This window comes from Lactuca serriola, chromosome 4, assembly GCF_051521515.1.
Source record: "Lactuca serriola cultivar US96UC23 chromosome 4, Lser_US96UC23_V15, whole genome shotgun sequence".
NCBI classification, from domain to species: Eukaryota; Viridiplantae; Streptophyta; class Magnoliopsida; order Asterales; family Asteraceae; genus Lactuca; species Lactuca serriola.
This window is the reverse complement of record NC_136411.1, coordinates 107,028,837-107,100,925: the sequence shown is the minus strand read 5'-3', so window position 1 is coordinate 107,100,925 and position 72,089 is coordinate 107,028,837. Positions and strand designations below refer to the sequence as shown.

Genomic DNA, 72,089 nt, shown 5'->3' with positions numbered 1-72,089 from the left:
TAAGGATATTCTTAACCGCAATCCAATGGGCTTTGCCAAGATTCCATTGATATCTGCTAACCATGCTCAAAGCAAAGGCTACATCAGGGCGAGTACAAGTCATAGCATACATGATTGAGCCAACTGCGGAAGCGTATGGTACTTGGCTCATTTATGCTATTTCAGCTTCGGTACTCGGACTTTGAGTCTTACTCAACTTGGCATTACTTTGTATCGGTAATTCTCCCTTCTTCGAGTTTTCCATACTAAAACGTTTTAGTACCTTATCTAAGTAAGTGTTCTGACTAAGTCCTATTAGTCTCTTACTTCTTTCTCTCATTATCCTTATTCCCAAAATATAAGAAGCCTCTCCGAGGTCCTTCATAGCGAAGCACTTCCCGAGCCAGGACTTAACCTCCTGCAGAGTCGGGACATCGTTTCCTATGAGTAATATGTCATCGACATATAGAAAGAGGAAGCTTACTATACTCCCACTGGCTTTGACATATACACACGATTCATCTTCGCTTCGTACAAATCCAAACTCTTTGACTTTCTCATCGAAGCAAGGATTCCATCTGCGAGATGCTTGCTTAAGTCCATAAATGGACTTCTCAAGCTTACACACTCTATTCGGATGCTTCGGATCCACAAACCCCTCTGGTTGAGCCATGTAAACATCCTCAGCCAACTTACCATTAAGGAAAGCGGTCTTGACATTCATTTGCCAAATCTCATAATCATGAAATGCGGCAATAACTAGCATCACTCTAATAGACTTTATCTTCGCAACTGGTGAGAAGGTCTCATCATAGTCAACTCCTGGAGTTTGAGTAAAGCCCTTCGCCACCAATCGCGCCTTATACGTGTGTACTTTTCCATCCACGTCGGTCTTCTTCTTGAAGATCCATTTGCACCCAACGGTCTTACGTCCGGGCACATTATCAACCAAATTCCAAAGTTGGTTATCATACATGGATTGGATCTCGCTATCCATTGCCTCTTTCCATTTCGCAGACTCCGGGCCTGCCATGGCTTCCTTATAGCTATTAGTTTCATCAAGGTTTATTAGTGTACCATCACTAATATACGTGTCCCCTTCGGTAGTAATATGAAAACCATAAAAATGGGGTTGAAATATAACTCTTTCGGAACGTCTAAGAGGTAAGGATTCGTCAACCGGAGTTTCCTCCTCGGGTTGAGTGCCAGCGGTAGAGGTTCCTTCATATATCGATTCTTGAATCTCTTCAAGCTCGATTTGCCTCCCACTGTCTCCTTGGCTTATGAGTTCTCGCTCTCGGAAAACTCCTCTCCTTGCAACAAAAACAACATTTTCCTTCGGTCTATAGAAGAGATATCCAAAGGATTTCTGCGTGTAGCCGATGAAAATACATCGCTCACTACGAGGTTCGAGCTTGTCGTGAGTATCTCGTCTTACGAAATCCTCACAACCCCAAACCTTGATGTGTGCAAACGAGGGAGCTTTCCCTGTCCACATCTCGTGAGGTGTTTTGGCAACCTTTTTAGTAGGGACTCAGTTAAGGATATGGGCGACAGTCTCTAAGACATACCCCCAAAAAGAGATTGATAGTGAAGCACGACTCATCATAGAGCGAACCATGTCCAACAAGGTTCGATTACGCCTTTCTGCCACACCATTCAATTGTGGTGTCCTAGGTGGCGTCAATTGTGAAACTATTCCACACTCCTTGAGATAATCGTGGAATTCAAGACTTAGGTACTCTCCTCCTCGATCGGATCGAAGCATCTTGATTTTCCTGCCCAATTGATTCTCCACTTCATTCTTGAACTCTTTGAACTTTTCAAAAGTTTCTGACTTTTGCTTGATTAAGTAGATATACCCATATCTACTATAGTCATCGGTAAAAGTCACCTAGAAGCGGTTCCCATCCTTCGTGGTTGATCTAAACGGTCCACATACATTGGTATGTATTAGGTCCAATAGACCCTCACCCCTTTCACACGTACTTGTGAAGGGTGACTTAGTCATCTTTCCAAGTAAACAAGACTCGCATGTGTCATCTTCCCTAAGGTCGAATGACTCCAACACTCCATCCTTTTGGAGTTGGGCTATGCGCTTCTTGTTGACATGTCCAAGACGACAATGCCACAAGGATGCTCTATCCATACTATTGGAAGAATCCATGCATAAAACATCATTTCCTAAGTTATCTACAATCATAATGGTTTCATAAATTCCATTACATGGTATAGCTTCAAAATAAAAGACACCATTTAGATAAGCCTAAATAGAACTATTCTCATTATTAAAAGAAAATCTAAAACGTTGTCTAAACAAACCATGAAATGAAATGATGTTTCTAGCCATTTCTGGCGAATAGCAACAATTGTTCAAGTCTAAAGATAAACCATTCCTAAGCACTAAAGAATACACTCCAATCTGGGTCACAAGCGACGATCTTCTATTCCCCATGATTAGATTTATTCTTCCATGCTCCACGTCTCTATTTCTTCTTAGTCCCTGCATATTAGAACAAATGTGGTAACCACAACCGGTATCAAGAACCCAAGAAATAGCATGAGATGAATCGTTAGATTTAATTGTGTATATACCTGCGAAAGATGGCTTGATCTTTCCTTCCTTGATGGCTTGCAGGTACTCTGGGCAACTTCTCTTCCAATGTCCTATCTTGTGGCAGTGGTGGCACTCTGCCTCCTTTGGGTTAGGTCAGGGTTTAGCAGGATCAACTTTGGTCCCACTAGAAGAGGCACCATCTCGGGACTTAACCTTGCGATGGTTCTTAGATGAAGCCTTCCTATTCTTTCCCCTTCCTTGTCCAATAGCCAAAACAGGAGCAGCGGGTGGATTGGGAGTTAGTGCAACAGACTTTTCCTTGAAGTTGCTCTCAGCGACCCTCAAGAGACCTTGGAGCTTGCTTAGGGTGACCTCTTCTTTGTTCATGTGGTAGGTCATCCTAAATTGATTGTAACTTGGAGGCAAAGAGTGAAGCACCATGTCGATCGCCAAGTCTTCCCCAAAGTCAACATTCAACTTGCGAAGACGGTCGACATACCTTTGCATCTTTTGCAGGTGCACGGTAAGAGACTCTCCATGATCCATTTTAGCGGAAATCATGTTAGTGAAAATCTCATAACGCTCTTGTCTCGCATTTTGGTGGTATCTCTCCAACAAGTCTTGGTGCATCTCGTACGGGTACATGTCCTCTTACGACTTTTGGAATTCGGAGTTCATAGTGGCTATCATGATGCAATGTACCTTCGTTGCATCACGCTCGTAAGTTTCAAAAGCAGTCATTTCAGCCGGAGTAGCGATTTCAGGGTTGATTTTCTCGAGCTTCTCATTGAGGACATACTCCTTGTCCTCATAGCGAGCAATAGTGTGAATGTATCTTATCCATTCGCTAAAGTTCGTCCCATCGAAAGTGACCTTTTGACAAAGGCTCATCAATGTGAATGAACTCGCAGCAACGTTGTTTGCGTTCGACATCTACAAATAGAAAGGACAAAGATAGATTAGAATATGAATCCCTAATTATCACCCAATAAGAAAATTAGGGCTAGGATCCAACAACAATATTTACATATTAGAAAAGGGATGCCGTAATCTAACATGCAAACAATTTGAAGGTAAGTGAATGATGATTCACTAATTCTCCACCACAAAACATAACTTTAAGTTCTAAATGTATTGAGAATTCCTAGGTTTAGATGAGATTCATTGAAACTTTTCAATGGCATGTTTAAATCTCGATATGCCCCTCTTGTTTGTGACTGGGATACCGAGGATCACAAAGCGGGTGTGAATTACCATGCAAATTTACATGGTGCCTTCATTGTAACGATCACTTATTCGATGTGCCGGTAAACCACACACGCTCCATCGAACTATGATAAACAATGAATCACCATTTGCCACCTTTTCTTAGAACCAATTAGTGTGCCGGTAAACCACACACGCTCCACTAACTTCTCAGCAAGGGTGCAAAGTGTAATTTCATGGGATTGCATCAATTCACTTTTCCTAAAGTAACTAAGATTGAGAAATTTTTGAAAAAACATGTAGTTACTTTGTATTTCATATTATACTTTTAATGAGGATATGAGGTTGCCCTATCCTACCCGTTCGGCTAATGACCCTCCACCGATCAAGCAAGCGGTAGGTGTGAGTGTACACCCATTAAGCGTCATTTTATAGGCAGCAACCTTATACCCACCTTATAGACCGACTTCGTGAATGAGGCCTACTAACGGTAAGACTAGCATTTTAATTATATATATATATATATATATATATATATATATATATATATATATATATATTAATTTTGTAATATTATATTAGTATAGGGTTGGATTTTAAACTTGTAAAATTCTAGGGTTTGAAATTTAAATTGTCTAAATTAAACTTTTAATCACAAAACATAAATTTCAAAACTTGAGGGCAAGTTTTAAACATTTAAAACATGGAGGATCAAATAACAAATAATCTTAATTAATTAATTCCATAATTATCCATATTTGATTTATTTAATGATTTCTTGCAAAATAATTTACCAATTTATTCAAAATAATTAATTAATTATCACATAAGGAAATTAAATATTTTATTAATTGATAAATATCTTTAATTAGATCAAGATTATAGTCATATATATCAAAAAATCGGATTAGGGTTGATCTAATATGATAAAGGCAAGTTTCCATAAGATAAATATCAAAAAATCCCGATTTTGGCCCTTCCTGACGCTCGGACTCGCCGAGTGCCCAACTGGACTCGCTGAGTCAGGCCAACTCGCCGAGTCCACCATGGGACTCGTCAAGTTCATGACACAGAACCACAAAATTTGAATTTTTCAAGAAAGAAACAAACAATTATGCATCAATTTAATAGAAACCAATCTAGGCTCTGATACCACTGATGGGTTTTGGCCATATGAACATTCCTATGTGCACATACAAACCCTAATGCTTGGATCTAGGTTTCTCTAATTAAACATGCATTGGATCCAAGACTTATAATGACTAATGGAGTATAAGAACAATACAAAATCAGAATTAGAAGCATACCTTGAAACACTTGTTTGATCTTCTAGTTCTTGGAGCTTTAGAGTCACAAATGTCACTCCTCTAATGGATTACAAACACCAACTAGCAAGAGGATGATTTGAGAGAGAGGAGAGGGAATAGAAATTGGCCAGGGTTTCTTTGCTTTAGCAGAGGTGCCGATTTCCCTTGCCCCAAGGGTCTATTTATACTTGTAAGGCTCCTAGGGTTTCACCCTTAAACCCTAGTTGGATAATCTTTACTCAAAGCAATCCAAATCCTTTCCAAGATAAGCCGTTGGACTATTTGTGGCTTATCCCAAGCCCTAGAAATCGTCCAACCCTATCCATAAAGGATTTACAACCCAAAGTGTAACTATCAAACAATTGACAGTTTATACCCTCTTATTTAATTAATCTCTTTAAGTCACCAAATTAATTCTAATTAATTTATGACTTATATTAATCAAATAACAATATTATTATTCCTTATATTATTCTCATAATATATTAATAATATTTATTCTCTCATAATAAATCATCCTGTTAAGTTGCTATGGTGAAGGCAACCCAAAAGGACCATGCACAATCGGGTCAAATACTTGCCTAATATAGTTGCAGCCTTAGACACTATTCCAACAGTTATCTCACCGAAACACACACAAAAACCCTCAATAATTTGATTATTTTTCCGATTTAATCATAAAAGGTATGGATTTTTACCCTCTTTCTTCTTCCCTATTCTCAACCATCATAAGAACACCATTTTAATGGTGATTTTCAGAATTCTTGATGAACCCTAGAAATTTTGGGTTCAAATTTTTTTCCTTATTTCGTTGAATTCTTTGTAGTATAATGTTAGGAAACATTTTGGAAGTAATTTCAGGAACCAATTTCAAGTTACAAGCTCAAAAATCGAGAATTCTCATTATAACTTTTTACCTTTGCATTGCTAGTTAAAAAAGCTTGAATCTGTGTGCTTAAACTGTCAAATTAAGTGTTATTTGTGTGTTAATTCCTTGAATTGGTTGTGCATTGTGCTTAAGTGTCAAATTTCTCACAACTCTAATGGCTTCAAATTCTAATTTGGGTGGTAATAAGGGTAAATCCAAGCGCCTTAGAGTTGTTGGTTCAAGTGTTAGTCAACATAACCCAACATCTCAATGCCATATCTCCAATATCGACACTACCCTCTACCATATAATCCGTAATTTCTACAACAATATCCGCCCCCATTTCCACCTCACGATCCTCCTCAGTAGTCAGTCCCGCTCTCTTCCCAAACATCGAGGACGATTCATATTTTTAAGCTTGAGAAGGGGTGAATTCCATTGTCTTCCATTCATTGCATTAACATAAAAAACAATATATATATATATATATATATATATATATATATATATATATATATATATATATATATATATATATATATATATATATATATTTCATTACATTACATATAAATTTTGTTTAAATTAATTATTAAAAAAATCACAAAATAATTTTGAATTTCTCATTTGATTTTAACTTTTTCATGTAGGTTTTTAGGGTCATTTTCATGTATTGTTCTCCCCTCTTTCTTCTCGTCTCTAGGATGTCTTTAACTTTTTGTCACAATTACATGGTCAAGTTCAAAGTAGGGATGAGAAAGAACCCCATACCCGATGGGAAACCCAAAACTCGCACCCGTTTTGACTGGGGAATCCCCAAGTTATCTGAGGATGGGGATGGGGATGAGGAATCCCTGAATAAAAAGGTGGGGATGGGGATACGCTAATCCCGACCCTAGACCCGATCTCGGTATATATTAATATATAAAAATAATACAAACATATGTTTATAGTATAATTTACAATTTATAAAATTTGATCCAAGTAACCTAACACATTAGTAATTACTTGGTTGAAAATATATATATTTTTTTTATCTATCTTAACCTCTTATAATTTTTTTCTCTTTGGTTTATCGATCTTATCCCAAATATCACTATGATATTTTTTTCTACTTGATTTTTCATGTATGTATTTAAATTTGGTAGAAAACTTGTTTATAGTTTTATGCAATCTATGGATATTTTTATATTTTGTATAATCTTTAAACTTATGTTAGTAAAATTGAAACTTAGAGATTTTATTTATGTAAAGGTTTTCGTATTGAAAGAAAAAAAAGAAACCCTGATTCCTCACTGGGATCCCAGTCCCATTAGCGGTGGGGATGGGGGTTTCTTTATATTTTCCAATAGAGATGTGGATGGGGATTAGAATGGGGATTCGGGGATGGGGATTAGAGTCCCCTGTGTTTCCCACCCCCATTTCCATCTCTAGTTCAAAATTTTGTCTGCTTATACTGTAACAGCCCGGAATCTCAGGTATTGTTAAATTATGTTTTTGGGGTGATTTAAGAGGGGACTCGGCGAGTTGGAGCCTAGAATCGCCGAGTAGGATCGCAGACTTGGTCGCGGGTTCGCGACTGGACTCGACGAGTCCAGATATGGACTCGGCGAGTCTACGTTGTTTAGCAAAAACCCTAACCGTTCAGGTTTGGGACGTATAAAAGGGACTTATTGGCCGTCATTATTCATTTTAGCCTTCTGAGAAGAACCCTAAATCGATTGTGTGCATCTGGAGCAAGGATTATAGGCCATTGTTGATCATAGAAGAGTTGTTGTGCAAGGAAGAGAAGAGATTGGTTAGAGGAACAGCAAGGGAGTCACATTCTGAGGATTGGGGACACAGAGAATACATCATCCAGGTAAGAATTCGAGTATACTCTGCTATGTTGATGTGATTATGGAATTAGGGTTTATGGAACCCTTTTTGTGAATAGATTGAATGTTACCCTAGTCCCCTAATTGATTGTAACCCTGTATTGGGACCTTTGGAGGTCCAGAATGTCCCATGTCTGTGCATTTCGGGAATTGATGAAGGTTTTGGATTGGAATCCTTATGCCTTAGTTCAAAATGTGAATTATGAATCATAGGGTGTATCATGAGCACTGAAATGAGGACCTTACGTGGTGGATCAGCCTAGGAAGGCCAGACCTAGGAATGGTCGGAGCGGTTCTTACCTTAGGATGCAGTTTGAGCAGTTGCATGGCATGGACTCGCCGAGTTCGACGAACAGACTCGGCGAGTAGCTTGAAGATTTACTGGGACTCGTCGAGTTGTTCTTCAGACTCGGCGAGTTGAGTCGGGGTGGCCCCGCGATTCTTCCAGGAGTAACTCGTCGGGTCAAGGAGGATACTCGACGAGTAGAAAGGGAATCTCAGAGAATTGGAGGACGTCTAGACTCGCCGAGTCGCCATGGCACTCGCCGAGTCCGGTCGAGTTGACCGTTGACCGTTGACCGTTGACCGTTGACCAGAGTTGATCTAAGTCTGACTTCTTAGGGATAGTCACACTTAGAAGATATAAGTGTTAATGAGAAATATGTGATGTTATAGGGAGGTTGTAGCTCGACGGATTGTGCACGAGTGATTTCAGGATTTGCTAACTTTCAGCATTCACGAGGTGAGTCTTCTCACTATACTGTACCCGGAAGGGTTTGACTGTGTGACCGGAAGGTCAGATATGATATGTGATATGTAGGCTATATGTGGTAAGTTATTTGTTATATGTGCTATGTATGTTATGTGGGCCGGAAGGCAATACGTTATGGGCCGGAAGGCGATTATGTTATGGGCCGGAAGGCGTTGTGTTGAGGACCGGAAGGTCAGGGCCTGGAAAGGCGTATGTGCGTAAGTTGTATATTGGGGAACTCACTAAGCATTTATGCTTACAGTTGTTATGTATGTGTTTCAGGTACTAGCGAGGACCGTGGGAAGGCGCCGGCGTGATCGGTATACACTGAAGAATGTTTTTATGATCTTGGGATTTAGACAGTTTGTAAATGACATGACACTTAAATTATTTATGCCTTGTTTTGAATGAAAATACTCTATTTTTAAAATGAAAAATTTGTTTGAAAATTTGCGTTGTTACATATACCCTGTTAACATGTGGTGTCACTAATTTGTGAAATTTTAGAACTAATGAGAACATAGTTATTTTCTAATTCACTTGGTGGCAGTGCATTGAGGTGTTTTATGAGAATCAGCTCCTTTTAAATAATTCGAGCCACAACAGGTGATAATCAAATATAGGGTGTTTTAAAATACCCGTGAGTATGTCATTGTTGTTGGATTAGTGTCTAAGTCCATAACTATTTTGGTATGTACTTGACCTGATGGTGCATGGTCCTTTTGGGTTGCCTTCACCAAAGCAACTTGATAGGATGAATAATGGAGAGAAAGGATTAAATATGATTTATTAAGAAATTATGAGAATAATATATTAAAGGAGAAATCATATTGTTTAATTAATATTAGTCAAGAATTAATAAGAATTAAGTTTGTGACAAAAAGACATTAATTAAACTAAGGGACTAGGACTGTCAATTGTATGATAGTTGAATATTGAGCTAATGGACTCCATATTAAAGGGGTGGACGAATTCTATGGGAAACCCATTAGAAATCGTCCCAAGGCCTTTAAGGAAGGAGCCCATGGGTTGCTTAGGGCTTAAGCATCCAAATTAGGGTTTCCTTGTTAGATAACCCTAATAGCCTCACTATTTAAAGAGCCCTTCTGCCCCAAAAACGTGGACAAGCTTCCTTCTAGGGTTTCCATACGTTTTCGAAAGCCTCCTTCTCTTCTGCTCTTCATCCTCTTGCTCTTGGTGTTTGTGAACCATTAGAGGAGTGACATTTGTGACTCTAAGCTTTCTAAAGTCAATACAAGAAGGATTTGAGATTGTTATTGCTACATAACAATCAAGGTATGATCTAAACCCTAATTTATATGTTATATTGATTATCATATGGTAGATATAGGGTTTATAGTCTTGGATAACTTGCATGTATAATAGAGAAACCTAGATCCAAGCATTAGGGTTTGTATGAGCACATAGGATGTTCTTATGTCCAAAACCCATCAATTGCGTGTGTCGATTAGGGTAAGTATCCCATTCTCTCTCATGGCGTGGCACAGAAGTTTGTATGGTTACCTAGTCTCACTTTTAGCTTTATATAGATTAGTCGTTTGTATATATGTGTTTGTTTCATTTTGTATTCTATTGTTTAGATTAGTTGGCCTTTTGTTGTATTCTATATATGTACTTCGCTTGGTTTAAAAAAAATTAAAATTATAAAAAATTAGGATTTATGTAACTTTTCCAATATTTATCTTTGTGTATTTTGAATTGAAATCAATTTTCCAAAAGATAGTTGTTAAAGTTGATTGTTATTTTCATTAAAGTTTAATAGTTGTAAATATTTAGAAGTTTGTTGCTATTTTTAACCAAATTATTCCTTTAAGTAAAAACCGTGAAGTCATGAAAGACGAATTTCAAAATCAAATCTTTACAAGTTTGTGTTCCTTATATAAAAAACAAAGAGTTCTTCAAAAATCAATTTGTTGTGTTTTGTATATAAGTTTTTATAAAAATTTTTAGCTTATTATAAAAAATTTTGTCATGATGATATTTTCACAGGAAAATCGTTTGTGTTTGATTTTGTTGGCTCGTTTAGTATTACTAGTTTATTTGAAGCCAATAATTGTGTTATATGGTTTTGTTCTATTTGTTTTGTATGTTCAGTGTTCGTACATAATTCTGTATATTTCTTTTGCACCTTTTTTTTTTTTTTAATTTTATAGCTTTGTCTCTTATTATGGATTGTTGAGAGTTGACACATGATTTGGAAGATGACATGAAGATTGTGCAACTGCAAGCTATTGAAGAGCACGTAAAGAAGACTAGGGAGAAGGGGATATGCCTTACCGACACTTGAGTTCCCTCCACCTTAAATAACGAGTGTAGATTCTTTAATAGGAGCGAGTTAACACGTCTTGTGAAATGACTTCATACACGAGTGGATGAGTGTTTCAATGAGTACGTCCTATAAAATGAGATGCACCTGGCTTTTTAGTAAAAGTTACTTGGATATGCGTTATACTATGACTCTATAAATTTAAGCTAAGTGATTGGCAATCCTTGTGTTCCATATCTTCTACCGTCTTGATTTGGAATTCAGTACATTAGCGTGTATTTGGGGTATAGGTTGACAACTCTTTAATCATGATTATGTTGTCGAGATGAATAACTTGAGGAATTCTTTCTTTTTATTTCTTGTTTGCATTTGCATTTTATCTTTCCCGAGGTTTATCCATGTCTTGTTTTCTTGGGGACAAGAAAATGTTCAAGCTTGGGGAGATTTGTTAGGTAGATAAATTGCACATTTTTACATGTTTATTTCATGATTATTCATAGCATTGCATTGCATTTTAATCTAATTTTACATGAATTTTGCATTTTTGGGACAAATCAATGATCTATCTAATTTTCACTATTTTAGTAGATGTTTCAGGGTGATTCAATTATTGGAGCATGCTTAGGATGTTTGAGGGAAGCTCTCGGTAAAATTTCAGAATTTTCAGAGTCGGATTGAAGAAGTTGCAAAATTGGAAAAATCACATTTTTTCATGTCATTACGCGGGCCGTGTATCGATGCCTATGCATTACACGAGCATGTTTTGGAGCATTTCAACAAATATATTTGTTACACGGCCGTGTAACGATTCCTTGGCATTACACAGGCTGTGTAACATGGTCTAGCAGTTCAATTTGAATATATAACTTCTGATTAAAAGTGGGCTTTTGGGCATTTTTGAAAGGACTTCAACCAAGACTTTTCATCAATTTTATTATCAATGACCACGTTAGAAACATTTTTATTTCGAATTTGTAAGTTTGTTTGAAGATTAAACTTGTTGAATTTGTAATTTTATTTACCCATGTATAACTAACTTTTCTTTTCATTTTCGGTTCTACATCCTTAAATACTTGTTGTTAAATTCTGGTGTGAACTTAATTCATGTTTCTATCTAGTAGTATTGGATTTAATCTTCATCATATACTTGATTTGTACTCTTTTCACTTGATCAAAGAATTAGGGTTCATATCATGGTTGTTAGCCAAATTATGAAATTTATATATGTTTTATGATTTGTAATTGGTTACAAACACTTACTTGGTTTCCTTGGAATCAAAAGTTAGTGTAATCAAAGATTAAATGTTCACATTTCTAAGCCTATGAGAAATATTGGACATTGTTGGTAATAATTGCTTGAACTTAAGGTCTTTTAGTGGTTTAATCTAAGGGCTTGTTTGGATTTTATCAACTAAATGGAGTTTTACTCCAAGATCATGTTTTGAGTAAAATACTTTTGTCAATTGTGAGATGTCAGAGCTTACTAATATCTTAATTACCAACCTAGATAAACATAAATCAAAGTCACATTATATCTTTCAAAATAGTGCTTGAATAGGATTTGAAACCAGAAATATCTTTTAAATTCTGAATTTAGTCTTTAATTTTTCTGTTATAAAATTTAATTTGATGTTAACAACCCCCTTTACTTTATCAATTGTTAATGAATTTGTGTGAGAATATGATTCAACATTAAGTCTCGTATTACTATGGACCGACCCTGCTTACTCTATACTATCTTTAGTATTTAGTGGCAGTGACTTGTGTTAAATTGTTATTACTTTTATCCATTTATTTGTTGGTTTGACACCCAAACAAAGGATATATGTTTTCTGTAATTGATAGCAACATACTTTTAACTTCAAGAACCCTAAAGGAACTCTATGAGAATCTAAATTCATGAATTTAGAGTTTACACACCTTTATATTTATTATAGCAAATAAGTCGTTGATCCTTTCCTTTATGTATTTAGAAAGCAGGCATCAAAAGTATGATGTCTCTAATGGCTCACACTAAAAACTCTAGAAATCCAAGAATGAAGAGGAGAGAGAGGATATGAATATTAACTTCGTTCCTAAGCTTGTAGGTAAATGTATGAATGAAATTTGTTGGTCTTGGGGTCCTATTTATAGTTTAGGTAACTCACATGAAAAGTCAGTTTCGAATTAATTAAATAATAAATTTAATCCCAATTCAAATCTTTTCCTTATCTGCATCCAGGAAGCTTCCAGAAACCCTAGGAATCAAGTCAAATTTGTCCATACCATGGATGGTTCTAGAATTTCTTCTTTTATTCAACTATTAAACAATTATAATTCACCCCTTACACTTTTAATTAATTCAAATTAATCCCTAATTAATTTCAGATTAATTACGATTAACAATTTATTAAATCAATTATTTAACTATTGATCTCATGTTAATTTATTAAACACGTAACAAATTAATAAATCAATTATCTATTTCCTGTTAGTATATTAACAACATAATATATTAACAAATCTTTACTCTCTCTCTCTCTCTCTCTCTCTCTCTCTCCTAATATAATTTCTAGTTATTAAGGCAACCCCAAAAGGACGTTGCGTCTATTTTGAAGTTTATATCAATTTAGTTATGAGCTTAAACACCGTAGTCCAACAGTAAGTTAACTCAATATACAAGTGTGACAACCTGAAATTTATTCCGTCGCTGTAACCCATTTCTGTTAATAAAATTTATTTTTATTAAAATTTTTCGTTAACTTTTGGGTTAGGCAAATCAATAAAATTTTTTATTTTATTTTTATAAGTGTTTAAACGAAATAAAAACACGTGTAACACCCTCGAATTCATTTGGAAAAGTTTTTAGTTTACGACTAAGTCGGGTTACGAACATTTAATCGGGTAAAATCGTAAACTTCGTTTAATGTCGGGATTGGGTGGATCCCCACCTGGCCACAAACTCAAACCTTATATAAAGGTTGAGTGGCCTTCATTTGAGCCTTTTCACACCTCCTTATAACTTTCTCTCTCTAATCTCTCTCTACAACTCGAGTTTTGATCCAAAAACGCCCCTTTCGAGCTCCAAAATCGTAAGTGATCTATCCTAGCTTGTTGTTTAGCTTATTAAGAATGCAAATTCGTGTTTAAATCATCCAAAACTCTCAAAATCATGTGTTTACGGTTGAGGAACACCTTCCAAAACCGTAAACTCCCATAAGTGGGTTTTGAAGCCCCAAAACCCCTCCAAGACCCTTCTAGTGCTTAGCTATGACTTAAGGACTTGCATGTATGAGCTTAGAACCCCAAAAACTTGTCATAAGGGGGGTAAACATGAGTTTACAGCCCATGAACATTCATGGACTGTAAACACCCCTTCATAGACCGTAAAGTCCCTTAAGGAGGTCAAATGGTGCCCTAACTTCCTCCTATAGCTTGGATTAATGTCTAGAACCTTGTATCCCTTCATGTGATGCACCAAATCATTCAAAAATGAGACACACATGAGTTTACGGCCATAAAACCATGTGTTTACGGCAGTAAACTCACCAAGGGTCCTTCAAGAATCGTAAACTCCATTTCCAAGGTCATTTCAAGTCCCGATCACTTCCTAAGCCATTGAATCAACCCTAGAACCTTCCCTTGTGCAATATAAGACCTTTAAACATCCAAAAACACTCCAACCATGAGTTTACGGCCATAAACTCATGAGGCTATGGTCTTTGGGCCGTAAACACCCCTAAGGGTTTACACTTGAAGAGTAAACTCCTTAGCAAAGCCCTACACTTACTAAATTAGTGGTTCAATGTCTAATTATATACAATTATGTATCTCCTCATGTTACATAGGATCCTCGCATGTGTTCAAGCCCTGAATTGACACCTAGAGTCCTACCCGACACATACTCGTCTGGTGAGTTCATACCCCTACACCTTTTTCCGTGTTTTTCATGTTTTCAGGGGGGAATACAAGAAAAAGTACAAGGGAATATTGTACTCAAACTTATTATCTTCGTATGAAATGTTATATGTTCAGTATGATTTTAACACAGAAAACCGTATTACCGACCGTTTAACTTATATAGTTAGTTTTCAAACTAATTGCGAAACTCATTTTAAAATGTTATATTTTATATTTCACAAGGATTTCATGCCATTCATAAAACAGGATTTTTTTTCGTATTGTTACTTGTAAATTTGTTATTCTTAAGATTGGAGACACGTCCTCAGTAACACTCCACGAAGATACGCGAGTGGAGGACCGCCCCTATAACCAGAATCTCCTGGAGGGAGAACGTGACTTGAGTGTACAGATCTATACGGGGCTGACTACCCCGCACCTTGCGGGGTTATAGAACTCGAAACTTAGATAATGGAGATTTACATTTAAGTAATAATGAATCTAGTGAACTAACCTCAAAGTAATAACTGTTTTGATTACTAGAGGGTATCAGTAATACCCTTAGGTATTAGTTCACAACATACTGATTAGTTTTATATATGTGTTAAAACTAAAGTACCTTTCAAGGATAACAAAACTTTCAGGGAAACTTTACTTAACGATACAAGTATGGTAGATACTTGTACACTTTATTCCGGATCGATAACCAACCACCAACATTTAAGGAAAATAAGGGTTTTTCCTGGGATAATATAACTTTTCATAAACAGGCTGTTTAACATATGGATAACCAAACTTCTTTTATAAGAAAAATGGGATTTTCTTGGGAAATAACTTTTCGTAAACTTAAAGGAATATTTTCTTTCACCAGAAATAGACCGCTTATGAACTCACCAGCTTTATGTTGATATTTCTAAAACTGCTTGTATTCTCAGGTTCACGTTAGACAGGTATCCCGTTACTTTTGGAGAAGATGGAGCATATAGAAGTCTCGTCTTTACTTTTGTTATACTGATGTATATATAAAACATGTATTACTTTGCTTTCAAACAAATGTAAATATTTCTATGTAATTTAATGGTTGTGTTTACTATGCTTGCTATGTACATTGGTTGCGATACTTTACATGACGTCCTCCGCTCCGGAACGTTTCCGCCATCGGTTTCGGGGTGTGACAACCAGTTTTCTAGCGAAAGTTCAGAAAGTCGCGGGTAGAATTTTGACTCTGAATACTTCTATTATTGGGCTCTCTAATGCAAAAGTGCTTCACTATGAATACTCCAGAACTCTTAAAGTCGGGCCTCGGGGTGTGGGAAAAGTTCCAAAGAAAGTTGAGAGAAGTGGTGCAACAATTGAAGCAAAAATTGGCCCTATATATAGAAGATTACAAAAAGTGCGTCGCGCCCTAGCCTCATGACAGCTTTTCATTGGTCCACATCGACGATCTGATAGTTAGATCCCTTGACTTCTCCTGCTGACATGTGTCACACTTCGGTCATACTACGACATCCTCATAGGTAAATTGTCGCGATCTTTAGCAAATCGTATCTTTCACATACGAGCTCCATTTTCGACGTTCTTTATATCCCCGATTTCGTATCGACGAGTACTAAACCTTTCATTTGGATTTCATCGGCTAATTCACAATCTATTTTTATTTTTTAGTCTGTAAGGATTACACTGTAAAGACTTTGCTAAATTTATAACTTCTTCATACGAGCTACGTTCTCAATGTTCTTTATATCGACAGATTGGTATTTTTTAGGACATCAACTCTCCTTTACATTTTTTTGCCAACAAGGAATCTTTTTTCGTTTTGTATTCTGGGACACATACAATTGTATCATGTCGAACGCGAAACTTCGAAAAATAATAACTTCTTCATACGAAGTCAGATTTTCGCGTTCTTTATACTCACGGGTTCATAATCACGACTACTACAACTTTTGTTAAGATTATTTATCCTAAATAATATTTTATTTTTAAACGTTTATTGAACCCAATTTGTTAAGTTTTTAATAATGTTTTATACAAATATTATAAGCCCATAATATTTGTCCATAAAACATGTATTCAACAAATAAATATAATTAACACTTATATAGGCCGTATTGTGTACGCATGATTCTTATTTCTTTATAATTATCATATTCGAGGATTTTAATTATTAAATAAAACGAATAATTGTAACTAAACCCCTTAAATGTCTAGCCCTAACTAACGGGTGTTACATTAAACCTAGCCACCATTGCTTCCACCACCACCTTTAGTCGCCCCCATGTTGTGTGTTCTTATTTTCAAATGGTGGTGGTAGTGGCATCACCACATTTGTTGTGTTTGTCATAAGGGGGAGATAAGGGGGTTGTGGTGGTTGCTTCTGGTGGTGGCAAGTGTCACACCCCAAAACCGGAACGGCGGAAACATTCTGGGGTAGAAGACATCATGTACAGTATCACAACAATGCATAATAGTAAACAAGCAACAACATCATCCATTGCATTCATAATATAATTTTAATACAAGTGTGTTCTGTGTATAGTTTATAAGACATCAAAATGAATAATCAAAATAAAGACAAGTCTTGAAAGCTCCGTATTCTCAAAACCTAGTCATCGGTACCTGTCTACTGGTGACCTGGGAATACAAGTTATTTTGAAAGAGTAGATCAACATTAAAGCTGGTGAGTTCATAAGTATTTTAGTGTCATTGTTTGAATGAAAGTGTTTGTAAATGTTTATTGTAAATGTTTGTAAGTGTTTATAGTAAATGTTTGTATCTCCTAAAAAATCCTATATTCTCTATTAAAACTGTAGCCTTCTACCAAGACCCGAATGTTTTGAATGTTGTTTGTTTGTAAAAGTGCATAATTTTCCCAAGTATGACTATCATTACCAAAATATAGTTTACATTACCATTTATGTGAGAAGATCACAATGTGAATGCAATGGGAGAATGAAGATGTACTGTAGTATTGTATATAAGTAACTACCATGTACTAACTACCTTAAACCAGTTTGTTAATTGAGGTAAAATGTGATGAGGTTGTAACCATACTTGATTGACTAGAAAAACACGACCATCAAAGACGTCGAAATGGTATGACATTCGTCACTCGTAGACCTGCAGGTCCCACTGTAGCTAACAACAAGGTGTAGGACGGCCAGTCTCGTATAGATCTATACAAAAATTCATGCTCACCCTCCAGGAGACTCTGGTTACAAAACGTGACACAACAGTATATTGCCATGCCATGAAGTAGTGACTCACATTAATGTTATAGTATTCTAGTGTTTGTATAGTATGTTATAGTGTATTGTATGTTCTCTCTGTTCTAGTGTATAGTATGTTCTCTTAGGTGTTGTTTGTTTTTTAAAAAAAATCACTTCAGACCAGTTATTGCTACTGTCGCGCAGCACACGCGCAACACTTGGCCTTTCGCAGTTGTTTGTTTTCCTGAAGACTTCTGACTTAAAAACTGTTGCGCGTGTGCTGCATGGCGCAGCACTAAACTAACTGCTTCAAACCTCTTCACGCCTTACTTTAACTTATTGCAGCGGTCTACAGACGTTAAAAAACAAACATACTTTTTATCAAATGTTGCAGCCTTTTGTTCCACCTCTTCTGCTACAGAGGATTGCAGAGGTGGTCCGCAGACTTAATACATTTTCGCTTCGAAAAAACAAAGAACACCTTAGTTTCTCATCATAGTATGTTCTTTCTATTTCTCATAATAGTAAGTTTGTATTGAATCATGAATGAACTGACTCTTGTATGTTTCATATATTGTACTAGAAATAGTGAGTAGTAGTTCCCTAAACTATACCTATTATAGTTTATTAGTAATGTTGTTTGAATGACTGAGTATGTTTGTACACCTTTGTTGCCCAAAGGTGCTGAACTGATGTAAAAACTTTTATATCTATACATATATACATAATATATAACTAAGATTCAAACGACACTCAGACAAACAACCGGATACCCTAAGTCCACAACCAAACAAGGAACATGAAATAAAGTGAGTTATCAGTCCTAAGTCCTTTCAACCTTACCTATATAATTATATATATATATATATATATATATATATATATATATATATATATATATATATATACACATGATTTTGACAATATATAAGTTTAAAAGAGTTTAATAAAAGGTTTAACATATAAAAGAGTTTTAACCATTTGAATGGTAACAGATGACTTGATGTCAGTTTATAAAATGTTTTGAAGAGTTTGTTTGATAAAACAGTTTGAAGTATAAGAAATTCACTTGTTTGATAGTTATTAATCACATGTGATTGATTTAATAACTATAATGTTTCAACTTGTATCCCCCCCCCTATAAAAGCATTTAAAATCATTTAAAAGATAAGTTAAGGGGTATGAACTCACCTGTAGTATTAGATACGAGTGTAAGTTCGATATAGGATGCTAAGTGTCAAGTGAAGCCTCGAGCACAAAAGGATCCTATTAAGCATATAATGATACATATATGTATATAATTAGTGTGTATACAACTAATCATGCAAGAAAACCACCCTAGAAACTAGGAAACACTTAGATAGAAGTGTTAGAAGTACCTAGGATTGCGTAAAATGGATTTATGGCCACACTAGTGTGTGTATGGCCAAGTGGTGTACGACCACATGTGTGTACGACCACATGTGTGTACGGCCATGGAGTGTACGACCGTACACTCCTTGAAGAACATGCCAAAAAGGTGGTCTAAGGCTCTATCTAGCAAAGTATCCATGATCTTATGTTGGAATATAACATGAGTTTGAGGCCAAACATGCACTAAACAAGGGGTGTACGGCCATATGAAGGATGTACGGCCGTACACTCTTTGTGTTCATGCATTATATGATGTTTTAAGGCTAGAAAAGAAGTGATTCCCAAGCCTAACTAGAAGACAGAAGAGAAACTTACACTTTTGAAGGCTTCTAATAAGTTCACTGCCTAAGGGCAAGTAGGTGTTCTTGGTGAAAGTTGAAGATCTAGCCAAAGATGAAATTTATGGAATGAAAACATGGATCTTTCACTAGTAAAGCAATGAAGCAACAAATCAAGGTAGGAAACACTTACATCTTTGAAGATCTAGGTGAGAAACTTGATGATAGTTGAGAGAGAATTCTGAAATCTAGGCTTGGAAGTGTAAAAAGTGTTGGAAAATGGCTAAGTATCATTTATATAGGGAGAGTTTATGGCCATGAGGGGGTGTACGGCCGTACACCCATGTGTACCGCCGTACACTCCTCTTGAAGGAGTGTTTGGCCCGCAATGAAATACTATGACTTAAGAAAACTCATCCCTAAACCCAAACCTTGATTGTACTAGGCTTAGGACATTCAAACAGACCCTAAACAATGCTAAAAGATAACAGAAACGAGTCTGACTTTGGTTGAATTGAACGGTTGTATAAGATAGAAATTTTGGGTTGTCACAGCAAGGGTTGTGGTGAAAATTATAATGGATAGATAAGGGGTTTTGTTTTATGTGGCGGAGGGAGGAGGGTGGCATGGGTATCTTTGGTGGTCGGAAGACAGTGGTCTTTGGTGGGGTTTGATGGTGGAGGGAAGGCAATTCAAATTGTATGTGTAGATCTAAAAATGGTAGTGATTTGTTGTGGTCCAGTGGCGGAGGACGGTTGCACAAGTAGGTAACACGCCAAAGGGGTGGTGGTTGCTTATGGTGGTGGCAACAATGTAGATTGTGGTGGTGGTGAATGTTGTAGAATGTCAAAAATGGATGAAGGGCAACAACGAACAAATTTTCTCAAATATCATGAATTTACGCACCAAAAAGGGTCACAATGACAAAACTTGAAAAACTTAACAAGTTTTGTATTAATAACCCTTTTTAAAAAGTTATTCGTATTGACGTTTCATCGGACGTATGACTTTTTTTATTATTCTCCAACTTAGTCTTTACTCTTTATTAATTATATTTTTTTTTTGCCGAATATGAATGCTAATTTCAAATTTACTTTTGTTTGTAACATTCTATTTTTCTATTTACCAATTTAAGGTACTCATTCATCATATAAAATCAATATAAAATTTCGACTCGATTCGTATCCTCGGATTTGTTGAAATTCTAGATTTTCCTTTATACTTTTTTTTATTTACCTATATATTTTTTAATATTTCTATTTTTTTTAAAGATTTGTCTTATGTTAATATTATTTAAGCTTATTTACTCAATCTATTAAATTATATAACAATACAAACTTTTATTTTGAACAAATGATAAATGATCTCACAGATTTCATAGTAATGGACATTTATCCTCTATACATTTGTCCTCCATGATTATATTTAAAAGAATGACAATAATTTAAAAAAACACAGTCATTACGTACATACAGAAGAATTAGACGATCATCTAAAATTTAGTTATGATAAAATTTGAAATTCTGGTATTCGAATACTAGAAATTCATGATAATATTATGAATATGATATGAAACGCAAAAAATTACAATAAAACATAAACAACCGAAAAACTTTTATTTAGTATTTACTTTAATTTAATAAATGTTGTTTTTATCAATTATAAAATAGTTTTTCAACTAATCACCTAATAAACATATCCTAATAACTTGTTTGTGTTAAATAGATAAACTATATGTGTAATATGTAGATAAAAGAGTTAGAATCAATGGATAAATGGTTAAAAAGAAAGCATGGTCGTTATAAGAAGCATATTAGGGAAGAGAGAGAAAACCAAAGATGAAAGAGAGACACACAAACATTATATACATCCACAGCCATAGGATTGGATTGGATTGGATGATAGGCTTATCTGTGATCACCAAGCTCATCCACACTTCATTTTAACACTATAAGCATACAACCCCTAACCTTCTAGCTCCTGCACACAACCATGGCTTCTACAGCCTTCTCCATGGCCAATGCTTCTCTCCAGGTTATAACTTTATCCATCTTCTTATTAACATCAAATCATATATATATCCCACCTTCTTTCTTTCCTTCTTTTTCTTATAATAAACTTTTGCAGGTCAATGGTAAGGGCTTCTCGGAGTTCGCCGGCCTTCGCAGCTCATCTGCATCTCTTCCTTTCGGAAGGAAAGGTTCCGATGATTTCGTCTCAATGGTTGCCTTCCAGACAACTCTTGTAAGTGCCTCGATCATACCTGTTTCAAACTTCATTCTTGAATTCGAATGCTATGTAGTGTCAAGTATATATGTGTGGTTTTGGATGAAACTTGTTCAATATATACTTGTCTGAATTAAGTTTTAGATCATGGAATATAACATTATCTGTGTATCCTCTTCTAGCCATATTTTTAAGGGTATAACGTACGTACGAAAAAAAAGATACAGCATATAATAAGGAAGCATTTATATATATATGGGTGTTGATCAGGTGGGTGGAAGCAAGACTCCTAAGGGAGTGACGGAAGCAAAACTGAAGGTAGCGATCAACGGATTCGGGCGTATCGGAAGGAATTTCTTGAGGTGTTGGCATGGAAGGAAGGATTCACCTCTGGATGTCATCGCCATTAACGACACCGGCGGTGTCAAACAAGCATCCCACCTTCTCAAGTACGATTCCACTCTCGGCATCTTTGGCGCTGAAGTCAAACCTTCCGGCGACAACGCCATTTCCGTTGACGGCAAGATCATCAAAGTCGTTTCCAGCCGCAACCCCTCCGACCTCCCATGGGCGTACGTTCTTTTTTCTATAAACTAACTACGTATTAATGTTGCAGGTAATTATTTGAGGAATTGAGTGTATGAATGCAGGGAATTGGGCATTGATTTGGTGATCGAAGGAACCGGAGTTTTTGTCGACAGAGATGGAGCTGGGAAGCACCTTCAGGCCGGAGCCAAGAAGGTTCTAATCACTGCGCCGGGAAAAGGTGACATTCCTACTTATGTCGTCGGAGTCAACGCCGAACTTTACAGCCATTCGGACACGATCATCAGCAACGCCTCCTGCACCACCAACTGCCTCGCTCCTTTTGTCAAAGTCATTGACCAAAAATTCGGTAATTCCCTTTCCGATCATCATCATCCGTCGTATAATTAAGTTTCCTGTTGTAAAATGTAAACAAAGATATGGTACCTTGACAGGAATCATAAAGGGAACAATGACCACAACTCACTCCTACACCGGAGACCAAAGGCTGCTCGACGCCAGCCACCGTGACCTCCGACGTGCAAGAGCTGCAGCACTGAACATCGTCCCAACATCCACCGGAGCAGCAAAGGCCGTCGCGCTTGTGTTGCCGTCACTCAAAGGGAAGCTCAACGGTATTGCTCTCCGTGTGCCCACACCCAATGTCTCCGTCGTGGACTTGGTGGTTCAGGTTTCCAAGAAGACCTTCGCTGAGGAGGTCAACGCGGCGTTCAGGGAGGCTGCTGACAATGAGTTGGCTGGTATTCTGGCGGTGTGCGACGAGCCTCTGGTGTCTGTTGACTTTAGATGCAGCGACGTGTCATCGACTGTTGACTCGTCGTTGACCATGGTTATGGGAGATGACATGGTGAAGGTGATTGCATGGTACGATAACGAATGGGGTTACTCGCAAAGGGTGGTGGATTTGGCTGACATTGTTGCAAATAACTGGGAGTGAGCCTCTCGATCCTTTCATTCAATCGTTTAATTGTTACCATTTCTTTTCAAGTTATCTACATTTTTGTTGCAAATATATATATGAAATGTAATGTAATCAGAGATTGAAGTATTTGGAACAATGATTCTAATGCATAATAAGAGCATTCCCTGTAATGCTTTCACATAGAAGACATCTTTGTTTGTTAAAGCTCGATGGGAGGTTAGTCGTTGTCCAAAGGAAAGAAAGAAGTGGTCAGTATCAAGCTGAAAGTAGAGCTATATATATATATATATATATATATATATATATATATATATATATATATATATATATATATATATATATATATATATATATATATATATATATATATATATATATATATCACCTGAAAATCCCGATTGTTATCCATGACGTATGAGTTAAAAATAAAGAAAGACACAATTGCAACATTTATAAAACTTTTAAATTGTTGAATATTTCAATAATATGTCATAAATAAAGGCATCATGTATACATGTATAAAACATGTACAAAAAATCTATGTTTTAGCGTTTATCAAGTTTTGAACGGATCAACATGCACACATGAAGATGATTATCTCTAGAATCCATCAATATGTGAAAACTTTAGAATACCTAGACAATTTTTCCAAAGGGAAACAATACCATTACAATTTCAATGTTTGAACAAAGAACAATGATTTCTTCGTCATCCAAAGCTCCAAAACCGGTAAATACCAAATACCTAACAAGTAGATATAATCTAGTTTGTGTTTGTGTGATGTTTGGTCGTTGATTGTGGAAATATAATGCAACATGTGGTATCTAAGCGAATTTATAACATCATACACACATAGTATGCATCACATTAACCATGATTTTGTCCCAAACTTTAATTGAACTTTAATTGGTTGGATTGATCAAAATAAAATAATGTAAAATATGGAAAACCACATGATTGGTTTGGTTTTCATCAATCCTTTTGCAAGAACCATTATAAGATCCCATACTACACACAACTATAACACCATACAATGTGGTTTTTATGAAAGTTTTCGAAGAAAACAAATTAAAATTTAGAATTTTCATGGTAGTTTTCGACTGACAAACAAATAGACATTTTAACGTAGGGCTCCGTTGGATCACCCTATGGGTACAACCCAGCAGGCAACTAGTTCACATAAATAGTTTGTCACTATGGTGGGGATTTTTCCCAGCAAATGGTATCATAGGCTTTGTTTCAACTTAAACCAATCTCAATGTTGTCACTATGGTGACATTCGTTTAACCCAACTGCTAGTTGCGTGACAATGATGTATGTGATCAATCATTGAGCCTAATCCACATAAACATCACATTTGTGTCCAAAGGAGATGTCAAGTTGTAACGTGCCAAAATTTCTGAGTAAAAATTTCATTTCAAGTCAAAACCATTTATTCATTATCCCAAAAGATGAACATGATAAAAGTATTCTCAAAACATTAGAGTAAAATCATAAATACTCAATGCGGAATAAATCTCCAGGGGATGCAGTGCGATCAAGTCGGACCCTTCCTTTTGAAACCAATAGAACCTGAAAACATTTTAAACATAAACCGTAAGCACAATGATTAGTGAGTTCCCCAAAATACTACATACCAAACATACATAACAGCTCGAAACTAAATTGGGTCTATTTCACCCCCTGAGTCTATTTCAACTCTTTCGGTATCTTTCAACCGGTACTGGGTCTATTACACCCCCTGAGTCTATTTCAACTCCTTCGATGTCTTTCAACCAATATCGAGTCTATTTCAACCCTTGTGTCTATTTCAACTCCTTCGGTATCTTTCAACCGGTATTGGGTCTATTTCATCCCATGAGTCTATTTCAACTCCACCGGTATCTTTTTACCGATACTGGGTCTATTTCACCCCATGAGTCTATTTCAATTCCTTTGGTATCTTTCAACTGGTACTTGGTCTATTTTACCCCTACAGGTAAACATACAGTCATATCAGAAAGAGTCACAAAGATAACAAGCACATACAGGCATATATGTAAGTGTCACAACGACAACTATCATCCTACAAACATAATCCAGTAGGTCGGCATTAGTGCCTTCGACTCACGAGTACAGTGAAGAGACTCACATGAACAATTCAACAGAAGCCAAACAACTACCTAAACAACAGAACATCCAAACCAAGCTTCATAAAGCCAAACTGAAACAAATCCTTAGCCATATGCTCAATTCTACTCAAGTTTGACCAAAAGTCAAACGGGTCAAAAAGTCAACAGTCGAAGTCAAAGTTAAAATTGCCAATTAGCAGCCCTCCCCATCGTGGCCTTCCTTTGCTACGCCCTGGGCACAAAATGCCAAAATAGTCGCTAATCCCCTAGCCGCCATGCCATGGCAGCCTAAGGCCACACCGTGGGGATTGGTCTGGACAACTCAAACGAGCTTAATCCATTTTCTTCTAAGTTCAAGAGCTCCACAGCTCGGATCTAATACTTTCTGAGGGTTTAATGGATAAACTTTCTAACTTTATCCATTAGTAAGGTCCAAACCACCAAGATCTAGACTTTACGTCTCAAAGGGACCCAAAATGCATCTTTTTCAACTTAATCCATTATGTCTAAGTCTCCAACTTTCAGATCTGAATCAACAAGATGTATAGATGGATAAAGTTTTCAACTATATCCATAATGATGTCACAATCTTTCAAGATCTAAACTTTAATACACCAAAATGACCTAAAAGACCATGATAACTTGCATGGCTAAAAGGGAAGACAAAAGATCTTAACTTTCTTAGTCCATGGGATCCAAGAAACATTCCAAACTGATCAAAAAATGTTGGAGTCCACTTAACTCCAATATCACTCATCAAATGGACCAAAAGTGCCAAAAACCCCATATGACAAGATCTAATGAACTAGATATCAAGACTGGAACTTTAGACTCACAATGGTCCCAAAATGCAGTGCCTTTGATGGATCCAAACTTAAATCATCATTCCTTGCAATCAAAAGAACCTTCTTGATCTTTAAGCTTCAACAAAATAACTTAAAAATCATCCAAAAGAGGAGAGAGGAGAAGCTCAAATCTTGAAGGTGGAGGCTAGGGATTCTTCCAATGGGTTCTAGAGGTAACGGAGGCTGATAAAATGCCCAAAATGTGGAACATTATGCTTAAATACGTTGAAAACCCTAAGAATCATGGGCTTGGGCCTGACTGATCTCCATGTCGTGGGCTCTGATCCCTACGTTGTGGCCACGACTTTTCACCCAAATTCATTCCAGCTTCAAACCACCATAACTTCTTACTTTCAACTCCGTTTTCGGCGATCTTTGTATCCACAGAAAGGTATCGACGAGCCTCACACTTCTATCTAGTTAATATTTGCTTAACACATGTCGAACTAAACCCTGATCCCTTGAAGCCCAAAGCCTTTACTTGATCCATTTATTTGTAACGTCCTAAAAGTCAGAGTAAAATGTTCATTTTTCCAAAACAATCTAAAGTCAATAATTGTTGCAAAAGTATAGTTCATAATCAGAGTATCCCAAAATCCAATAACATAAAATCTGAAGGATGTGCACGATCACACCTTTACTTTTACTGGTCATCTGAAGTACTAGAAACCATAACAAACAATTGTAAGCACGAAGCTTAGTGAGTTCCCCCAAAGTACCACCGCACAAACATATAACATATACAACAAACATGGATACAAGGCTTGTTAGTCCTTGACCTCAACCCAATCATACCATGTTTGTTGGTTTACAACACAGAGTTGTAAGTGTTGGATTAGTGTCTAAGGCTGTAACTATATTTGGTAAGTACTTGACCCGGTTGAGCATGGTCCTTTTGGGTTGCCTTCACCATAGCAACTTGACATGATGATTTTTTAAGAGAGAAGAAATATTATTATATTATGAGAATAATATATTAAAGGATTAATAATATTATTTGATTAATATAAGTCATATATTAATTAAGAATTAATTTGGTGACTTAAAAAGGTTAACTGAATAAAGGGGCATAAACTGTCAAATGTGTGATAGTTGTGTTTTGGGCTATGTATCCTTATAGATAATGGGGTGGACGAAATTTAGGGTTTGGGAACCTTAAATTCGTCCAAACCTAAAATCTAGAAGGATCTTGGATTGCTTAGGGCCTAAGTTATTCAATTAGGGTTAAAGGTGAAACCATAGTATCTCATAGTATAAATAGACCCCTAGGGTGAGGGAAATCGACACTCATGCAAGGCAAGAAACCCTAGGGCCGATTTCTCACCCTCCTTCCTCTCTCTCAAATCATCTTTTTGCTAGTTGGTGTTTTTAAGCCATTAGAGGAGTGACAATTATGACTCTAAGCTCCAAGAAGAAGAAGTATCAAACAAGCAACTCAAGGTATTCTTCTAGATCTGTTTTTTCATATGTTATGAATTGTTAGTTTACACTAGATCTATGAATGAAAGTCTTGGATACATGCATGTTCAATTAGAGAAACCTAGATCCAAGCAATTAGGGTTTGCATGTGCACATAGGAAAGTTCTTATGGCTCAAACCCATCAGTAAGACCTCAATCCAACCGCCCAGGGTTTATTGGCACGTGGACTTAACCCAACAATCTAGGTTTGTTGGCATGTTGTCTCAACCTTACCATACCGTGTTTGTTGGCAGCTAGCCTCAACCCAACCATAGCTTTTATTGATTTCTATTGAATTGATGCATTGTTTAATTGTTTGTTGCTTCAAAAATTCGATTTTTGGTCTTCTGTCCGATGAACTCGGCGAGTTCCACTGTGGACTCGGCGAGTAGCTCCAACTCGGCGAGTCCATAGTGGGAACTCGGCGAGTTCGAGCGTCAGAAAGAAGGAGTTTCGGGATTTCTTGCTGTTTTTCTTGAGGAAACTTGTCTTAACTGTTTTGGGTCATTAAAATCCAATTTTAACTATATATATATGAGTATATTCTTGACCAAACAAAAGATAATTACCAATTAGTTGAATAATAATTTCCTTATGTGATAATAATTGATTATTTGAATTGAATTGGTGAATTGTTTTGCAAGTAATAATGAATTAGATAAAATAGAGATAATCTAATTGTTGATTTACATTATTTGCTATTTGATCCTTATGTTTTGAAAAGTTTAAAACTTGTCCTCAAGTTTTGAAATTTAAGTTTTGTGATTAAAAGTTTAATTTGAATAATTTAAATTTCAAACCCTACAATTTTACAAGTTTAAAATTCAACCTATACTATTATATGATTACAAGCTTAATATATATATATATATATATATATATATATATATATATATATATATATATATGAGTTAAAATATGCCGGTCTTACCGTTAGTAGGCCTCATTCACGAAGCCGGTCTATAAGGTGGGTATAAGGTTGCTGCCTATAAAATGGCGTTTAATGGGTGTACACTCACACCCACCGCTTGCTTGACTGGTGAAGGGTCGTTAGCCGAACGGGTAGGATAGGGCAAACCTCTTCTCATTGATAAGTATGATGAATCCATTTAAAGTAACTAAACTATTGTATAAAATTCCCAATCTTAGTTACTTTAGGAAAAGTGAATTGATGCAATCCCATGAAATTACACTTTGCACCCTTGTTTAGATGTTAATGGAGCGCGTGTGGTTAACCGGCACACTAATTGGTTCTAAGCAAAGGTGGCAAAGGGTGATTCATTGTTTGTCATAGTTCGGTGGAGCGTGTGTGGTTTACCGGCACATCGAATAGGTGATTGTAACAATGAAGGCACTATGTAGATTTGCATGGTTATTCACACCCGCTTTGTGATCCTCAGTATCCCAGTCACAAACTAGAGGGGCATATCGAGATTTAAACATGCCATTGAAAAGTTCAATGAATCTCAAAATCTAGGAATTCTCAATACATTTAAAACTTAAAGCTTATGTTTTCATGGTGAAGAATTAGTGAATTGTCATTCACTTACCTCCAAATTATTTGCATATTGGATTATGGTATCCCTTTTCTAATGTGTAAATAATGTTGTTGGGTCCTAGCCCTAAATTTCCATTTTGGGTGTTAATTAGGGACTTAACTCTAATCAACTTTGTTTCTTTCTATTTGTAGATGTCTAACGCAAACAACGCTGCTGCTAGCTCATTCACGCTAATGAGCCTTTGTCAAAAGGTGACCTTCGATGGATCGAACTTTAGCGAATGGATAAGATACATTCACACGATCACGTGTTACGAGGACAAGGAGTATGTTCTCGATGAGAAGCTCGAGAAGATCAATCCAGAAACTGCCACTCTCGAAGAAATGGCTGTGTTTGAAACACATGAGCGTGATGCAATGAAAGTCCATTGCATCATGATAGCCACCATGAACTCCGAATTCCAAAAGTCCTATGAGGACATGTATCCTTATGAGATGCATCTAGACTTGATGGAGCGATACCACCAAAGCGCGAGGCAAGAGCGCTATGAGATCATAACGAATATGATCACTGCTAAAATGGGAAGTGGAGAACCTCTTACCGTGCACTTGCAAAAGATGCAAAGGTATGTCGATCATCTTCGCAAGTTGAATGTCAACTTTGGGGAAGATTTGGCTATCGACATTGTTCTCCACTCCTTTCCCTCATGCTACAACCAATTTATGATGACCTACCACATGAACAAGGAAGAGGTCACCCTAAGCAAACTCCAAGGGCTCCTAAGGACTGCTGAGAGCAACCTTAAGGACAAGTCTGTTGCACCATCTCCCAATCCGTCTGTTGCTCCTGTTTTGGCTATTGGGCAGGGAAGGGGCAAGAAGAGGAAGGCTTCTTCGAAGAACCACCGCAAGGGAAAGTCCCAAGATGGTTCCTCTTCTATTGGGACCAAGGTTGATCCTGCTAAGCCCAACCCTAACCCAAAAGAGGCAGAGTGCCATCATTGCCACAAAATAGGGCATTGGAAGAGAAGCTGCCCAGAATATTTGCAAGCCATCAAGGATGGAAAGATCAAGCCATCTTTTGCAGGTATATACACAATTAAATCTAATGATTCATCCCATGCTATTTATTGGGTTCTTGATACAGGGTGTGGTTACTACATTTGTTCTGATTTGCAGGGACTAGGAAGAAGTAGGGATGTGGAGCTTGGAAGAATGAATCTAATCATGGGGAACAGAAGATCGTCTCCTGTTACCAAGATTGGAATGTATTCTTTAGTGCTTAGTAATGGATTGAATTTAGATTTAAATAATTGTTGCTACTCGCCAGATATGGCAAGAAACATCATTTCTTTTCATGGTTTGTTTAAACAAGGATTTAGATATTCGTTTAATAATGAGAATGGTTCAATTTATGCTTATCTAAATGGTGTTTTATATTTTGAAGCAATGCCTTGTAATGGAATTTATGAAACTGTTATGGGTGTAGATAACCTAGGAAATGATGTGTTGTGTATGGATTCTTCCAATAGTATGGATAAAGCATCCTTGTGGAATTGTCGTCTTGGACATGTCAACAAGAAGCACATAGCCCAACTCCAAAAGGATGGAGTGTTGGAGTCATTCGACCTTAGGGAAGATGACACGTTCGAATCTTGTTTACTTGGAAAGATGACCAAGTCACCCTTCACTGGCACTTGTGAGAGGGGTGAAGGTTTATTGGATCTCATACATACCGATGTGTGTGGGCCCTTTAGATCTACCACAAAGGATGGGAACCGCTTCTATGTGACTTTTACCGATGATTATAGTAGATATGAGTATATCTACTTAATCAAGAACAAGTCAGAAACGTTTGAAAAGTTCAAAGAATTCAAACATCAAGTGGAGAATCAATTGGGCAGGAAAATCAAGATGCTTCGATCCGATCGAGGAGGAGAGTACCTAAGTCTCGAATTCCACGACTATCTCAAGGAATGCGGAATAGTTTCGTAATTGACGCCACCTAGGACACTGTAGTTGAATGGTGTGGCAGAAAGGCGTAATCGATGTATTTTCATCGGCTACCCGCAAAAATCCTTTGGATATCTCTTCTATAGACCGAGTGACAATGTTGTCTTCGTTGCGAGGAGAGGGGTTTTCCGAGAGCGAGAACTCATAAGCAAAGGAGACAGTGGGAGGCAAATCAATCTTGAAGAGATTCGAGAGTCGAGCGATGAAGGAACCTCTAACACTGGCGCTCAACCCGAGGAGGAAAATCTGGTTGAACCAATTGACGAGTCCTTACCTCTTAGACGTTCCGAAAGAGTTAGAGTTCAACCACTGTTGTATGGCTTTCATATTACTACCGAAGGGGATACGTATATTAGTGATGGTACACTAATAAATCTAGATGGACCTAACAGCTATAAGGAAGCCATGGCAGGCCCAGAGTCTGTAAAATGGAAAGAGGCGATGGACAGTGAGATTCAATCCATGTATGACAACCAAGTTTGGAATTTGGTTGACAATGTTCCCGGACGTAAGACAGTTGGGTGCAAATGGATCTTCAAGAAGAAGACCGACGTGGATGGGAATGTGCACACATATAAGGCACGACTAGTGGCGAAGGGCTTTACTCAAACTCCCGGAGTTGACTATGATGAGACCTTCTCACTATTCGCTAAGATAAAATCTATTAGGGTGATGCTATCCATTGCTGCATTTCATGATTACGAGATATGGTAGATGGATGTCAAGACCGCTTTCCTGAATGAGAAGTTGGCTAAGGATGTTTACATGGCTCAGCCAGAGGGTTTTGTCGATCCGAAGCATCCCAATAGAGTGTGCAAGCTTGAGAAGTCCATTTATGGACTTAAGCAAGCATCTCGCAGATGGAATCTTTGCTTCGATGAGAAAGTCAAAGAGTTTGGATTTGTACGAAGTGAAGATGAATCATGTGTATATGTCAAGGCCAGTGGGAGTATAGTTAGCTTCCTCATTTTGTATGTTGATGACATATTGCTTATAGGAAACGATGTCTCGACCTTGCAGGAGGTTAAATCCTGGCTCGGGAAGTGCTTCGCTATGAAAGACCTCGGAGAGGCTTCCTATATTTTGGGAATAAGGATAGTGAGAGAAAGAAGTAAGAGACTAATAGGACTTAGTCAGAATACTTACTTAGATAAAGTACTAAAACGTTTTAGTATGGAAAACTCGAAGAAGGGAGAACTACCGATACAAAGTAATGTCAAGTTGAGTAAGACTCAAAGTCTGAGTACCGAAGCCGAGATAGTTGAGATGATCCGAGTACCCTACGCTTCCGCAGTTGGCTCAATCATATGACTTGTACTCTCCCTGATGTGGCCTTTGCTTTGAGCATGGTCAGTAGATATCAAGGGAACCCTGGCAGAGCTCATTGGATTGCAGTCAAGAATATACTTAAGTACCTTCGGAGGACCAAGGAATGGTTCTTAGTCCTCGGAGGGGGTGATGACTTAAAGGTGCGAGGGTATAGTGATGCCAGCTTCCAGACCGACAGGGACAACTATCGTTCGCAGTTGGGCCGGGTCTTTACCCTTAATGGAGGAGCAGTGACTTGGAAAAGTTCCAAACAATAGACCGTAGATGATTCAACGTGCGAATCAGAGTACATTGCAGTGAGCGAAGCGTCAAAGGAGGCGATGTGGTTGAAGAACTTCATTGGTGATCTTGGAGTTGTGCCTGCCATAAAGGAGCCTATGGAAATTTTCTGTGATAATGAGGGAGCGGTTTCCTTGACCAAGGAACCGAGGGATCATGATAGATATCGACATATCGACAGAAAATATCACTTTATTAGACATCGAGTAGAAGAAGGACACCTGGAATCACTTTTTGGAATGTGACACAAGTGATCGCAAGACAATAATATCATATGGTCTTAAAACCAAGATATATGGTTTAATGTTTATTAATTGGTTGTGCATTGACAATGCGAAACCGCATCAGTAAATTGATGTCATAAAACGAATTGTTGTGTATAGTTGATTAGTAAATAGTGAATGCATATAAGTCGAAGTTTATCTGTTACTTTCATTCTGAGAGGATAAAAGCGATATCATGGCCGCTCGATGATTTGATTTGACTTATGTGTCGGGCTCGGTCAGGACTGAATTGATGTGTTCAATTAAGTTCTATGTCAAATGAATCTGAGATCGAGAAACCAAATGCTGGATAATAAGTTCCATAAAATTGTCAGCATAATATCTAAACAGAGGACTGTACGATCCCTTATCTAAAGGACAGGACATTGATAAGATCAGAGTTGACAGCGTCTTTGAGAGCTACGATTGCTAATCGGTTTGTGTTTGCATATATAGTTACTAGACTTATCCAAGTGGGAGACTGTTGGATTAGTGTCTAAGGTTGTAACTATATTTGGTAAGTACTTGACCCGGTTGAGCATGGTCCTTTTGGGTTGCCTTCACCATAGCAACTTGACATGATGATTTGTTAAGAGAGAAGAAATATTATTATATTATGAGAATAATATATTAAAGGATTAATAATATTATTTGATTAATATAAGCCATATATTAATTAAGAATTAATTTGGTGACTTAAAAAGGTTAATTGAATAAAGGGGCATAAACTGTCAAATGTGTGATAGTTGTGTTTTGGGCTATGTATCCTTATAGATAATGGGGTGGACGAAATTTAGGGTTTGGGAACCTTAAATTCGTCCAAGCCTAAAATCTAGAAGGATCTTGGATTGCTTAGGGCCTAAGTTATTCAATTAGGGTTAAAGGTGAAACCATAGTATCTCATAGTATAAATAGACCCCTAGGGTGAGGGAAATCGACACTCATGCAAGGCAAGAAACCCTAGGGCCGATTTCTCACCCTCCTTCTTCTCTCTCAAATCATCTTTTTGCTAGTTGGTGTTTTTAAGCCATTAGAGGAGTGACAATTGTGACTCTAAGCTCCAAGAAGAAGTATCAAACAAGCAACTCAAGGTATTCTTCTAGATCTGTTTTTTCATATGTTATGAATTGTTAGTTTACATTAGATCTATGAATGAAAGTCTTGGATACATGCATGTTCAATTAGAGAAACCTAGATCCAAGCAATTAGGGTTTTCATGTGCACATAGGAAAGTTCTTATGGCTCAAACCCATCAGTAAGACCTCAATCCAACCGCCCAGGGTTTATTGGCACGTGGACTTAACCCAACAATCTAGGTTTGTTGGCACGTTCTCTCAACCTTACCATACCGGGTTTGTTGGCAGCTAGCCTCAACTCAACCATCCAAGTTTGTTGGCACATGGCCTCAACCTTACCATACCGGGTTTGTTGACTGGCACCACAAAGCAATACATTCTCAACCCAACCACACTATGTCGACATATGCAACAGATAAACATATAGCCAATAAACAGATAAGCAGGAAGATCTACAGATCATTACCACATAGCAACATCCTAAATAGCAGGATACAGATCTAACAAATTACTATAACATGGCAACATCCTATATACCAAGATAAATAACCTAGTGGGTCGGCATTAGTGTCTTCGACCCACGAGTATAATGAGGAAAACTCACTTAAATGAAGAAACCCAAAAAACATTGCAACACGCTCCCTGCGACATTGTTTGCTCCTGCAGACCCACTAACACTAGAACCATATAAATCTTAATCACCAATCAAAATCCTCAAGTTTGACCTAAAGTCAAACTTGGTCAAAAAGTCAAAGGTCAACAGAGTCAACAAAAGTCAAAGTCCAAGGTTGGTTGAGTACGTCCTGCGTACTCAACATACGCCTAGCATACATGGGATGGTTTAGTACACCCAACGTATCAAAACTACACCTAGCATACATGAGTCGGTTCCATCATTTCCATTAAGAACTTAATCCCTTAAGGACTTTTCACCCAAACTCAGATCTAGCCTCAAAACATTGTTTTAAATGTTAGAGTTTCCACCTTTGTGACTTTCTAGTTAGGAAAGGTCCAAAAGCTAAAACCCTGACTTATTAATCCATTAAGACATTACAACTGTTTAATGGAAAGGATAGAAGGACCAAGATCACATTTTTATGTTTCCTAATAGCTCCATAATGGATAAATTTTCCAACTTTATCAATTAGAATGGTCCCAACAAACAAGATCAAGTCTTTAAGTCTTAAAGGGACCAAAACTACATCTTTTTCAACTTAATCCATTAAGTCCAAGTCTCTAACCTTTAGATCTGAATCAATATGATGTTTAGATGGATAAAGTTTCCAACTTTATCCATAACAAGGTCACAAACTTTCAAGATCTAAACTTTATGCACTTAAAGTGACCAAAAGCTCATAACACCCAAAACTAGCTAGATCTAACAATTCCATCACCAAGATTCAAACTTTATAACTCCAAAAGAAAGATCAAGGTGAACAAGGTATGGATCTACAAGCTTCAATGCAACCAATGCTTATTCAATGAGTTCCTTCTTCTCCACGGTGCACCAAGAACACTCCAAAGCACTTAAAAACACCTTCTTTTTGCTCATGGCTCAAACTAGGGTTAGGATATCAAGAGAGGTTGTTGGAGAGGTGGAGGTTGAGAATGGAATGGGTTTGGACAAGTTAAGGAGCTTGAATAGGGCTCAAACCACGAAAATAGGGTTTGGGAATTGATCATGAATGCCCATCGTACTCTTGGTACGCCCAACGTACTCCCCTTACACCTAGCGTACTCGACCTATGACTTTTCCCTTTCTACCATTCGGTCCTAAACACTGTTTAAGGGTTAAATCTCTTAACTAACATTACCTCCTTCCACGAGGACTAAACTTTTCCTCTTCAGGCCCAAAGCCTTACACAATCGATTTCCGGCCCACAGCCCAGAAATGACAGGAAACAGGATGTTACATTATTGCCCATAATCCTAAAAAAATAAACTTCTTGAAACACAGTGTTACACAAGTGAGTATCATACTTTTGTATATTACTTGTTTCATTATGTTTGGTTGATGTTTATACCCAACGTGAAACTGGTTTGCAAGAAATACATCATCATAAACTATTATTTAGGTATTGTTAATCGATAATCTTCAGATATGCTTGTTGCTATAATTTATCCCTTATTGTACTTAGTTATTTTTATGCATGTTGTTGATGTATATCATCTTTAGTTACCGATGTATTGTTGGGTTTTTATTCAAAATAGTCCAATTTTAGTCTTAAAAACTAACGTAATTAACAACAGAAGCAATTTTGTTTGAATAAACTAAAACCTTTGATTATTAATAAATATACCCACCAATGATCATTTTGCAAGAACTTAGAAATATTAAACATAACCAAAGCAGAAGAAGAAAGTGTAAAAACCTTTGAAGACATTGGTTCATTTGGCAATTAGGAAGTTGATGAAAATGGATTTAAAACTCCAAGTAGAAGTTCGTTATAATGTATCCAACAAACAAGCTTTGAACCACTAAAATATGTTAGTGAACACTTGTCATAAAGTTGTTCTTACACTTTAAGACTTATACCGAATAAGTGTTTAAAGAGAAGAAACCTTAGAGCCTTAATTTCTAGCACCAAATGGAAGAAAGAAGAAGAAGGTGAGAGCATGCAAAATCCAAATTTTGGCTGCAATTTTTTAAGAGAAAAGTGAGTAAAACAACTAGTCGAAACTCATCTTTAAGCCTTTCTTTTATACCAACACTTAGTACAAAATGTGGACATAAAATAATATAAGCATGGGGCTTTCTTATAAGCATGGAATGAGGTAATAAACAAATCAAAATGCATGTCTAACACCATCATTTCATATAGGTCAAAGGAGACAAAAATGAAATGTTTTTTACTTTATTCAACTAGCTAGTTACATATGTTAACTTGATGGTTACTCAAAGTGACCAAAAAGTTGTACATAACATTTAAATATATACCTTATGTATATTAAGATAGTTTTGTTCTCTTAATTATTATTTCCTAGAAATAATAATTCCCAAAATATTATTTTCACAAAACTAATGTTTTTCCAAATAAATACAAGTGTTGATATATTTATTAATAATAAAATTATACTAATAAATAATCAGTTAGTGGTAAGTTGTTATAAGGTGCGCCCATATAAGAATTTATGTTATTAGCAATATCATTATACAATGACTCTTGGTGTAACATCCGTAAAATTCGAGCAAATTTAAAACTTTTTAAATCATATAAAACCATTCGGTTATTACAATTTGTTTTCAAAATAGTTTAAACATCAGAGTTCCCAGAAATCATAATCATCAATCGAGGAAGTGTACTGTCACGCCTTCGCCTTCCTGAGGTCATCCGTTGAACCTGAAACAATAAACTAAAACTGTAAGCCTGAAAGCTTAGTGAGTTACCCCAAAATACCCATACCCACAACAATACACATATAATTATAAACAACATACTATGGGTCCAATCACCATCGGGATGGAATACGCCAGGCCCACGACCAATAGGTTGGAATGCCCACATACTATGAGTCCAATCATCCTCGGGATGGAATACCCATGGCTCACAACCAACAGGTTGGAATGCCCAGGTCTATTGGCTTTTGCACAAAGTAGATAAGCCTCAACCGCCAAACAAACATGTGCACATATATCAGATAACAGTCTATAGACATACAAACCGATCTAGCAGATCATAACAGCATAACAACATCCTATCTACCAGGATACTGATCTAGCAGATCATATCAACATATAACATCTTGTCTACCAGGATACTGATCTAACGAATCATAACATCATATATCATCCTATCTATCAGGAAACCGATCTAACAGATCATAACATCATGTAACATCCTATCTACCAAGATACCGATCTAATAGATCATACTAGCATATCACATAATACCATCCTATAACCAGGACACCGACCTAACCAGGTCACTAAGCATAAACATAACCTCATCCTAACTACCAGGATGCAAACCAATAAACATATCATGCCATAACCGGATACAATCCAATAAGGGTCGGCCTTGGTGCCTTAGACCCTGTTGATATAGTGAGGATAACTCACCTTGCACTGCTGATCTGAACCAAAGAATCGAACTCCTGAAGCGCTGCCTCACCAATATCCCGAACAGCTGATCTCTCGACTCCCAAAGCTATCAATACCAAAATATCACTTAGTTCAACAAAATAATCCTCCTTAGGGTAAAATGACCATTTTACCCCTAGTCCAACTTGGTCCATATCAAAGGCTCAAAATCAGAATATAAAAAGCCCAACAATGGATGGTCTTCCCAAATCCCCTAGTGGCCCACTAATGGCCCAATTTACTACATTGGGCCCAATCCCCTAAATGGGCCTTACCCTAAGCTCAAACATATTATTGGCCCATAACAACTAACTCCTGATGGCCCATCTAAGTCCAAATACCCAAGCATGGCCCAAATCGTGACCCAATAACACAAAGTCCATACTGACAGATTACGCGGGGCGTACATCCACGTACGCTAAGCGTACAGGCTAGAAGGTGCGTACGTTGGTCGTACATACACGTATGTTCAGTGTAAATCCCCTGTTAAGTCCTTTTCTCATTAAGGGCTTAATACTCCACTTTAGAAGCTATAATCACAGATCCTGGTCCTTTTCCACGTCTTAATCCATAAAGTCACTGACTTCGTGACTTTACTTGGCCCAAACAATCCCAAACTCCAAAAATGATGCATTACTTCCATGAAGAGGGCTAGATCTCATGCATGAACCCATTAAGACATTCAATATGGAGACATTACTGCTTACGGGAGCCTTTTATCTCTGAGGGTGGCAACCCTAAGCTCAAAACGAGATTTCATCATTAAGGTTCATTCTTGGGACCAAAATGACTCCAAAACCAAACTACACTAGATCTAAGTATTCTTAGGTAAAGCTATGAACTTTATACCTCCAAAGAGTTCCAAATGATGATGCTATTCCAAATCTATGAGCTCCAACTTCCCAAGTTCTTCCTTGCCAACTTCTTATTTTCCTCTTCCAAGCTTACACCACCCAAAAGGGGCTTCTTGAAGTCAAAATCACCCAAAGATGAAGAAGTGAGGCGTTTTAGGGTTTCTCTGAGGTTGGGGCGGCTGATAAGGATGCTAAGGTTTGAGCCATAATGTTCTTTATATAGTGGTTAGCCCCAAAATTAGGGTTTAGGGTCTCTAGGAGTATGCGGGGCGTACTTCTCGTATGCTAGGCGTACTCCTCCTACACCCGCGATCATTTAAACTTCTACGTTGGGCGTACCACAGCCTATGTTGGGCGTACTCGCCCAATTTATAACCTTTCATGCTTAGTCCTTTCTTACCACTTCCTTCCAACCCAAAGGCCAAAAATTGACATAATTCAAATCTGAGGGATGAATATGAAGCTACTTGAAAAATGGGATGTTACACTTGGGCATGCAAGATCTTTCATATATATGTTTTTATAATTTATGATTCAATGTATTTAGTCACTTTTATGCATACATCTAATATTTCTATAACCTAAGCAACTTTAACCGCAAATGAAGGAATTGAACATTTGAATTGCATGGATTTTCGACACAAAGAAATAACATAAAGTTGAATTTTGAATAAATTATTTAGATCATGAGTTGGATATTATTATCTTGTTGCACTCGCTATCAGAATGGGAGCAATGATTAACATTTCATTCATGATTGTTAAAAAAGTCCATGTCGTTATCTATTCGTAAAGCCATTCGAAACCTAGACAATAAAAAACATATATTTAGACTCAATGGAGGAATAATTCAAGGTTACCGCTTATGGATCATACAAGACTTTCATATTTAAGATGTTAATTACTAAATATGATGGTATGAGTGGTGTGTGTGAACACATCATGATGATAAGAAAAACAGAAAACACGTTAAAAGGCATAAATATGTAGATAAACGAGGGCTTCTTAATCCACTTCATATTGACCTCCATCCTTACGTAGTTTGGTGCCTCTAAGATCAATTACAATATGTATAAGGATAAGTAGAAGATGAGTCTGTCGTCATGTGTACGTAGGAGGGGGATAAATTATAATAAAGAATCCTAATATATCTCACATTTTGGGAATGGTGATGATTTAAGTGTTGAAATTGTTGGTATCTTTGCATTAGTATTGGAAGGTGGATTTTGAAACACAATTATGTATCGAGCACATTGCTGTAAAAATCCTGTCTAGGTCCCGATTAATCTTCGATTAGTCCTTATGCACTACCCGACCGACTAGAAGGCTTCTAGCGATTAATCCACGCCTACACATAGAGCACAATAGTAGCGAATGATGAAATTTTAATACTTTAAAGAAGTTCTATCTCAATAGAAACTATTTAAGGAATGATTATTGTTGTATTAATTAATCATATTAACCTACTTTGTTATGATACTAGTGATATTTATGACCTTTGTTATGATATTATTCATATTTTATTTTTTAAAATCCAACGAAATAGCAATTTAGGGTCCCCGATTAATCCCTTAACCTAAGGTCATCAACTAGATAACGTTGAGCGTTTTTTAAAACCTTGATTGGGTATTATGCGAAATTTGATATTTTTGTCTTAACTAAATGCTTATGCATATGAATTAACTTTTAGTAATGGTAAAGGAACTGTTAGCCTAAATTTTGTGGTTGGTTTTGGTTTCTTGGGGAAAAACCTCTATAAATTACTTATGGATGATCAATTCTCAAAATCTATTATCATGTAATGTAGACGAGAATGTGAAAAAAAAGACTCGACTTGGAAGCCTCATCCATTTTAGGACACCAACGTTTAGGTCATGATTACAAGATCCGATGTTAAGAGTTTTCAATGTAATATAAGGATTTGGTTAAGTTCACAATCTCTAAAGTTTTCAATGTTAAGCTTCTAAATCACATTGATGAGCTTAGATTCATGTTTGTTGGAACTAAATCAGGAACAAAAAATGGAATTAGGTTGAGAGAATAATTATTGATAATTAAGGCTTAAGGAAATAATCTAGTGGTGTCATGTGTACACTCTTAGGCACATGGAGACATTAAGTTATTAATTGGTTAAGACATAGATGTTTGGTTTGGCTCTTTCAAAAAAAAAGTTATTAATTGGTTAAGACATAGATGTTGTGCTACATAAAATAATGTCAACTTGTGTAAGTTAGAGCTATAATAACCAATAAGAACCATCAGAAGTGTTTGGGAAGAATTAGAGATCTTGGAGCAAATTACATAACCCACATGAGAAAATTCTCCAATGCACGTGCATAGACTATACATGGGTCATGCATAGGCCATATGTAAATTCACACGGGCCGTAAGATTTCATGTCATGTTTTCTACAACTTTTTGTATCTTGTTTTTGGCTTATTTATTTAACATCCAATTACTGACATTGCTTCCATAGAGTCTAGTAATTAGTGTAAAACGCATAAAATGAATCAAAGAATTATATAAGGGTATTTTAGCCATTTTATTATAACCTTTATTGAAATTAATAGGTGGTGATTAAAAGGCTATAAAGTCAGAAGAAGAAGTGTTTTCATCACAGTCTTTGGATGTGAGTTTACTATGAGTACATATTCATGTATTGTATGTACATCACCTTAATTACAAGACACTTAATCACAATACAATTGTATGTGCCAAAATCTAGTAGCGATACTAGGGATGTCATATATGATGTGTGCAAGGTTTAGTACCGGTATCATATTCTAAAATTAGAATTATGTACTTGATTATATACAAATAAAGTCAAAGGGAAAAACTATTTAATTCTCTATGTGATAGTTGCAATAGTTCAATCTTTTTTTTGAGCCATAGTAGTTTTCATTTAGACATTGTACTTTGGTGACTTTTTCTTTTAAACTATATACATGAAGCATGTTATATGACTACATACTCTTGATGGTTCGACTCTTACTTCTCCTGGTTAGTTGGAGGTTTCTGAGGTTTATTTTTTATAGAGCCAATTGTTAATGTATATCACATCTATGCGACACGGTTCCTTATATCTTTATATATGTTTTAGTCTTCCACTCTTCATAATGACTTTTTCGGAAAGACAATCGTGCAGTTCATATATACCTTACATAAACAACCTTAGCAAATTGGGGCATTGTTGACATTGTGTGAGCTCACCAACACTAAGGTCAAAATGTGAGAAATCAAAGAACGCTTGAAGATTGAAGATGCTGATAAATTCTGGAAAAATATTCCAAAAACTTTTCGGTTTTGGTCGTGTCTAACATAAATTGCATCTTGTATTGAAGATGTTGATTAATTCTAGAAAAAAATTCCGAAATCTATTCGGTTTTGGTGTCTAACATAAATTGCATCATGTATGTTCTCCTTTAGTAGATTTTTGGAAAGTTAACACCTCCTCGACCACAGTAATTATCATTAAGAGGTGCGTTGTCATCATATATCCTTTTATGCACATAGGGATTCTACTTTTGTTACATGCATAAATTTGTCTCTTTCGAAGTAGCAGGGTTTGTTGAAAAATTTTCCAAAATGCGTCTTTAAGTGGTAGACCATTCATTCCTCATTCCTATACTTGGTAACTTTGTGTTCGTGGGTCATTAAAAACAAAATATGATGGAATTGTCACGTCAGGGTCGATTTTTCACATGAATAAAAATAGGATTACTTTGCATGATATGCTGTCACTTGTAGTTGTTGTCATGAAAAACATTGTCTTGTGTCGGAAAGTTGAAGTTTTGATGTGCAAGGAGTTTTGAGTTTAATGCACCCTTAACATCCAAACAAATGGGCAATACTTTTGTTAATGAACCTCTGTGAGCGAAATGGATACTTCATTTTTTTTTTCAAACACGAAGTACTATAAATGACACGATTTAAAAAAAAAATTGAGGTAAACAATTCCTTTCACACAAATGTGTGCATCCTACCATTATTGTCTTCGCTTTTTGTCGATGCCAATGCTTAAAATTTGTGTCATCGAATCTTCATTTTGTTGAATCTTTAGAAAGGGTGCAAAAGCATTAAGTTGTGGAGTTTGATCGGTCTAGTTTATATAATATTATTTTCCATTTATTATTGGATTATTGTTAGAAAAATCTCATTATTTCGTCTAAGTTTATGGAAAAGTCTCAACTTTTATTTTTTGAACAAAAGAGTTCCGATGATTTAATTTTACACGATAATCTATCATTTTCCGTTAAATAAAAACAAGGACTTTTCCGTTAATTTGGGCAAAACAAAATATTAGATAATTGAGATTTTTCTGTTCAAAAAATAAAAGTCGTGATTTTTCCATGACAAAATAATGAGATTTTTCTAACAATAACCCTTTACTTTATAATAAAATCTCTTATTTTACTCGGGAATGGCTGTACTTTGATGTTTTAGAATAGGCTGTACTCTGATGTTTTAGAATAGATAGTTTAGGAATAGAAGACAAGGAAAAAGGTGTAATATTCTACAAAACTAAACACATGTTAAGTAAGTAAATATTGGCATAGCAATCAAATACATCATCATGATCATGTTAAGCAAAATATAAAAGTCATCTTTTAAATAAGTGTAGTGTCTAAACCTGAAGTTCAACATGTTTGCTTCAAAACTCAATACTCAAAACTGCTCCCTCCCTCTAAATTTACTCCCTGCCAAAACAAACATCCATCAATAATATTCAGGACACTTTTTAAGAAATTCTTTGTAATCTTCATACTTCTTGTAGCATTGTTTTTTATGGGTATTCTAATATTCTGTTTCTAAATTCCTATTTAACTAATACAACCTATGCAATTATACTAAATTTGGGATTTGAAGTCATAACTCATAAGTATTTGGGATTTGATGTCATAACTCATAAGTATTTGATATTTACTTGATTGACAAAATTCATTTTGGTGTAAAAAAGGTATAAAGCCAGAAATTATACTAAATTTGAGCAGATGTTTTATTTTCCTCAAGAAGGTCAAGAGTTTGAAGAAATCTACTATGTAGAATGGCTAGTGATCATGATCCAACAACTTATATCCGAAGGATGTTTAGAAACTCAAAACCATGTTTAGAGATATTCTTACATGATGAGGATAAGCAAGAAATTAAAAATCCTAACTTTAACAAATGGATTTGAAGACTGGAAGGATAACATAGACTTACCAGTTGATGAGCCAACCAAAGAGGAAATGCTGCATAATGGGAACTTTCTCCATGACCTCCACTTTATACATCTTAAGCAATCCACTGTTCACCTTCTTCCAATTCGGCACCCCACTAATATCATCCAACAATGGCGAGTGCTCTGCAAATGGCCCCTTTTTAACCTTCTTTACAAAGGCAATACAAGATAGATACATGTACTCCTTGGAAAAATTATCGAGTATATCACCATTATGGATTGATTTGGGCTTCATATACTTGTGATCAATCAACTGCGAAGACCCAAAAATGAAAGGCAAGAAGTGGTAGTCATCAAGCCCCCACACCCCATGTGAACCAGCAGGCTCCAAAGAGTAAACCAGCTGCAAGGTTCGCATGAGTTCAAGGTACTTCACGAAAACCCTAGAAACAACAGCTGGGTAATCCTCTTCCTTGATGATTCCCAATCTCGCAAGACAATACAACCAGGCAGCAAAATTAGTCTCGTGTCCAGTTCCGTAGTCTATTCGGCTCGCATTCCCAAAACTATCGGTAAAGTAAGGGGTTATCTCCACGGTGGCGGAATTGAGATCGGCGGGGAGGAATTGGAGCGTTAAGGAATCCGCATTTTCAGTCATACGGCTGTGCCAATCCCGATACGCGAGGTTACCGTATCGAGCAGACTGTTGGAGAGGAGGAATTTCATCTACAAATTGAAGTAGGGTTTGAAGGATGGAGATGATGGAGGTGATTGTGGGAGACATGTGACATGGATCAGAGATCTTGTGGCCGCGGATGGATTCTGAGAGAGCGACGACGAAGCCGAGGTAGTTTTTGGAAGTAGCAGAGTCACGGAAACGGCGGATATCGTCTTCGGAGTGAATAATTTTGGTCGGGGTTTGGAAGTGGTAGGGTGGAGAGACGACGGAGACCTTTTGGGCTTGAGGAACTGGTGTCAGTATAATGGTCTGTTGCGCGTTGTTGTTGGGAGGGAGGTTGATTGCGGGAGCGCGAATGGGGCGGTAGACCGGCGGAGGAGAGGTTTCGGACCATGTTGGTGGTGGTGGGAAGGAAGTAGGGCCGCCGCAGTTGACGCAGGCGCTGGTGTGGTCGTGGTGATGGTGGGGTTCTGGTGGCGGAAGCTGAGGCGGCGATTCGATGGATCCAGGAGTGCTGCCGGTTGTGCGATCGGTTTCCATGGTGATACGGGAAAGATCGGTACGAGAGAGTGGTTTTGTTTATGTTGGGGCTGAGTGAAATGTAAACATGTGTCAATGGTGAAATATTGTAAATAACAAACAATTCAGTTTTTGGCCTGAAAAAAAACATTTGAATATGATTTTTTTTTTCTGTTAGATTGTTTCTGTTTTTTGGTTTTAGTGTAGAATTTTGTGAAATGTTTTTAAATAATTTTACAAGTTGTTTTACTTATATGTGAATAATCATAAACAATCAAAATTTTCAAATCCAGTATTATTTTTACTTCTATCATTATTTCACAAATTTAGAAATTTTTCACAAACATATTTCATAGTTCGTGAAATGACTATTATGTTTCAGGCTCAAAACTATAATCACCTCCAAGGTTGCCCACGACCTTTGTGATCACTCCATCTTCAACCTCCGGTACGTGCAGAGTTTCGGTTCCTCCATGATCTCAGGTAAATCGGCTAGTGCAGGGCCGTCTCTATGTAGAGGATTTTTAAGGTAGGGCTTAGGGCCCTTAATTCTAAAGGGCCACATATTCTTCAAAGTCCAAAGGTTTAGTCCATTAAAAAATTCAATCCGGTAATCACAAAATAAATGAAGCAGAAGAATAAATTAACGAACGCTGCATTTATGAAACTAAAATGACTTTGCATTCTTCTACCGATTCTGATTTCTGCGAAATATTCATCTCATCCGTTTTTGATTTCCGAGTATAATAAAGGCCAAAGGGCCCCAAATTTTTGGCTTGCTTAGAGCCCCCAAAATGACTGAGCCGCCCATGGGCTAGTGCAACAGCTACCATCCATTTCTTCCAGTATTTTCCCCCATGTCCTTGATCTCAATTCTTTTCCCCACGATAATCTTCTCGGAATTCAACTCCCCTTTGCACTCCACAACTCCATTCACCTCTTCATCCATTTAATTCCATATGTGTCTGTGTCCCCTTTATTTCATTCCTCCATTCTCTTACAGTAAACGGGAGGCTGGTTTCATCTCTGTACAAAGTGGTGAGTACCATGCTTCCTTATGATTTTTCGTTCTATTAGTCTCTCCTACTCCTGTGACATGGAACAGTAAACATCGGCAGTGTCGATCACTAGCCAACAACTTTGAATTTTTCCTTTTGATCTTATCAAGGTCGTTGAATTCTTTGAGTGTTGAATGTTGAATTAAAGAGGAATAATCATATCGTTTTTGCTCCTTGTATGTATAATTACACATTTATCCTTTGGTAATTTGATTTTAGTTCCAATTTCAAGGTTTATTATTGCATAGGGTTAATCCATGAGTTGGATATTGAAACCCAAAATCACCCGTTGGAGTTGAAATTGTGAAACCAAGAAAGACAAAACTTTGGTTCACGGGACTTATTGGATCCATGGAAGGTCAATACATCTAATTTTTTTTAGCAAATTTGGTTTCTTTGTTATAGTGAATTACTGAATTTGAATGAAGTATAATTCTCACAAAAGTTATTGGACCAATTTGTTATATTCTATAGGATCTTAAATTTGTACGGTCAATAATTTTGTAATTTGACTTTGAAGCCATATTTGCTTCTTATCCTACATCAATAAATCGATTTTTAGCTTTCATCTTTATAGCAAATTTGATTTCTTTATAGTTTGTATATTAATGAGCAGGAAATGCGAGTGATAAAGGAAAAAAAATAAGGTTAAGTATTTATGATGGTTTGTTGAAGAGGATGAAGGTAAGCGGAACACATGAACATAACTATCGGACAAACAACCCCATGAAACCAACTCTTACCGAGCTCAACTGGATCAACCTCTTCACCAAATTATTTCCTTTACTCAAGTGCACGCTTTATCAGCACGATCAATCACTTGAATTCCGCGTAATATATGATAAGAAAAAAGGTAGCATAAAAAATTCACATAATATAAAATAAAATAAAATAAAAACAAACAAACAAAAACCACAATTTCATTAGACATAATAAAGTGACAAATAGACTATAAGATATTCTATTTCACAAATCGGTCTTCAACAATTTCATTGCTGAAAAACACAATTGTCTATCTTTTGAAAAAATTGTTAATAGAACCCTACAATCAAAATCAACTATAAACCTAATTTCAAGTTTCTAACAACAAATAATCACTAACTATTAACCCTAAGTCCCTAATTAAACAAACGCTAATTTCTAGTTTTTCAAGTTTCAACATAATATCAAATAATGAAAATTTAAAATAATCTAACAATAAATAATAGGAATAAGATTGAGTTAACTTACTTGCTTCATTGTGCAATGTGACTATGTGAACTTGAAACCCGTTGGTCAGAGATGGTCGTTAGACGTCGTCAGCAAACGGCAACAGTGAATGACGGATTAGCAACAGCAACTCAGAGAAGGCAGCAGGGGATGATCGATCAGCCTTCTGTTTTTTCATGTTTTTTTTATCAAATGGATACAAGATTTGGACATTAGGCTATTTTTTATTTCATTAAAAGATTGGGCTTAAACATTTTGGGCTATTTTAAAAAAAAAATTGACTATTAAATTTGGCCTTCAAATATTTTGGATTTATAATAGTATAAGATAACCCATACTTTTACCGAAGTTGCACCGCAATATAAAAAAATACGAAAAATAAGAAGCTTCTAGATGAAATTTGAGGGGTCACACGGGCTACCTGGTTTAAAAAGTCCTTAATATTGCAAGAGAAAGCTAACAAACAATTTATGATGATTAATCCCTTCACAGTCAAAGCAAAATTAAGCATCGAAAAGTTACAAGATGCTTGTAATCACGATTATAGAGCATATTCCATAATCATAATTTTTCTCCTTCCAATGAGACAATCCACATAATCATGTGTGTCACAATCTAGCATGTGTTTTAGGATATAATCTTATCCAAAATTATTCATGTAATAGTTCGTTTTGTTACCTTGCATTTATCATTACAAATAATTATATTAGAAACAACGCAATACAGAAAAGTTAAATCGGTAAATAAATAAAATAACTTTTAACAAGTTCAATGCAAATAGATTACAAAATTATAATCCAAATCGTCATCATCATCTCAAACGTTATAACAAACACTTGTATGTTGAAAACAAGTTCACGACAGATTTTTCATCATTCCATATTTTTAATGTGAACTCGAAACCAATAACATTCATTTTGCTCGGCAAAAACTGTGTGCATAAGCATTTTGAGCAAAGCTAAGTTGTATGAAAGAGGGAAAATCATTTTGGTTCCCTAAACAGATGTTGATATAATGACTTGTACTTGATGCATGAAAAGTTATACATTACTTTAAAATCCAATAAAAACCCATAACAAAAATACAGTATCCGATAAATAAAACCATGAAATTTATGATGCAGCAGAGAGTTGTTTCAGTTTGGCTTGCAACACCATTCCTGCCTCATCGGCTATGCTTTTCTTCTTGCTTGCAACCTTCACAAATAAATAATAATAATAATCACAAAACAACAACTTATTTTACTCTTATTACCAATATAGGCAATCTACTTTTAGCTTTTTAGTTTTTACACATAATAGAATATACTTAAATTACAAGTTTTAGGTTTACATATTGTTGTTGCCTATTACTATTAGTGAAGAAATGCAAAAACACAGAGATTTATTGAAAGAAAACATACCTCTAAAAGTTGGTCATAATTTGATTTCAGCAGGTTGATTTTACGTTCACAATAATCCTTCCCTTCTTCCATTGTTTTCTATTCACACACATACACATACAAATAAAGATAAAGGGAGAAAATGTTATATTGAGAAATGATAACACAAAATGTAAAGGGCAAACTCAATCTAGATGCAGCTTCTGTAGATTATCTAGATTCACAAAGATTACAAGTTGTATACACGGTTTTGATCTTCAAAAAGTCATGTAAAGTTTTAGGTTCTCAAACTTTTCTTGCTCTCTAGTTCTCGGATAGGAGATGTGAGTCTTTGTAGCCTGGATTAGATCCCAAAACTAGAAGCATGAAGCATAGAAATATAAAATGGGAATCCCTCTCTTCTCAACTCCTCTTAACTCGCATTCAGAGTAAAAATGTTTCCAGAAAGAATATCAAAATCTACATTAAACCCTAGAGCAATTGCTACCAATAGGAATAGGAATACTATGAGCGTTCTATTTGCAAAAGCATAGCACGATAATAGTAAACGATGGTACGAACCTCAATAAAATATCCAGTACCAACGTCAACGAGAACTTTTTCAGCGTCATCGAGGGTGCCAGGAACATAGAGGGAGGCTGTTAAAGGAACCAACATTTTCTTTCCTGTAACATGGAGAAGGAATTAAGAACACTGAACTAACAAAACTTCACAAAGAAAAACATGTGCGTATACGGTGATGTGAAGACCTTGAGGTCGGATGGAGAGATCTTGAAGAGCTATGGAAGCGAGATCGAGACGAGTAGTGGCGGTTCGGATGTTAGTGAGGCTGTCTTGAAGAAGATTGACTTCTAGATCGGTCTGTTCTTTGATTGCTTTCAGCTGTTCGACGCTCATCTTCTCCAACTCCGGTATTCTCCCTCCGACTGCTCCTCCTCCTCCTCCTCCTCCTCTCGACGCCATTTTTTATGTTTTCTACAAAACCCTCTCTCTAATCACGCCTAATATTTTCTACAAAAACCCTTGCAATAGACACAATTTTTGTGACACAGCTACTTTGATCGATGAAAAAATTATGTTGTAGATTTTATTAGGGCTAACAAAGTAAACTTCACAATGGCCCGGCTAATATCTGATTTAACTATACTATCTTTATTATTATTATTATTATTATTATTATTATTATTATTTTGAATGGATAGTTAGTTGTTAGAAGAAGTTAGTATGCCATTACATTGGCTTTTATTTTTTAAATAATCTTTATTTTTATAAAACTGTATCTAATCATTATTATTTGTGGTTGCAGGTTTTTCTTGTTCTAAAAAATTCATTATCTTTCTTTTTTGTTCTTAAGGACTTATTTCTTATTGAAGGAAAAAATTTATAATATTTTATTCATTATAAATGAACATTCATATCGATATATTCCGTACTTCTTTACAACGAAAGATTACAAGACATTTTGTATATGTACACGTGAATTTTGGCTTAATAAGTGTAGCTTGTGGGTTATATGGTGAGTGAAAATGTGTCCAAGTGGATTCGTCAAAGGTTGGATGTCTTGAAGAACAAAAGAAAACTTTTTTCAATAACGAATGGAGTTGTTATATAATGCATTGTTGGTATTTTTATGAGGTAAAACTCAAAATCTTTGCTGACCATGAGTGCTTAAACATGTTTTGACCAAAAGGATTTAAATTTAAGGATGAAATTGTAATGTTGCATAATATATGTGAACCTTATATATTCGTTCACATTGTGAATGCCATTCAAATTTTGAAAAAAACATTATTATAAATATATCATTATAGATGTTTATTTATAAATAACAAAAAGTTGATATGTTCAGTTTTGAATTTGATATTATGATACAATAATTTGAAAATATGGATGGTTTTTTTAGAAACAATGTATAATGGTTGTTCCATAGAATTCTAAATTTAAATAAAAGAATTTATTCTTTATCAATTATTAATATGGTGCTGGAAAAAAAAATACTTATCAATAAAATAAATTTTTTACATATTTGTTACTAATAGAATCTTGAATTGAAAATATGTATATGGAGGGGCTTCCAAATTTGACCTAGGTATTCAATATCGAAATCCTTGCAAACAATCACACAACTTCGATGTGCTTTACGAATCCTCAATTTTTTTGAATTGAGTTTCTCTTCTTATAAGACCATACAATACATTCATTTTGTCGTATTATACCATAACAGTGTAGTGTCATCCAAATATATAGTTTTTCTAGTAAACATTCAACTAAAGCGCATAGGTTTTAACTTTCAAGTATAGACTATAGAGGAAACAAATCGTTTGAAATTGATTATCTTGTAACTTCAACATGAATGCATCGTTGTCGTTACTATCATTATCAATACCAATACCTCTAGAATTTGTAACAACGATTCCAAAAATTGACTTAAGAGTCAGGATCCAATACACATTCTTCATACAAATGAGAAATGAGAAAAATACCAAAGTAAGTTCCATGAAAAAGGTAAGGTAGGTAGCTAACCAACTACAGCATATTATATAGAGATTATAATATATAACTAACAAGTAACAAACAATACAATTGTCAGAAATCATATTATTTATGGTCTGGTGTTTTTCAGTTTTCACACAATAGTAAAAAGATAAAACCATCCATCAATTCATTCATCATCCGAGTCAACAGCCTGTGGTTCCAGTTCCGGATGATGTTGACACCTCCGTGCTGCAAACAGGGCACACCTGCACCACAATAGTACAAGTGTCTTCTTATAATGCAGACTTAATAATAATAAAAATAAAAATAAAAATGGGGAGTGATTTGACATACCTTGTTGATTTGTAACCAGTTGGTTATGCATTCAGAATGGTAAGAGTGTTTACAAGACAGCAAGATCAAGTTTTCCCCATCTTCATAATCTAACCGACAAATAACACATCTGCAATCAAAATTAATAAACAAACAAATAGTATCAGAATAAATAAAATGAGGAATAAAAAAAAAAAAAAAAAAAAAAAAATAGAAGAGTTTGTTTGTTGTGTTTTACGTATCACTGCTTCCGTTTTGATTATTCTGGATCTTGTATACTACTGAGCGCAAAGAAGAAATTGAATCAGCAGAGAGCCCTCTGCTTTCTGTCCCCACCACTTCACCAAGTGCAAGTAATTCCTAAAACAATTTACATATATTTAGATAAAATGTTAAGGAGAGGTCATTTATGTCTTTTGCACAGGAGATCGAGAGCTTGCAAATGTTGTCCCATTTATACCAACCAGTTCAAGTTTTCCAAGACTGTTTTCAATGACAAAGGAAGAGGGCATTTATGTCTTTTGCACAAACAAGAGCAACTCCTTGTGTAAGAAATGAAATTATAATAAGTAGATTACAAATTAAATTATTACCTCATATGATAGTTCATCTGGGTCAACATCATCCCATGTACCCTGGAAAACAAAACAAAACATAATTAACATAACAAACTGATTTTTACAGATTTAACCATTGAACAATCAATTAAACGATGAAAGTATATCGTGTTTTTTTAGTAATATCACCCTTGTTTTTATAGTGTAGAGTGTAGATGCCTCAGATTCAGTTTCTTAATTCAGTTAGTCTAGGATTTTAAATTATTTTTTCCTAATAAATACACTCATAGTACATAATGAGGCTTTTGGATACTAGTTGATGTGCTTATCATACTTGGAATTTGATCTTTTACACTTATATCATTCAACAGTAGTATAGTTATTATCACAACAAGAAAACGGATTAATTACTTAAAGGGGATATTGTAACATGTTAGATTGTTGAATCTATATGCATTACTATTATCGCTGTTAGTGTTACAAGTTTTAACTACTCTTCCAGAAATATCGTTGAAATCATCAGATAAGAAGAATCATTATCTTCATGTTTTTGTTATTCATCTAAATAATAATTATGAACCAAAGGGCATAACAAATTATCACCTGAGAATTACCACCGTGATCATCAATATCATCATCTTCCTCTGTAACCACTGGCAATAAGCAAAGACTTTGTTAGACATCTATGTTTTCCACTGAAAGGATATGAATCAATGTCGACATGACATGATCATAAAGATGGTAAAATAATAAGAAAATGAAATTCATGATAAGAACTCACTTTCATGTATGCCAGTGAGGGCCAATAATCTAGCAGCCATTTCTTGATCTTCAGCATCTTGTAAAGCTCTTGCATATGACTCATCATCTGGGAAAGAAGCAGGATCTAATTCAACACCGTGGTTACCTCTATCCTCCTCTCCAGATCCAAGATCAAGATGAGCATGGACATCAAATGCATCTTCTTCTTCCTCATTGGCTTCAGAACCCTCGTATTCACTGTTGTGATGATCAAATTCATCATCATCATCATGCACATAACTTCCTGTTTCCCAACTCTCATGGTCACTCCCATCGCCATTCATTCTCAACATCATATATGCCCTTTCCTATTGAATCCAATCACAATTTCATAAGGAAAAAAATCTAACAGGAGATATCACATAAGAGAAAACCACAAACCCACTACCCACAAAACTATCAAACAATCAATATCATGATGTTCTTATTTAAATTTAGGGTTCATGCACAGCACAATAAGACCGACGCTTGCATCTCGCCCCTAAATATTAGTTTCAATTGGAGCAAGAATCTTACTAGAAACAATCAAGGCCAGAGTTCAAAATAATGAATTTCATACCCTCAAACTCCACCTAGTTTAAAACAAAGAATAAAAGACAAAGAACTTGCAATCCAAATAAAAAACAAACCTCAGTCTACAGATACGAAGAGATATACCTGGTCTTGTAGTGTACGAGCGAGGGCAAGATCAGCATCGACCTGACTTAGATTGGTAAAGGGAGTTCTAGGAGCCGCAGAAGGGCGGTTTGGATTGCCATTTTCTACAGTGGCAGCAGGAATAAGGGAAGAATCAACAGGTGATTGAGTATTGCTGCTAGGGTTTTCATCGGTGTTGGCGATCTTGCTGCCTTGGTCTTTGGAGTTGTCCATGAACTAGGGTTTTGAAGAAGCAAATTGTTAAGGTGAATGAAAGAGGGAATGAATCAAAAATTCTTTGGGGCGATGATTGATTTCAGAGAGACAACAGGAAGAACACAACAGGAGTACCAAACGCAATCTTCGCCGCAATCGAAAGCGATGAATATAGAAAGAGAGATCGGTGTCGGTTAACCAACGGGTCAGGCTAACCTAACAGGACAAGCAAATGGTCATTCCAATAAAAATTTGTGATATTTGAATTCAAAATTTTATGTAACAAGTAATTACATAAATTTTGTCCATTAGTTTCTAATTTAGGGATAATGACTTGAAAGGATTTTTTTCATATTTACTCATTAAATTTTTTTCATTAAATAATTTGCCACTGAATTATTGAAACTGTTCATATTTTACTCTTATAACCAAAAATTAAAAAAAAATATATATATATAATTATAGATTCCATTTTCTATTTTTTTTAATAATTACTTCATGATTTTCAAATCTATCAAAAAAAAAAACAAATAAATATTACTGACATAGAAATAGATTTGATAGTGAATAAAAAGTTATAAACCACTTACGAACCACATTCGTATAGAAATTGTGGACATAAATAATTTGGCTGACAGTTTAATAACTATAAATTCATAATAACTATAAATTCACAGTTAAGTTTAATAATTGTAATGATTTGGTGTTATTTACGGTTAAATTCATAGTGCCCATTTCAGCCTAATAGTTTGTATTTACAATTTAGTAGTGAATTTGGTTCATAAGAGATTCATAACCTTCTTTTATTCCTATTTGAATATCTCCCCCTAGTGAAATAATATATATAATTATTATATATTTTAACAGAATGCAAAAAAAATAATAATAATAAATAAATAAATAAATAAATAATTAGAGTTTAATTACTACAAAACAAATTTTGATGGACTTAAATGAAATTATAAGTATATATCATTGGTGTTTAGATATTTTAACTAATTTTAAATGTTATAGTAATAATAATTCATCATCATACGTTATGTTTATCTAACAATAATTTTTGAATGAAAAAGGTTAATAACATTTAATCTAATTTACTGTAATTTAAGATATTTATAAAAGTTGGAAAATTTTCAAAAATAATCATTAATTTCGTCGATAGGACCTACGAAATCATCAAATGAATAATATATTATCAATGGGCCAAGGAAAAAATCATATTGGACTATGAAAATGTTATTTTTAAAATGTGTTTGGGATGAAACGTTTGAGAGGTTTCAGTTTTTAGAGTTTGATAAAACGTTTTATTTGAACAAAAAACTTCATTTAGCAATTTTAAGTGTTTAGTTAAACACTCTAAATCTAAAATCTACATCACGTAGCGTTTAACAAAACATTATCGGCTAGCAGCTACTCGCTACTAGCTAGTTTTGTCGAACACGCTCAAAATGGGCATGACTATTAGACTATGGTCTCATATATAAGGTAAAAAAATATTTTTCATCTTTTAAACGTTTGTGTCGTATCTACGAATAAATTATCTCTAGAGAAAATGAGACAAGTTGATAACAATATACGAATTAAAATAAGCTTTTTCGTGTGTGTGTGTGTGTGTGTCTCTCTCTCTCTCTCTCTCTCTATATATATATATATATATATATATATATATATATATATATATATATATATATATATATAGGGCTAGGTTCAAATGTTCTTGACATCTATTGTGTGCCCGTAAGCACAAATCTGGACCAACGGATGGAATAGAATCAATGATCTTGATCTGAGGGTCTATGATATTAAAATAGGGTAACATGTAACATATAATCACATAAATTTCAACATAAGGGTATTTTGGTCAATTAACCTATATTAAAAAAGGAAATTTCCAGATTTTAAGGGATAATTAATACCCTTATTTTTAAAAATCTGAATTTTTTAAATTTAATTCGAATATAATTTTTAATAATATCCAATTTCATTCTGTTAGAATGACATAAAAATCAACCATAAACTAGTAAATATATTTTTGATTTTATTCTTGCAGAATATGATTATATTCAATATTATATATATATATATATATATATATATATATATATATATATATATATATATATATATATATATTAACATGCTTAAAGAAGTATAGAACATATTATCAACACTAACATTTTATAAAGAATAGATGTCTTCTTGCACTAATAATATATCAAATAATTACATTATATGATTGTGATACAAAGAACATTCTTGAATAATAACAAAACTCTGAAAGAATAACAAGTGTAATTCTTTAAAACATAACAAGATTCTTAAAATGTGAGTGTGATCAATCTTTGATTCATTCTTCAAGCATTTCCTATCATGTCTTCAAACCATTCTCCAATAAATTCCTATAAAAAATGCAACAAAAACTAAGAATGGTTAAAAAAAATATCGTATTCTTTAAGAATGATTTTACTGAACCTGTTCATTATGTGGAAAAATATCATAGCAAATCTATTACAAAAAAGGCAAACACAAATTCTAAAAGAATCATTAACTCTAAAGTGCAATTACCATTACTGCACTATCATTATTCTGACAGAATATATATATGTCATTTTAAATTTTGGCAGAATGCATACAATATTTTAAATTGGCAATGTGGGTTGTAATTCTGATAGAATATAGCAAACATTAAAAAATTGTAACTTATTCTAACATAATGTAATCTTCAAATCAATATATTCTAACAACATGTTATTTTACTTATCCTATTTTGCAATGTTTTTTTATTTTTCCTGTCTTGACAAATAAACTAATTGACATATAAATAATTAACTAAAACCATAATCAGAAGACATGAATAAAAAAAATACCTAGATTTTACCGGAGAAGAAGAATCAGTGACCACCACCACATCCTCTCCACCTCCTGACCTTCTTCGATCGGAGCAACAGCCCCACCCCGCTGCTTCTCCCTTTGTTCTTCGGTCTAGTCACTCATCGGAGATCGATACCTCCTCCCCTCGCTTTCTTTCTCTTCTGTTCCCATCGATCAAGGCCTATGAAGATTCGTCGGAACCCCTCCTGCCCTCTGATCGAACCTCTAGCACATCTCCCCTTCTACGGTAGCCCAAAACCTCCGAAACCCCGTTGAATAGCAGGGACCAATGCTGGGAAAACGAGAGGGAGGATAAATCGTTGGATACGTGATCGGCTAGGGTTTTTTTCAACAGATTTTGACTACATCCCATATTTAAAGGAATAATTAAGAACATATTAATTATCTACCATATTTAAATATGCCAAGATTACTATAATACCCTTAAATGATTTATTTAATAATTAATTATTTCCTGAATTCTTATTGGTGCACACAGGCACACAATAGTTGTTAAAAACATTTGAACCTCTCTCTCTCTCTCTCTCTCTATATATATATATATATATATATATATATATATATATATATATATATATATGGGCTTAGGGAATATGTGGCTGGTATATCCAAACTAATCATGATATTTCGTTAATTATTCTTCCTTAATCATGTTACTTACTAAACCGATCAAATTTATGTTATTTTTCTTCATTGTGTCTAAGAACTTAAAACATTAAAAGTCATAATCATTTAATCAACCCCACTTAGTTTTAAATGAAAATTAATAGAATAAAATATAAAAGAAATATGCAATAACTCAATCAAGCTTTTCACAAATCATTCGATATAGTTTTGCAATTGAAGGACAAAATGTTAGAGTTATATTTGTCAAAAAGTTTTTTTTACATTCCCTATAAACTTCAATGATGTTTTGCAATAAAATGATATATAATTGATCTTTTTCATTCCATAAATTGAACTCGATTCAATGGTATTCTATTAAAACAAACTTAAGAAAAAAAAGAAATTGTATTTGTTTTATTTAAAACAAACGTCGTTTAAAAGGTTTTATACCTAAATTTAGGTACATAACAACCACATATTCACTTTTCTCTCTCTCTCTCTCTCTCTCTCTCTATATATATATATATATATATATATATATATATATATATATATATATATATGTTGTATTATATTTGTTAAAGCAACATTTTCATATGTAGAGCTGCGAAAATCTTCATTTTAAGATTTCACTTGTGAAAACAAGATTTCCGTATGTTTTTTAGTCTTTTTTATACATATTTTGTAATTAGTTTTATGGTTGTTGTACTATACCCATGAAAATGTTGTTTTGCACATATTTAAGTGAGCAATTTAAGATTCACGTTGTTGTTATTATTGAGCTTTAACATTTTGCTTGTTAATGTAGCATGAGAACATAATATTTGGTGGATAGGTGCATGCAAAGCAATTATTGGAAAATTTAGAGAAATCATAAATATTATACGACGAAGAAGGGTATGTTATTTCAATCGGCAATTGGCCAATGTTGCCCACCACGACCTACCTTTGATGGTAGGGAGGCATTGCCAAGCGATTCGATGAGAAGAAAGGAAAGGTGGCAACCCTATCTTGGACTAAACTTGTTGGGCTACCTACTTGGCGAATCGACTATTGGTGTGTATCCCATCTAACTGGCTTGTCTTAGGCCTTGTTGGTTGGTGCCAAGTATGGTAAGCCTCACCTCGGTGGAGCATGTTGGGTTGTGAATCGACTCTTGGTGCGTTTGTATGACTTTGAGTTGTTTTGATTTAAGCCTTGTTAATTGCTCCCAAGTAGGCATGATAGCTTGGGCGTTAGTTTCCAATTAAGTCTTGGTTTTTGACCCATTTGGTGTCTGATTTGCTAGGGTTTCCTCTTTGTAATACATATTATCACAAGAACAATTAAAATACAATAAGAAACTAATTGATGCATCAAATACACAAATATAGATAACCAAAAACATTCACCACGAACTATAATTGTAACAATAATCATAAGCAACCAAAATATGTCAAAAAAAAATACAAGAACAACATATAAATACCTAATAATATGATAAATGGCTTTTATGGTTTCATTATATCAAGTATGCAAAATAGTAATTATATTGATACTTTCTAAAAGTATTTAAAAACATCAAAACTTTATGAGAACCCATTTCCAATTAAATTGATTTTTAATGATTGCCAAGACATGAAGAAAACAATCAATAATAATAAATAAATAATTTAAACTAATTATTTATTTTTTCTAAAAGTAACTATAACACAAACGTTAGGGATTAATGATTTCAAAACAATTATATAAATGTCAAACATTTAAGAATTTAAATTTGTAATTATCCCTAATATACATTGATCCAATTAGAACTTACTACATCAACTAACATCAACTGTAGAGGGTTCAATAATTAATACATCGATTGTTGGTGTAGAGAAAAGTTAACACAAATATGTGACATTCACATATTTCCACATAAAGCAGGAACAATGGTCGTTAGACCAAACAGCATATCAAACCACTAAACGAACAAAAGGAGTAAGGACAGAGAGCAGACGACGGAGCCTATCACAAGCAATTAAGGAAAAAAGTACATATGTTAGTATGTTAGGCTGGTGGGTGTGGGAAACATGTTAAGACATGTTATCATACCCAAAATTTGCCAACTCATATTCCATGTCATCCTTAACACCATTTGATTTATGTAGGAAATGGTGTGCAAATGTTATAACATGTTAAGAGATACAAAGAGAGTTAGAGAGAGAGAGAGATAATGGATTTTGATTGGTTGATTCTCATGTTACTTGTCGTGGCCATGGTAATATTTCTTAACATAACACCAAATAACATGAGAGGGGGGCGGTGTTCTGGTGTTATGTCGCCATTATGGGAGCTGCCAAATTAGCATAACGCCGTATGGCGTTGCCCATACTGGATGGTCTTAGTTTATGTTAATGATTGTTATGCGATTAAGTCATAAGAATATCCATTAATACTTAGTTGGTGGACTATTAAAGTTTTTTCTCTTACCTTTAAAGTAAAAGCCCAAATTCATGATCAATTAATTCTAAATATTAATTAAATTAAAATTTTAATTAAAAACACTTTTATATAATATTTGATAAATAAAATATTTATCTATTTATTATGTCTTTGAACAATAAATATTGAACAACTATTATCTAATTATTTATCAAATGATAACAAATAGATTTACACACCATAATATTAGTATGTATCTGAGTATGCGACCCAATAAGTTCATATCCAATTAGTTTTATAGATTATTATTTTGATATTTGTAGATTATTCCAACAATATTTTCGCTATATGTGTTTTTGGTTTTATATATTGTATCTACCTGTTAATATATGTGTTTGATTGAGAATTTCACAAGTATATGGTTTTATGGTGAAACATATTTTAAAAAGTGTAACACCTGTTTTGCAGGATGGATCGGTGGTGACCTGAAGGAGTCTAGGTTTGGTTTTTGAGGAAAATTATTTTCCACGACGTGGTGTATGGATACCCACGACGTGGCATGATTTTTTATGATCACACGTGTCTAGGAAGCACCACGAGGTGACACGACTTTTTATGATCATGCGTTTCTAGTAAGCGCCACGACGTGGTGGCTGTGGCAGCCCAAGCCCATGATCTTTTAGGGTTTCTTCCGTTTTTAAAGTCTATAACTTCAAGGTTAGGACATCCTCTTCGGCCTACAACCTTCCTAAATGAAACCATGGCCTCAATTTCACAACTTTGAGCCTCCCATATCCTCTTTCACCAATTTGTGAGCTTTTCGTTTTGTTTTGATGCCTTGGAGAAAAAGAATGTGGTCTTGGTGCATAGTTCCAACAAACAAGTTCTGTCACCACCTTAGAGCACATATTTTGGACCATTGCAAGCCCTCAAATTCTATTTTTTTGTGTTATGCTTCTAGATTTAGTCTTTTATGCTTTGTTATTCATGTTTGGGGTAGTTTGATTAATTGGATTCCATAAAGTTGGCAACTTTATGTATCCTTGGGGTCTCTTTGAGTTTTGGTGTGCTAAATTTGGATTTTGGTTGAGTTTTGGTTTAATACATGGGATTTTCACCTTATTTTCACCATTTTCACCTAACCAAGTTCAAGACATGCATTGGACATGCATGTCCATAAAGCAAGGGCTTTTATGAAGCTTATAGACATATGGAAGTATTCTGGAAGAGATGAGTATGTGACTTAATGGATTAAGAGCTTAACCCATTAAGTGGTTTATGGACAGTTTTCACATTGTGACAACGTAGAGTGGATTCTTCACGACTGTTTTGTTGAGGGATTGTCGCATTATGGCAGGTGCATGTCCACGATGTGGTGATCAACTATGTTGGCTTTTGGTTGTTGACTTTGACCGTTGGTCGTTGACTTTTTTACTAGTATGACTTTTTATCAAACTTTGAGATGTGTTGAGCTATATTATGAGGTTTAGCTTGTGATTGGTTTGGGAGGTTCATATAGCTGATTCTGTGGGACTTTGTGTAACATCTCAAAATCACAGTAAAAAATTTCATTTAAAAATACAACCCAAAACATCATTGTTTACAAATCATTGTTTCAAAAGTAGAAAATCATAAATCAAAGTATCCCAGGAAATCATATCAAATCAAATCAAGGATGATGTGCCCGATCACGCCCTCGCAGTGCCCCGATCATCTGGAGTACCTGAAATATAAACTAAAACCGTAAGTCCAACGCTTAATGAGATTCCCCAAGATACCACACATAACAAATAAATAGACATATATGATGCATGTTGGGACCACAACCTCCCAGTTGGATTGCCATAACACTGGGTCCACAACCTCCCGGTTGGATTACCCTGGCCCACAACCTCCCGGTTGGATTACCCTGACCCACAATCTCCCGATTGGATTTCATCAATCTGTTTGACTACCACATAAAGCAGTGACCTCAACCCAATGAACAGATTTCGATATATATATATATATATATATATATATATATATATATATATATATATATATATACACACACACACAGGATAAACATCTAATACATTTAATCATACAGATCTAACAGGTCACTATAGCATATCAATATCCTTCAAACCAGGATACCTAATTTATCGGGTCGACATCGGTGCCTTCGACCCCCAAGGATAATGAGGAAGAACTCATCTCACAATCGGACAAGAAAAGGAAAAATGCACAACACCGTGAACGACTCCAAAAATTGGCTCAACAATCACCTAACCAATACCAATGACCTAATTTTAATTAACAGCTCAAAGTACCCAAAATACCCGTATGTCAAACTTGGTCAAAGGTCAAAGTCAACAAGTAAACTCGGTTAACTCAGTTGAGTATGTGGGGCGTACTCAGCTTGTACATTGGGCGTACATGAGCCTTGACCGGGATCGAGCCGTTGACCCCATACGCACGGTGTACTCAGAAGCTACGTACGATGTACGCACCGAAGTCACTTTTTCCATAATAAAATCTTGATGCATTAAGCTCTTACGTTCCAATTATAGACCTAAGGCCAAATTACCACTAAGAGTCATAAAGTTTCCAACTTTATGACTTTGCATGTCCATTAAGTGCTTAATATCAACAATCCTAACTTCTTAATCCCTAAAGACATTCTAGAGCATGCATTGGGAAGAACTAAGCATCAAGATCTCATTTTTATGACTCAAGACCCCTCAATGGGTCTGAAAGGACGACTTATTTGGTTAAGAGCATGCCATGATTAAGAATCACCGAGGTTGGGCCCTAAATGAAGGAATAACTAGATCTATAAGAAAAGATGATCAAGCTAGGAGCTTTTTACCTCCTGAAGGTTGCTAGCAAGGTGAGAATCCCATATCTAAACTTCTTCCAAGCTCCAAAGTCCTTCCACCTTCTTCTTCTTCTTCTTCAAGAATACCACCAAAACACACAAATAAGCTTAACGTGCACTCTCTACAATTAGGGTTAGCTAGAGGGACGATTTTTAGGTGGAGCCTGATGAGGGGGAAGGTATTGGGTCCATAAAGGGGATTATATAGGATGCAAACCCTCAAAATTAGGGTTTTGGTATGAACAGCGTACGCACCGCGTACATGCTTAGTACACCCTGCGTACGCCCACGAACCCATGTTCCTCATGCATGAGTACGCCATGCGTACACCTCGAGTACGCATAACATATGCACCAGGAATGCAAACTTAAAGAGTTAAGGGTTAGAAATGAACCTTCTCGAAACTGGTGTTACCAATGTTTTAAAAACCGGTTTGAACCGGTCGGTCGAACCGGTTGGACCGGGAACCGGTGGAGGGAGCAGTTCAACTATCACCAGTTTTACATTGATTTCTGAACCAGATTGAACCGGTCGGTTTTTAGAAAAAAAAAACGTTGAACCGGTCAAGATAAACCGGTTGAACCGGTTAAATCGAATAAAAACACATGAAAAAGGACAATTTACAATAAACTTTGGTGATTTTTTTTCATATCTATTTAGTTTTCTCTAAATAAAAACATATGATAAATGTTATAAATTTTTTGATGTGTTTTTATTCATTTAAAACTATATTTTGTTGCAGTATTATACTTTTTTTTTTTGACGTATATGGATTGATGTAAAACGCTAAAACTTATGGTTATGTGTTATTTTAATGTATTTGGATTCATCTACAACTTATTTTTATATGTATTTTAATGTTTGAATTTGTAAACATCAAATTCATGATTTATATATTTATGTATGTGTAGGAAAATAGAAAAAAAACATGAACTATAGAAACCGGTTGACTCGGCGGTCGAACCGAGAACCGGTCACCATACCGGTTCAACTAAAAAACCGGTTTTTAAAACATTGGGTGTTACACTTTTAGTAGTGGATTTAAGCTCTTCGTTCAGGTGATTCTTCTCATTGTATTACATATGTCATAGTGGTGTGCATGCTAGACTAGTTGAGTCTTATTTGTTAATTGTTTTTATGTGTATTATTAGGTTGTTGATAACCCATAAGGTTCTTGTGATCGCGTAGGACTGTTGATAGTCCTCAAGATTGTTGATAGTCTCTTGGTTTGGCAACCACTTTGACCTTTTCCCTTCTTCATATCATTTAGGTATCTAGGGCATCTACATTTCTAATGTTCCTTGGTTTGGCCGTAGAAACATATGGCCTCATTCAAATTAGTGGTGGAAGTTATCTCGGTTTAGACCTTTCTCTTATGGTCTTGGTCAGACTGTCCGACCTTAGCCTTTCCTATTCATTTAGGATGAGAAAACCTTTTCCTTTTAGCAGACCCAAGATCAATGGCCAAGATGGGGTTAACGAACTTAATAGTCTCTTATATGCTAGCTTTAACTATTATCAACTACTCATGAAACTCCATGAAGGTTATATTGGGATTGTCCAATTTGTTGTTCATAAAGTAGTCATGAAATGAAGTGGGAAGAGAGCACAATACCCAGTAAATGGTATACGTCTTCTAAATCTAAATACCAAGGTTAGCCATTCTATCAAACTATGTTTTCATCTTATGAAAATACACACTTATAGATTCCCATCTTTATGCTTACATTCCATAAGAGATTTAGTGATTTTAAATCTTTCAGTATTTACACTAGGAATGATGGATTTGAAAAGAATTTTAGAGTTTTTAGTTGGTAGAAGAAGAGGAGGATGAAGATTGGTGTTGTTATTTGGGATTAACATCTACAAAATGAGATTCCGATTAGTTTGATATAATAATTCTTTAAAAATAATTACCCTAGATAAAATTATTTAATTAAGGCTACGATCCATATTTGGCTCCATGATTCATAAAGGGTCGCCGTAAACACACCATAAAGTTATTTAGGTAGATAAAACCGTTTGCTAATTTCAATAACTACAAAATTTCGAGGTCTTCAAGATTCATTAAGGTGTTGTTTGTTTTTTTCATAGGCAAAATGTCTGCAATCTGCGGACCACATCTGTAGACTTCTGTAGCAGAAGAGGTGGGCCAAATGTCTGCAGTCTGAAAAAAAAAGACTGTTTGTTTTTTTAACATCTGCAGGCTACTAAAATAAATTAAAATCTAAATAAACTGATTTTTTAACTACAAAGTGATTTTTAATATATTTATGACTTTGTTATAAATAATTAATAAATGTAAATCAACTTTTATGTATTATTATATAAAAAGTGAAAATAAAAATCGTACAAATTAACGTATATATTTAATAAAAACCAACAGTTTTTTTTCGCAAAGTTATGCCTAAACGTTTAAATTATGAATCAAAGAATTTGATATATAAATGAATGAAAATAAATTTCGATTTTTTTTCAATTAAATCAATTAAAAACGTTTCATAAATATTTTTTCTAAGAAATTGACGATGCTTTTTTTAATAATGTTTTATAAAATTTGGCACAAAAATATATATATATATATATATATATATATATATATATATATATATATATATATATATATATATATATATATATATATATAAACAACTTCAACGATCATTATTGTAATAAACTTTTATTTATAAATTTGTCAAAAATATCATGTTTGTGTCATCGAATTTTTTTGTAAGTATTGTAACTTTTTTTTTTCAAATTGTTTATCACTAATAAAGTTGGAATAAATATAAATTCAAAAAAACTAAAAAAAGTAAAGTATATGTGTTTTTTTAGGCTAGAAGATGTTAGAAGACTCTGGTCCACATATGTGTCAAAAAGAGGACGCGCTGACATTTTTAGGTCTGCAGTCTTCAAAAAAAACAAACAGTCTGTGAAGACTAATGTTTGCGTGTGGTCTGTGCAGCGCAGACAGAAGAGGCTAGGAAGCTTTGCGGACAAAAAAAAAAACATAACTGTGGTGTTTGTTTTTTTGAAGAAAAAAATAAATAAAGTTTGCGAACCATCTCTGCAACCCTCTGCAGTATAAAAAGTGGACCAAACGACTGTAGATTGTAATAAGAAGCGTGTTTGTTTTTTTTTAACATCTGCATGCAACTGCAGATATTAAAAAATTAAAATAAACTGAACTTATAATCCGAAAATATTTTTTTAATACATAAATTTTAATAACGTATGACATTTTAGCAAAAATTTATGATATTTTAGCAAAAAATAATGATATTTTAACAAAAAAAAGATATTTTAACATAAAATAATGATATTTCATTAACAAAACAAAAAAATATGAAATAAGATTTCAACAATATATAATCAATATTTTAACAAGGAAAAAAAAAAGAATAAGAGGTTGAAAGATGTTGGAAGAGGCAAAACAAGTGTTGCGTCAATAAGAACACACGTAAATATTTTTTAATCTGAAGAGTTCTGAAAAACAAACAGCTGCAAGATGAAAAGTGTTGTGTGTGTGTTGCGCCACGCAGCAATAAGAGGTCTGAAGATGTTTTTTTTTCCAAAAAACAAACAAGGGTGTTATTTGTTTTTTTGAAGCAAAAATCCATAAAGTCTGCAGACCATCTTTGCAACCCTTTTTAGTAGAAGAGGTGGAATAAACGGCTGCAGAGTGTATTAAGAAGCGTGTTTGTTTTTTTTAACATCTGCATGCTGCTGCAGATATTTAAAAATTAAAATAAACTGATTTTATAATTCAAAAATAAATTTTTAATACCGAAAATTTAATAATGTATGACATTTCCGCAAGAATTTATGATATTCCAGCAAAAAATAATGATATTTTAACAAAAAAAATAAAGATATTTTAGCATAAAACAATGATATTTCATCAACAAATTATTATTATTCAATATAAAAAAACGAAAAAAAAAATCAACAAGAATAAACGAAAAAAAAAACATGAAATAAGATTTCAGTAATATATAATCAATATTTTAGCAAAAAAAAAAAACAAAAGAAGGAGAGGTTGGAAAAGGTAAGAAGAGGCAAAACAAATGTTGCGCCAAGGAAACACGTACAAATGTTTTTTAATCCGAAGACTTCTGCAACCAACTGCGAGATGAAAAGTGTTGCGTGTGTGCTGCGCCGCGCAACAATAAGAGGTCTGAAGAGGTTTTTTCCAAAAAATAAACAACACCTTACAAAATGGTGGTCGTGGTGAACTTGTGATTTTTGTTGCCATTATTCCTTCTTTATATATAGTGACAGCTAAATTACGAGTATTTAAATAGATAATAGCAATAAAAATGTGAGTATATCTGATATAAGAAGAAAGGCAAATAAAAAAATAATACCTATGATTTGAAATGTTTACCACAAATAAACACAGGTCATTAATCTCTAAGACAACCTTTAATCCTTCATAGAAAAAAAAGGGTAGATAAATTATAAAAACTGCACTACCCAAATGCAATTGATGTAGGTGATGGGTAATTAGACAGTAATAATGTCAAACACCTGCTCTAACAGAAAGCAAACGAAAACACATTCTATATGTTAAAACAGGAGATGCTAAAGATGACAAGTATGAATACTTACTTCATAGTTATGTGTCTGTTGGTGATCTGTATCAAGTAAACACATATTATAATTTTATGTTGAAAGAGAAAGTCTTTAAGATGAAAAGTACGGGTAGATAAGTGGCTATGAAGATACAAAATCAAAACAAAGCTTGGGAAAATGGGTGTGATGATAAGGAACTTACATAGATAGAAGGAAAGACAAACTTTTCATCTTAAAGTGACAAAGAAAGGTTTGAGTCCTTAAGATGAAAAGTATGAGTAAACACATATTTAGCTGAAAGTGACTATTGTTTAGGTATGTTCCAACTCTTATTTTGAGTAGATATGAAGACGCAAAAAGAAATTGGGAAAATGGGTGTGATGATAAGAAAATTACATACATGGGAAGGAAAGACAAGCATTTACAGTGACAAAGAAAGGGTTGAGTCTTTCGTAGAACAAAAAAAAGGCAAATCATCAAAATTGCACTACCTAATTGCAATCGATATATGTAGCAACCGGGAGCACATCCCTTTTGAAGTTTCATTCTTTTTATACGTTAAAACAAGAAGTATTAGGTGCAGACCTTTAAAGCGAATAAATATTAAAAATGCATATGATATCAATACAACACAATTATCTTCTTGTTTTGTATATATAAAGCATTAAAAAAAGGGTAAGTTGTATGTCTGATGTTCACATACACAGACATAAATTGAGTTGAAAGTTACATGAGATACTTTATATTTAGCATAAATGATTACAAATAAATTTCCTTTGATTCGTTGTTAAGGTACAAAATCGAAATACAAATTGCTAAAATCAGTATGAAACAGAGTGGAAAATTACCGGAAAAGATGTAGGAGCCAGATGAAGTGATGTTGGGGGTTGTGGCATGAACAACGGAGAGAGCAGAGAGGATAGAAGGAGAAGCAAGAGGGAAAACAAAAAGAGATCGACTGTAATCGTTGGTGGTGGCCGTATATCTGGAAGGTACCGAAAGAATGGAATGAAAGTTAAAAGTGAGTTGTACATTGCGTTTGGAAAATGGTTACATGTCAATTGTACCTTGTGCATAAGAATGGAGACGTGTGCTACAATAACTTTCACTCAAAAAGTGAAAGTTACATTTTAGTATTATCCTCCTTAATAAATGAAGATTTTTTTGCCACATGTCAATCTTTTATGAGTTTTGACACTTGTCATTCTGTGGTATTTTTGAAATAAATATTATACACTTGTCAATTTTTGGTTTATTTTAATTTTTAAAATTAAACTCATATACTTATATATGTAAAGTACTAAATATCATATATATATATGATATTGAATTGCAATAAATACATTTCTCTATTTCTTATTTTAAAGTTGTACATTAAAAAATATTTTCTGTTTATACGTTAATGTTTAATCTTTTTTTAAATCAACCCGTGCAATACACGAGTCAAACATCTAGTTTCTAATATAATGTATATAAATCAAAAACAATATTAGGTTTATATGAAAAAGTCTAGCGTAGGAAATCGAAAGTTACTAACCATAGCCTAGGTATTTCTAAAAAGCAGAAAATCAGTAGTTTTAAGCAAAAACAATATACATTTACTGTGAGCTGCATCACTAGATTTGCATTTTGGACTAAACTGTGAAATTACTCAATATAATATTCTTGATAGTTTATTTAGTCTAGTTTAAAATGAGAAAATTACAAATTTACTATATTATATTCTTTTAAAAGAAAAGCAATTATAACACTTAGTGTACAATCCGTAAACAATTTTTCATTTGATTCTTTTATATGTTTATCTTTTATATGGTTGATTAGGTTATTTATTTAGTTTATATGATTAATTTATGAATTATTTATACAGTGTATATATTAAAGAATATATGTTAATAATATTAAAAACAGTGTATTGATAAATTGTATTTTAACTATAATAACTTCAATCCAACTCTAACTGGATAAAGAGATTGAGTCAAGAAAGAAATAAGAAAGAGATTATTCTTACAATACGAAATAACATAACAACAGATTGTTTCTCATAAAAAAAAACAAAAAAAGATATATTTCTTCTATTCAAAAATTCAATATTCAAATTGTTATTCTTTACATTATAGGAATCGATAAAAACTAAGAAAGAAATACGGTAACCAGATTCGATTCCATCTTACTGGAATAGTCTACCAACGAAAGAAACTATTCTTATTTGATTGAAGTTACGGCTTAGATCTAAAAGATATTTTAGAAGCTCATAAAGGTCCATTTACGGGCCAGAGCCATAAAAGCCTATATGAGATTCTAACAACGTCATGGCATGCTCAATTATCTCTTAACCTAGCTATGTTAGGCTCTTTAACCATTGTTGTAGCTCACCATATGTATGTCATGCCCCTTTATCCATATCTAGCTACCGACTATGACGAACAATTGTAAGACATTTACTAATAACTTTAATATATGTTGGTATTAAAGTTAATAATATATATGTATGAGATGGTTTTATTGACTAACCGACCCGTTTAGTAAAAAAAAAAAAATTAAACCATTTATTTTGTTACCTTATTCAAATGGACACTCATGATTTTAAATCCTAGATTCATCATTGACGATGAGTTGCGTTTTCCATGAAATTTTTTTTCACTAATTCAGAAAATGTATTTTGGGAAGTTGATATAAGTTAAAAACATGATTGTTGGGTTCCAAATTTTGGTCATTTCAGTGAAAATCAACCCATTAATAGGTGATACCAAATGTAATTGAAGGTATGATTATATGTTAAATGTTATTATCTTGCCATAAAATTAAGCAACTTAGAAAACATTATACCTAAATTGTAATTTGGTTTAACTGAAACCGACAAATACATAAGAAGATGATAAATAAAAACAATTTTTTGCATGATGAAATATTGTAAAAAAGGAGAGTCAGGGGTAGTCGGTAGTGATTGCTAAAGTTGAAAACTTGAAAGTCCTATACAGTCTCTCGCCGCGCCAATCTCGTCCGCCACCGCCCACCGGATACTGATTAAACTGCCACAGCTGCTTCCAGAACCTCGCGCACTTGGTCTTCTGAAATTTCTAGTATCACTTCTATCTCGTAAGTTCCGATGGAAACTTAATATAAAATCTCAAATTACTTTATATCTTGTCGAATTCATATTCTTTTTCTTCGAAATGCAATTAATCGTTTAAAACGGTATAATTCTAAAATTAGAGTATTCTAGGGTTTTTTTTTGAAGCAGCATAACATTTTGTTTCACCAATTAGGATTTGTTTCGAGTAAAAGTGGCCATCTTGTTGTAAGCCCTCATAATTTTCAAACTGGAAGGGGTTTTCCGATTCGGTATGGTGGCTAGGTGAACTTGTTTGTTTATTGGGAATTTTATTGTGTCAAAGTCAGCCTGTGCCTTCATTATCTATCTTGCCACATTTTATGACGAATCCAATAGAACGCCTGCAAAATTTGATGAACTCTTGAATTAGATTTCTTGATAGGAAGAATCTTAGAGGTTGGGTGGTTTTGCCTTTACTCGTTTCTTATCATGTTAGAGATCAACAGAGCGTGTGTTTGATAACTACTCCATTGATGTACTTGATGTTAACTGTTAGTTTCCATACATAGGCTGGATCAATAAATTTTCATATGAAAGGGGGAATCTTGAAGATCAGCAATGGTATATGAGTGATTACCCATGCTTTTCGCTTAGACATCTTATGATTTTTATGAATCAGTCCTAGTACATTTGAGCTTCAAAGCAAGGATGTTTCTACCTGTTGCTGCATCATTATATCAGGTGCTTTAAGGGTGCAGTTCTTCGGGGAATGTGATAGGTGCTCTCATGCTGTGTTGACAGTATCCATGAGTTATTACTTAGTACTCACAAAATCATAAAGATGGGTGATTAAGGATACATATGGGCAATTCTTGTAGATCAGTATATCTTTTACAATAGAGGAAATGGGACTTCACAATTTGCAATGTTAGAAACAATGGCTAATATAGAAAACAGACCAAGTTTTATGATTGCAAAGTATGTCATTCAAAAGTTTAACTAAATATAACACTCACTCTTTTTTTTTCTCATGTTGTAAAGTACATTTATCAAAAAGTACTACACTTGTAAGTAAAGTTTTGGGGCTTTTAGCAAAGTATGCTTGTTACATGTGTGAGAACTCGAGTTTCCATATATATTATGGATGAATACAATGAATTAACGTAATTATAAATTAAAGATACAGAATATTCCATATTACTCTTTATTCTAAATCCTAAACCCTATATAGGACTGGAACTATTGGTTATTAACTTATTATACTTATTAGTTTTGTTAAAATAGTCATGACATGATCTTTAAAACTTGATCTCTTTGCAGATGTCTCAACAGAAGGAGGATGTTCTTATAAACGAATCTATTGATAGTAAAGAAAAAGACAATAATCAAGATCAAGATGTAGGTAAGTTTTGTAAATATGTTTGGATTATATATTTGTTGGAAAGTTATGGTTTATAAAATCAACAAGTTTTTTTTTTTTTTTTTTTTTTTTTTTTTTTTTTTTTTTTTTTTTATCTTAAACAAATTGGATGGGGTAAATAAAGAAGAAACATAAAGT

The 72,089-nt window shown here is 34.8% G+C and overlaps 5 protein-coding genes across 6 annotated transcripts in view; 2 read left to right on the top strand and 3 right to left on the bottom strand.

Moving 5' to 3' along the window:
* The first annotated feature begins 21,490 nt into the window (after positions 1-21,490).
* LOC145102263 (glyceraldehyde-3-phosphate dehydrogenase A, chloroplastic) lies at positions 21,491-23,490 on the top strand. Its single transcript, XM_079039645.1, has 5 exons — positions 21,491-21,645; positions 21,739-21,855; positions 22,108-22,409; positions 22,488-22,732; positions 22,818-23,490. Exons 1-5 carry the CDS (start codon positions 21,604-21,606, stop codon positions 23,318-23,320), a joined length of 1,209 nt encoding a protein of 402 aa, XP_078895771.1. The 5' UTR covers positions 21,491-21,603; the 3' UTR covers positions 23,321-23,490.
* Positions 23,491-43,623: 20,133 nt separating this feature from the next.
* On the bottom strand, positions 43,624-45,574 carry LOC145102262 (phosphotyrosyl phosphatase activator (PTPA) family protein). The gene is made up of 2 exons (XM_079039644.1): positions 44,315-45,574; positions 43,624-43,809 (listed from the first exon to the last, which is right to left on the bottom strand). Exons 1-2 carry the CDS (start codon positions 45,490-45,492, stop codon positions 43,803-43,805), a joined length of 1,185 nt encoding a protein of 394 aa, XP_078895770.1. The 5' UTR covers positions 45,493-45,574; the 3' UTR covers positions 43,624-43,802.
* A 3,170-nt stretch (positions 45,575-48,744) lies between these two features.
* On the bottom strand, positions 48,745-50,192 carry PFD5 (prefoldin 5). The gene is made up of 4 exons (XM_079039643.1): positions 49,869-50,192; positions 49,681-49,784; positions 49,141-49,218; positions 48,745-48,934 (listed from the first exon to the last, which is right to left on the bottom strand). The coding sequence occupies exons 1-4, from the start codon at positions 50,080-50,082 to the stop codon at positions 48,851-48,853; spliced, it is 480 nt and encodes a 159-aa protein (XP_078895769.1). The 5' UTR covers positions 50,083-50,192; the 3' UTR covers positions 48,745-48,850.
* Positions 50,193-51,655: 1,463 nt separating this feature from the next.
* On the bottom strand, positions 51,656-54,337 carry LOC145102259 (RING/U-box superfamily protein). The gene is made up of 7 exons (XM_079039642.1): positions 53,943-54,337; positions 53,266-53,593; positions 53,088-53,137; positions 52,521-52,562; positions 52,166-52,287; positions 51,949-52,057; positions 51,656-51,860 (listed from the first exon to the last, which is right to left on the bottom strand). The coding sequence occupies exons 1-7, from the start codon at positions 54,153-54,155 to the stop codon at positions 51,798-51,800; spliced, it is 927 nt and encodes a 308-aa protein (XP_078895768.1). The 5' UTR covers positions 54,156-54,337; the 3' UTR covers positions 51,656-51,797.
* Positions 54,338-70,388: 16,051 nt separating this feature from the next.
* Positions 70,389-72,089, top strand: part of LOC145102258 (E2F-associated phosphoprotein) — a 2,697-nt gene continuing 996 nt past the window's right edge. Inside the window, exons 1-3 of one of the 2 annotated variants that reach the window (XM_079039640.1) lie at positions 70,389-70,575; positions 71,101-71,152; positions 71,852-71,933. In XM_079039640.1, the coding sequence (XP_078895766.1) occupies positions 71,150-71,152; positions 71,852-71,933 (85 nt within the window). In that variant the 5' untranslated portion in view covers positions 70,389-70,575; positions 71,101-71,149. The remainder of the gene's footprint in view (positions 70,576-71,100; positions 71,153-71,851; positions 71,934-72,089) is intronic. The other variant, XM_079039641.1, reaches the window with a different exon arrangement.

Coding starts and splice junctions, on each gene's coding strand:
- LOC145102263 (XM_079039645.1), top strand. CDS start 21,604: ATGGCTTCTACAGCCTTCTCCATGGCCAATGCTTCTCTCCAG. Junction 22,410..22,487: donor CCCTCCGACCTCCCATGGGC/GTACGTTCTTTT, acceptor GTATGAATGCAG/GGAATTGGGCATTGATTTGG. Junction 22,733..22,817: donor AGTCATTGACCAAAAATTCG/GTAATTCCCTTT, acceptor GTACCTTGACAG/GAATCATAAAGGGAACAATG.
- LOC145102262 (XM_079039644.1), bottom strand. CDS start 45,492: ATGGAAACCGATCGCACAACCGGCAGCACTCCTGGATCCATCGAATCG.
- PFD5 (XM_079039643.1), bottom strand. CDS start 50,082: ATGGCGTCGAGAGGAGGAGGAGGAGGAGGAGGAGCAGTCGGAGGGAGA. Junction 49,219..49,680: donor GTACTGGATATTTTATTGAG/GTTCGTACCATC, acceptor GTGTGTGAATAG/AAAACAATGGAAGAAGGGAA. Junction 48,935..49,140: donor ATTATGACCAACTTTTAGAG/GTATGTTTTCTT, acceptor TTATTTGTGAAG/GTTGCAAGCAAGAAGAAAAG.
- LOC145102259 (XM_079039642.1), bottom strand. CDS start 54,155: ATGGACAACTCCAAAGACCAAGGCAGCAAGATCGCCAACACCGATGAA. Junction 53,594..53,942: donor CTCGTACACTACAAGACCAG/GTATATCTCTTC, acceptor TGGATTCAATAG/GAAAGGGCATATATGATGTT. Junction 52,288..52,520: donor CAGATGAACTATCATATGAG/GTAATAATTTAA, acceptor AAATTGTTTTAG/GAATTACTTGCACTTGGTGA.